General features: G+C 46.7%; 1 long non-coding RNA gene across 2 annotated transcripts; it reads right to left on the bottom strand.

The window, feature by feature from the left end:
- Positions 1–24,462: 24,462 nt before the first annotated feature.
- On the bottom strand, positions 24,463–71,643 carry LOC131483151 (uncharacterized). 2 transcript variants are annotated; one of them, XR_009247557.1, is made up of 9 exons: positions 71,619–71,643; positions 55,615–55,692; positions 51,983–52,049; positions 42,888–43,067; positions 39,394–39,518; positions 37,787–37,946; positions 27,260–27,363; positions 26,307–26,492; positions 24,463–24,586 (listed from the first exon to the last, which is right to left on the bottom strand). It is a non-coding gene; the product is annotated as an uncharacterized LOC131483151 (long non-coding RNA). The 2 variants fall into 2 exon arrangements; XR_009247556.1 differs by lacking the exons at positions 24,463–24,586; positions 26,307–26,492 and having other exon boundaries at positions 27,239–27,363.
- Between the last annotated feature and the right edge of the window lie 446 nt (positions 71,644–72,089).

Genomic DNA, 72,089 nt, shown 5'->3' with positions numbered 1-72,089 from the left:
AGGGTAAGGGTAAGGGTAAGGGTTAAAGTATGGGTTAGGGTTAGGGTACGGGTTAGGGTACGGGTGATAGTTAGGGTTAGGGTACAGGCTAAGGTTAGAATATGGCTAGGGTTAGGGTACGGGTTAGGGTATGGATAAGGGTGAGGGTTAGGGTTAGGTTTAGGGCATGGGTTAGGGTTAGCACAAGGTTTAGAGTTCGGTTTAGGGTATGCGTAAGGGTACGGGTTAGGGAATGGGTTAGGGTTATGGTTAGAATGTGGATTAGGGTACAGGTTAGGATTAGGGTACTGGTTAGGGTTAGATTACTGGTTAGGGTACTGTTTAGTATTAGGGTACTGGTTAGAGTACGAGTGAGGGTTAGGGTTAGGGTACGGGCTAGTGATAGCGTTAGGGTTAGGGTTAGGGTTAGGGTTAGGGTTAGGGAGCATGCTACTTTTCCGACAAGTTTCCCTTAGGTGAGAGAACACCGGAAATGACATCTCTCCTCACACCCTCCACCACTACCACCACTCTCCATCATTGTCTATCCTGACACAAAGCTGCCCCAGACAATGTTGCTTAATTCCACTCACTCACTCCCAGAATTCAGATCATTCAAATTTACATTTGTGATTTCCACTGCCTTTTTGTTTGTTCTTTCTTTCTTTCTTTCTTTCTCTCTCTCTTTCTTTCTCTCTTTCTTTCCTCTTTCTTTCTTTCTTTCTTTCTTTCTTTCTTTCTTTCTTTCTTTCTTTCTTTTCTTCTCACTTCTCTCTCTGAGCTTTGGATCAATAGCTTGTCAAAATGCCATGGAAACACCCCCGGATGGGACTCCGATGCCTATTGGTTTAGATGTTGATGTTGCGGTTCTGTGCACATTTAAGTCAGAAATGCTTAGTTTTCACGCACACACGCACGCGCACACACACACACACACACACACACACACACACGGGTTTGAGGCAAAAGCTGTTGAAAAACCTGTTTGTATCCTAAACACAGCTGTGTGGCACTGAGAACCAGGATTCCATACTTTCTTGAATGTTCTGTTCACCAACGTTCTGAGTTCTCTAGGCCTGCATTTTGGGGGAAAAAGTCCTGAACTGACCGGTGAAGTGGTGGGAGATTCTCTCTCTCTCTCTCTCCCTCCCTCCCTCCCACCCTAACCCTTTCTTTTCCAAGGAAGGCGTTCGACCAGGTGCCCGGTTACACTTAGTCTCTAGGCTGCAGTAGACCAGGTGCCTGGGGGCAATTGACACACATCATTTGCCATCAGGTGTCGCTGTTTACCTATTTGCTTTCTGTATCCTCTCAGGCTTCCTCAAACTTACCTTCCCTCCCCCTTCGTGGTCCCCCTTCCCCCTCTCTCTTTGCCCCCTCTTTGCCAACATCCCATGCTCCTGGATAGGCAAAATTAATATCATTAAAATGTCTATACTGCCAAAAGCAATATATACATTCAATGCAATCCCAATCAAATTGCCCAAAACATTCTTCACAGATCTGGAAACAGCAATTCAAAGGTTCATCTGGAAACACAAAAAAACACGAATAGCTAGAACCACTCTGAAGAACAGGAACTTAACAGGGGGAATCACAGTACCAGATCTATGGACATACTATAGGGCAGTGGTCATCAAAACAGCCTGGTACTGGCACAAAGATAGAGAAGAACATCAATGGAGCAGAATAGAAACAACAGATGGGAACCCACACAAATACAGCCAAATAATCTTTGACAAAAAGACAGACAACAACCCAAGCAAATGGAAAGGTCTGTTCAATAAATGCTGTTGGGACAACTGGTTGATAGCCTGCAGAAACAAAAAGATAGATCCACATCTCTCACCATACACCAAGATCGAATCTAAATGGATAAAAGACCTAAACCTACATCCAGAAACCTTCAAACTTTTGAAAGAAAATGTTGGAAACACACTGCAACACTTATGGGTAGGCCGTCACTTTCTAAAAAAGACTCCAAAAGCAGTAGAAATTGAGACCAAAATAAACAATTGGGACCTCATCAAACTAAGAAGCTTCTGTACAGCTAGAGAAACAATCAACAAAGTAAAAAAACAACCTACAGAATGGGAGAAGATCTTTGCGCACTACATAGGAGATAGAGGGCTGATCTCCAGAATATACAAAGATCTCCAGAGAAACCAAAACACCAGAACAAACAAACTGATCAAGAAATGGGCACGGGAAATGGGCAAACATTTCACAAAAGAACAAACCCAAATGGCAAACAAGCATATGAAAAAATGCTCAAGTTCCCTGGCAATAAGGGAAATCCAAATGAAGACTACAATGAGGTACCACCTAACTCCAGTAAGGATGGCACACATACAAAATACCACCAACACTTGCTGGCGAGGATGTGGGGAAAAGGGAACCCTTCTCCACTGCTGGTGGGACTGCAGACTTGTACAGCCTCTATGGGAATCAGTTTGGCGAATACTCAAACAACTGAAAATCAACATACCATATGACCCAGCAATAGCACTCCTAGGGATATATCCAAAACATCTCCTACACAAGAAACCAACATGCACGCCTATGTTCATAGCAGCACAATCTACAATCGCAAAAACCTGGAAGCAGCCAAAATGCCCATCAATACAAGACTGATAAGAAAGCTATGGTTCATCTACTCTATGGAATACTACTCAGCTATCAAAAAAAACGAAATGCAGTTCTTTGTGGTCAAATGGGCCCGACTGGAATCCATCATGCTAAGAGAAATGAACCAATCCCAAAAGGTTAAATACCACGTTTGCCTTAATCTGAGATGAAAAGATGACAACTTGGAAGATAGTACCTGTATATTGTAATATTAGTGCAATCTCTAACAACCTGTATCCAATGCAATAAGATAACACGATATAATCTATAAACCAACAATTAATGTCAGAATACTTAAGATCTACATCGAAAAACTGTAAAACCTACTATACCCTCAATACGCTGTGTTAACCTGTAATGGGGAGGGAGTGCAGGGAAATCTTTCAGGACCATAAAAAGAGTGAGAAAAAAGTACAATATAGCCTATCAAGATCAAATCTGGTAATTCATAGACAACAGACTCAAAGTGGCACTAAACAACAATAAAACTACTATACCAATGCAAGAGGGGGGAATCAGGTGCAGTCCTGACAACCTCTTAACAGGAGGTCATGTGCGTGGAACAGGGGGGCACCCCAGAGTGGAACAGGTGGTAAGGAGGAAGCTTGGATCCCAGCCATGAAGACTCCCAGACTTTCACCACAAACTATTAATACGAGCAACAAGGACTAAATCCCAACTGCCAAGGAGGCCACAGGGAATTGGATGCCCTCGGAGGCCAAGTACTCTGAGGTCACCCACCCCCAATCAGAGCTTCTGCAGGGGATGGAAGAAGTCCAAACACTACCGCGCAGAAACCAATGTTATCAGAAAGACAACCAGAAGCCCTGAGCGGTCCGCAGAAACAGAAGAACAATAAATGTCCTTCGGGACCAGGGAGGAGAGCTTTCTCTGGTCCGAGCCTGGCTCCACCTCTGGACCCCCGCCCTCCCTTGCGATGACCATGGGATCACTTCGAAAACCCCTCACAGCAAACAAACAATCATACAAACTTAAAAAAAAACCTAAAATAAATAGACAAACATCAGAAAGTAGAGCTTGAAATCTGACAAGAAAGAGCTGGCGTGGATTGGCTCATGCCTCGCTGGGTGAGACACAAAGATTAGTTACTCCTCACCATGGTGTTGAGGATTTTCCTGCACACCCCCCCCCAAAATGATCTTGTTAGAGTTACAAGCCAGTCTAGATTATCCTAAAATCTGCCAAGATCAGCAAATTATACTTCAACACAACAAATGGCTAAATACTAAAATGAAATAGACACGAGACAGCTGAATGGTACCTTATAGCCATTTTAAGGTATATAACAGCCGGTCCTGTATATAAACTAAAATTGAAATGTCAATGAGCTAATCATAGGTTGTGGTTAGGACTTGCTTTTTTTTTTTTTTTTTTAACATACTGGTTACTCAAAACCATGTCAATTCCATAATATTGCAAATTGCTGTTGATGTTATATTGGGACTCTTAATTGACTGTGATGATATTCTACCAGCTCTAACTTCAGACCAGAAATGGTCTCCCCAAGAAACTGTTCAACCCATCTGGACAATACGTAGCTGGACTCTATGCTTGGTATATATATATATTTTTTTAAAGATTTTATTATTATTGGAAAGCCTGATATACAGAGAGGAGGAGAGACAGAGAGGAAGATCTTCTATCCGATGATTCACTCCCCAAGTGAGCCGCAACGGGCCGGTACGCGCCAATCCGATGCTGGGACCAGGAACCTCTTCCAGGTCTCCCACGCGGGTGCAGTGTCCCAAAGCTTTGGGCCGTCCTCGACTGCTTTCCCAGGCCACAAGCAGGGAGCTGGATGGGAAGTGGAGCTGCCGGGATTGGAACCGGCGCCCATATGGGATCCCGGGGCTTTCAAGGCGAGGACTTTAGCCGCTAGGCCACGCCGCCGGGCCCGCTTGGTATATGTTTGCAAGGAAAGAATCTTGATTGAATTTGAACTGTAATACTGCATCAAGGTGGAGGAATCCACCAGGGGGGAGGGGAGAGGGAGGGGTGGGGGGATTCCCGGAGCCTATGAAACTGTCACATAATGCAAAATAATTAATTTAAAAAAAAGGCATCTGAAAGACCAACAAAGTACCCCTGGCGACGACGTCAGTTCACTGCAGGCCCTTGAATGACCCAATGAAACCAGAAATACCCAACTGAGCTGGGCACCTAGTAATGCTTTGATCACGAGCAAACAAAATTGTCAATGCCAGTAAGTCATGAAAAACTTTATTGTGTGAACAAAATAATTCAGAATAAAATCTAGAATTTCACAGGTAGATCAATGAAAATATATTCCAAATTAAAAATGTACTTTGCAGTATTATCTCTTGACATTACATAAAATCAACAGATTCTTTGTTATGATGAAAAATTAGTATGTACAGATTTATACTAGAGTCATAAAATGTGTTTATGGAATACATATATATGATAGTTAAAGTAGTTATAGGATGCATGAATTGGTGTTGAACATTGGTCCTGAGTCTTCCTCTACCTGTTTAATGTACAGGTCATCTCTATAGGTCATAAAACCTGGTATTAGGAACTAAGATTTTAAGAATAACTTTAATTCAGTTTTAGTTGTTACATTTGCTCTTAAAATCCTTTTTCTAAGTAGGTCAAAGTAGGTATAAGTCAAATTTGGCATATGTCAACATAGGTATAAGTGAGCAGTACCCTATTTTCAATAAATATGGTACCATTGCTCTGTCATTCAGGTTTTGGAAATTCACATGAATACATACAGAATAGTCACCAGGTTGTCTAATATCACACATAACTGCCATGACTTAGACTATTTCAAAGGAGTTGTATTGCAGATATGTCTATAAATGGCACTTTTTAAGAGAAGTCATTTTGGGTTTCTGCATATGACTTCTATAATGAAGATTTTTAGTTGATATATTTGATAAATTATTTTCAAATTAATGAATTTATTCCAGGAATTAAAATTCAGAAGATATACTTAATAAGCTGTTCTGATTGGTTTTTTATCTGAAAATAAATTAGGTATCAAATCTTTGGACATTTAATATTTTTTTTTATTTTATTTTAAATTCATTAATTACATTGTATTGTGACACAGTTTCATAGGTACTGGGATTCTCCCCACCCCTCCCCAAACCCTCCCACCATGGTGGATTCCTCCACCTTGTTGCATAACCACAGTTCAAGTTCAGTTGAGATTCCCCCATTGCAAGCATATACCAAACATAGAGTCCAGCATCTTATTGTCTAGTCAAGTTCAACGGCTTCTTAGGTATACCCTCTCTGGTCTGAAGACAGAGCCAGCAGAGTATCATCCCGATCAATTAAAAGCTCCAACATACCATCAGCAAAAATTTACATCATTATGGAATTAATTGACATAGTAATGAGTAACCAATATGGTAAAAGTAAATGCGATTTCTTATCCACCTTCTGTGACCACCTCATTGACATTTCAATTTTGGTTTATACACAACATATAACATTCATAACATAACTTGTTATACATAACATCATATCAAATTAAGGCAAACATGTGGTATTTAACCTTTTGGGATTGGCTCATTTCCCTTAGCATTATGGTTTCCAGTTTGGCCCATTTGGCCACAAAGAACTGCATTTTGTTTTTTTTAATAGCTGAGTAGTATTCCATGGAGTAGATGAACCATAGCTTTCTTATCCAATCCTCTGTTGATGGGCATTTTGGCTGCTTCCATGTTTTTGCAATTACTGATTGTGCTGCTATGAACATAGGAGTGCATGTTGGTTTCTCATAAAACAAGTGTTCTGGATATATTCCTAGGAGTGCTATTGCTGGGTCATACGGTATGTTGTATTTGAGTTGTTTGAATGTTCTCCATACTGATTTCCATAGAGGCTGTACCAGCCTGCAGCCCCACCAGCAGTGGAGTAGGGTTCCCTTTTCCCCGCAACCTCGCCAACAAGTGTTGTTGGTGCTTTTATTCATGTGGGCCAGTCTTACTGGTGTCAGGTGGTACCTCATTGATGTTTTAATTTGGATTTCCCTTATTGCCAGGGAACTTGAGCATTTTTTCATATGTTTGTTTGCCATTTGGGTTTGTTGCTTTGTGAAGTGTTTGCCCATTTCCCGTGCCCATTTCTTGAGTGGCTTGTTTGTTTTGACATTTTGGTTGTTTTGTAGCTCTTTGTATATTCTGGAGATCAGCCCTCTATCACCTAAGTCGTGTGCGAAGATCTTCTCCCATTCTGTGGGTTGCCTTTTTACTTTGTTGATTGTTTCTCTAGCTGTACAGAAGCTTCTTAGTTTGATGAGGTCCCACTTGTTTATTTTGGTCTTGATTTCTACTGCATTTGGAGTCTTTTTTAGGAAGTGAGGGCCTACCCCTAAGTGTTGCAGTGTGTTTCCAACATTTTCTTCCAAAAGTTTGAAGGTTTCTGGATGTAGGTTTAAATCTTTTATCCATTTGGATTTGATCTTAGTATATGGTGAGAGATGTGGGTCTATCTTTTTGTTTCTGCAGGCTATCAACCAGTTGTCCCAACAGCATTTATTGAACAGACCTTCCCATTTGCCTGGGTTGTCGTTTGTCTTTTTGTCAAAGATTATTTGGCTGTATTTGTGTGGGTTCCCATCTGGTGTTTCTATTCTGCTCCATTGATGTTCTTCTCTATTTTTTTGCCAGTACCAGGCTGTTTTGATAACCACTGCCCTATAGTATGTCCAGAGGTCTGGGACTGTGATTCCCCCTGCTAACTTCCTGTTCTTGAGAATGGTTCTAGCTATTCGTGGTTTTTTGTGTTTCCAGATGAACCTTTGAATCATTGTTTCCAGATCTGTGAAGAATGTTTTGGGCAATTTGATTGGGATTGCGTTGAATGTATATATTGCCTTTGGCAGTATAGACATTTTAATGATATTGATTTTACCTATCCAGGAGCATGGGATGTTACTCCATCTTTCTAGATCTTGTTCAATTTCTTTTTTAAATAGTTTGTAGTTTTCCTCAAATAGGTCTCCAACATTTTTGGTTAGGTTAATTCCCAGATACTTCATGCTTTCCTTTGTTACTTTGAATGGTATCTTGCTGGTTAGATCTTTTTCCATCTTGGGGCTGTTAGCATACACTATGGCTGTTGATTTTTGTTCATTAATTTTGTACCCTGCCACTCTACCGAACTCTCGTGTAAGTTCTAGTAGTCTCTGTGTTGAGCCTTTTGGCTCTTCCATATAAAGAATCATGTCATCTGCATATAGTGAAAGCTTGACTTCTTCATTTCCCATTTGGATTCCTTTGATTTCTTTTTCTTGTCTTATGGCCTCAGCGAGTACCTCTAGAACTATGTTGAATAGCAGCGGAGAAAGCGGACATCCCTGTCTTGTTCCAGATCTCAGTGGGAAGGGTTCCAGTTTTTCTCCATTCAGTATGATGCTGGCATTGGGTTTTGCATATATTGCTTTGATTATGTTGTGGATTTTTGCATCTATGCCTACCTTGGTTAGGGTCTTTAGCAGGAAGTTGTGCTGGATTTTGTCGAAAGCTTTTTCTGCATCTATTGATACTATCATGTGATTCTTGTTTTTCAGTTTTTGGATGTGGTGTATCACATTTATGGATTTGCGAATGTTGAACCATCCCTGCATTCCAGGGATGAATCCTACTTGATCTGGATGAATGATCTGTCTGATGTGTTTTTGAATTCTGTTGGCTAGGATTTTGTTGAGAATCTTAGCATCAATGTTCATCAAAGAGATAGGTCTGTAGTTTTCCTTCTCTGTAGGATCTCTGCCCGGTTTTGGGATTAAGGTAATGTTGGCTTCATAGAATGAGTTTGGAAGGGTTGCTTCCTTTTCTATAGTTTTGAAGAGTTTGTAGAGGATTGGGGTTAGTTCTGTTCGGAATGTTTTGTAGAATTCTGGAGTGAAGCCGTCTGGGCCTGGGCTTTTCTTTGTTGGGAGGTCTTTAATCACTGATTCAATCTCTGCTTCAGTTATGGGTTTGTTCAGGTTGATTGTTGCCTCTGGGCTAAGTTTTGGCAGGTTGTGTGAGTCTAAGAACTTTTCCATTTCTTGGTGGTCTTCTGATTTGTTGGAGTACAGTGCTTTGTAGTAATTTCTGATTATGTTCTTAATGGTTGTAATGTCTGTTGTTATGTTGCCTTTTTCATCTTTGATGCTGTTAATTCTTGCTTTCTCTTGTTTTTTCTTTGTCAGTCGGGCCAGCGGGGTGTCTATTTTGTTTATCTTTTCAAAAAACCAGCTTTTTGATTTGTTGATTTTGTGTATGGTTTTTTTTATTTCTATCTGGTTGATTTCCTCCCTTGTTTTGATGATTTCTTGTTTCCTGTTGTGTGTGGGGCTCATCTGCTGCTGCTTTTCCAATTCCTGGAGGTGTGTGGTTAGTTCCTGTATTTGGCGCCTCTCTTGGGCCTTGACATGAGCTCCAATTGCGATGAGTTTACCCCGTAGCACTGCTTTGGCAGTGTCCCACAAGTTTTGGAATGTTGTATCAGAGTTTTCATTGGTTTCCATAAATTTTTTGATCTCATCTTTAATTTCTTCCCTGACCCATTGTTCGTTCAATAGCATATTGTTCAACCTCCAAGAGTTTCTATATTTCCTTGGGCATTTTGAATTGCTGATTTCCAGTTTCATTCCGTGGTGGTCTGAGAGGGTACATGGTATGATTCCTATCTTTTTGAAGTTATTTAGATTTGCTTTGTGTCCTATCATGTGGTCGATCCTGGAGAAGGTGCCATGTACTGCTGAAAAAAATGTATAATCTGTGGTCTTAGGATAAAAAATTCTATAAATGTCTACCAAGTCCAGTTGTTCTAATGTTTGTACGAGCTCTGTTGTTTCTTTGTTGAGTTTTTGTTTTGTTGATCTGTCTATAGTTGTTAGCGGGGTGTTAAGATCGCCCACTATTATTGTGTGTGTATCTATGTCTCCGTTAAGTCTGTAAGTAGTTGCTTCACGAAGCTAGGCGCATTGGAATTAGGTGCATATATGTTCACGATTGTAATTACTTCTTGATGGATCAGTCCCTTCACCAATATATAATGTCCTTCTCTGTCCTTTTTGATGTCTGTCAGCTTGAAGTCTAGGTCATCTGAGATTAGAACAGCTACACCAGCCTTTTTTTCTCGTCCATTGGCATGAAATGTCTTTTTCCATCCTTTCACTTTAAATTTCTTACAGGATTTTCTGGTTAGATGTGTCTCTTGTAGGCAACATATAGTTGGGTGCTGTTTGATGATCCATTCCGTTAATCTATGCCTTTTTTTTTTTTTTTAATTTTTTTTTTTTTTTAAAGATTTATTTTATTTCCATTACAAAGTCAGATATACTGAGAGTAGGAGAGACAGAGAGGAAGTGGAGCTGCCGGGATTAGAACCAGCAGCCATATGGGATCAAGGCGAGGACCTTAGCCACTAGGCCACGCTGCCAGGCCCAATCTATGCCTTTTGATTGGTGAGTTTAAGCCATTTGTGTTTAGAGATAATATTGAGAGGAATTGGTTTTGGGCTGCCATGAGTGTAAGTGTGCAAGTGTGTATTTGCGACTATTAGAGTTTTTGATTGGTTGACTTTTCTTGTATGGATTTTAGTGGGGAGGTCTTCCCATTTGCCATCTTTGATTTTGGTTTGTATTTTTTCTTTCTGGGTTTAGCACCTTCCTGAGGAGATTTTCCAGAGCTGGTTTCGTGTTGATGTATTCTTCGAGTTTCTCTTTACTGTTGAAGTATTTGATTTCATTCTCAAATATAAATGAGAGCTTTGCTGGGTACATTATTCTTGGTTGGCAGTTGTTTTGTTTCAGGATTTGATAGGTTTTACCCCATTCTCTCCTTGCTTGGAGCGTTTCTTCTGATAGGTCGGCTGTGATCCTGATTTCCCTTCCCCTGAAAGTAATCTTATCCTTTTTTCTTACTTGTCTTAGAATGGTTTCCTTGTATTCACTTGAAGGTAGCTTGAGGACCACATGTCTGGGAGACGATTTGTTTGGGTCGTATCTACTGGGGGTTCTTTGTCCTTCCTGGATTTGTGCTAGATTTATATTTCCAGTATTCTGGAAGTTCTCCTGTATTATCTCATTGAGCACTCGTTGCAAGCCTGTCTCCTTTTCCACTCCTTCGGGAAGGCCTATTATTCTAATATTTGATTTTTTGAGGTTGTCTTTCATTTCCTGTATGGACCTATTGGCTTTCTCTAGATTTGTCTCCAACTGTTTGATGAGCTGCTGCCTTTCATTCTGATTGTCTTCCAATTCTGATATTCTGTCTTCTGCTGTGTTCATTCTGTTGGTTAGGCTTTCAATTTTGTTCTCTATATCGAGGATTCCCTTTTTGACTTGATTTATTTCTGCAGTGATATGGTTTTCGAATGCCTTAGACTCTTCCCAGCGCTTTTCACTCTCTCTGACGAATTTCATCATTAGCTTCTTAAAGTCCTTATCTGATAGTTCCTCTACGTCTTCATCTTGCATCTCAGATATTGGGATTAGTTTTTGGTTGTATTGGGAGGGAGTGCTTGATCTTTCCTCTGGGTCATTGCTTTTTCTGATACTTCTCCTCATTGTGTTTTTACTTCTTGTTGTTTTGAGATTTTAGCGGTGATTCAGCTGAGCCGGCTCTGGTTTGGGGTCTCCGGCTGAGCCCAGCAGGGCTTACTGCCTGAGTCACCAGCTGCTTTCAGGGTCTGTAGATCACAGCCCCGAGTTGGGTCAGGAGGCTTTGTGGGCCAGCCCTAGTGCCAGGCCCCTTCCCCTGTGGCTCCCTCTCAAAGGCAGTGCCCTACAGATTCACTCTGCCGAGCCGCGCCTGGGCTTTGGGTCACAAGGCTAATACAGCGGGGGTCTCTGCCTCAGTGCTGAGCCAAGACTCTCCTTCAGGGCTTGAGGTTAGCACAGCAAGGGCTCCTGCTGCTCGGAGCCTAAAATCCCCAACCCCGGCCTGTGCTGGGCTGGAGATCTCCGCGGCCCCAGTGCCAAACTCGGAAGCGCTGCTCCACTGAGGGCTGCAACACCACAGGCAGGTCTTTCCGAGCGGGCTCCTGCTGGGAAAACCTGTCCGGCCAGTTCAGCTGAGCCCGCTCAGGTCTGGCCTCTCTAGCTGAGCCCAGCTGGGGACTCCGCCCTGAAGAAGCCACTTCCTCAGCTGCACTCTCTCAAGGATGGAAGCGGATCTCTGAGAGGCACAGAGCCCTTTAGGTGAGACGTGCCCCCACTAGTCTGCTCCTCTGCCCAGGACGTGAGGCCCTGTCGAGCGTTGCCCAGCCTCTGGGGCTCCGGGCGAGTCCAGCAACAGGATCCACTGACTCTCCCGCAGCCAGTCCACAGCTCGGAGCTGATATGGGAATCTCTGAGCCCCAGTCCCACAGTGCTGCTCCTGTTCCCTCTGCACTCTCCCAGAGCCGCTGAGCAGCGGGTAGGCAAGCCTCTGGGAAATCTCCCCAGCTTTTCCTCCACTTCTGCAGGGATAATGCACCCAATGATCAGTCCAGTAGCCTCCTCTGGGGGCTCCTGCCTTCCAGGGGACTGGTGCCCCTGTCGGTGTGGGCGCCTATCCTTCCAGCCGCCTCTGTTTTCCCTGGGGCGGTTGAGCCTCTGCCGCCTTCCCCCTGCCTGGGATCGTGACTCACCAGGTTTCTCGCGGTGTGCTGTATTTTCTTTCCTACTTTTTGCGGCTGTTCCTTCACGCTGTGTAGATCTTCTTGCTTTAGTGAACTCCAGTGACCTTCTCGCTCTTCTCCCTACAGTTTCGCGCCTCCTGGCCTGTTTCTCTGCTGGATCGGCTCCCCTCCTTCCCTACTCCACCCTACACCAGCTCTCTGCAGTCGGCCATCTTTTTTCGATGTCCGGGCCCCATTCAGTTTCATCTACAAGTCCTGCTTGGAAGGGGAATGTGATAGTTGATTATAGATGGTGCCTCAAAACTGCCCATTCAAAATTCTTTAAAAAGTAGATGAAAGGAACTAGGCCTAGAGGAAATAACGAAAACAATGAGCCATTTATGTGACTCTGGACAGTGGTGGAAGTCCAGCAAGAAAAGATAACCACTGGCGCTTTCCAGAACCTGCAGGCAACACCCAGAAAATTCATCTCAAGTGGACAGCTTTGAGGAATGTGGCCAGGTGAGGAAGGTTACACAGGTTCTAAAAACTCAGGAACTGGAGTAAACAAAGTAGAAGAAGCTGCCAATTAAATTGGGTGGAGACTTTTGCAGCTGCAGCTCAGCCTATGCACCCCTGGCTGGAAGATTCCCTGCAGTCTCACTCTCTGGCACAGGGTCGTGGTCACAAGCATTTCACAACGCTAAGGCATATAACTCTAGGCTGACTGATGGCGTTCTCAGGAAACAGATGCATCTATGAACACAGTGAACATGGGAGGTTTCCCTGCCAGTCTCTGGCACCCAAAATGCAGGTTCCTCTGAGGCTTGTCAAGACCTCAGGAAGAAAATCAAAGTCCAGTACACATGATGATATATGATGCAAAGCTGGAGTCACATGGGATTTACACAAACACCTTCCCCAAATCTGCTCAGATGTGTCATTTCGAGGACAAGCAGGGGGCTCTCAGACCCTTACCCAATGCCTTTTGGAGGTTACCCATATATAACAAGACGTACATTGAATTCCTGAAGCCTTGGAAAGTGCCTTTGCAGTGTGTCTCTAAGAGACGATTATCATGCCTGACAACCTGAGGAAAGTGGTTGCCTCAATGCCAGTGCCATGTGGGAGTGGGACCATCAAAGAATTCCATCCTTCCCAGATAGAAGAGGAATGCTAGAATGCATCAATACTGCCAACACAGCTGCAAAAGCAGCCCTTTTTGCTAGCACTGAGCACTGGAAGAGAAACCAGGGTGTTTGAATCAGGAATCTGGCTAAGTGACCTTTAAGATCAGAAGGTGAAGCATAAGAGAATTACAGCCCCTGGGAAGCTGAGTCTTGCCATCAAGGATTTCCCAGGTCTTCAGCTGATTGGGTTCATTTGACCAACCTTTCCAGGTGTATGGAGGAGGATCAGAAAGTAGAAATCGCCTGCCTGGACTTCCTGACAACAGAACCCACTGCATATCAGTGTACCAGCCAGAAAACAGAAGCCCATTGGAGCTGAAAAATGGGTTTCTGGCAATGCGCTGAAGCACCTTTAAGTACACACAACAATGTGTAGCCTGGAAAGATGGCACCTGGATTAAATTGCACCACCTTTCTGAGGACATTGCAAGGGGCACATAGGTATCACCCATGTCCCTGGAAGTGTTGGTACACTTCCAGAAACCTGTGATGGAACTCAGGTTGTCCTTCAGGAAAAAAAAAAAGAAACTTTTCAAGTTAAGGTCACAAAATGGTATTGGATATGAATGAGAATTCCCAGAGAGACTGCTTTGGACATCATTGAGTCACTCACTGGGCAGAGGACAGGACAGGATGATATATGTGCCCCCAACAAGCTTGGGCTTGGCATCACTCCCCCTGGGTGCCCTAACTCTTTTTCCATACCTAGATGGAGCTCCATTTCAGCTCGGTATTGGGGGGCGATTCTAATGAAAAAAAAAAATCACCTAAGTGCATCTACATACAACAGCCCCTCCTTTACATTTGGAAACATTAACATACAGTCTCAAAGACCTTACCACCAGCATCTCCCAAGATAAGATTCAGAGGCATCTGAATAATGCTCAGAAAACTTCAATGAGGACCTGGCGGCGTGGCCTAGCGGCTAAAGTCCTTGCCTTGAACGCCCTGGGATCCCATATGGGCACCGGTTCTAATCCCAGCAGCTCCACTTCCCATCCAGCTCCCTGCTTGTGACCTGGGTAGGCAGTCGAGGACAACCCAAAGCTTTGGGACCCTGCACCCACGTGGGAGACCTGGAAGAGGTTCCTGGTTCCCGGCTTCGGTTCGGCGCGCACCAGCCATTGCGGCTCACTTGGAAAGTGAATCATTGGATGGAAGCTCTTCCTCTCAGTCTCTCCTCCTCTCTGTATATCTGACTTTGTAATAAAATAAATAATAAAAATAAAAATAAATTTAAAAAGAAAACTTCAATGAATTGCACATTAGCACAATGCCATACAAACTTTTTAAAAATTTATTTATTTATTTCATTGTATTTTGGCAATCTTCACATTGTTAATTAGGGCTATGGGAAAGTGGGTAAGACCACCATTTCTCTACAGTTTCCTTCATATATCCGACGTAAAGGGAACATTGAGGTTCGGGCCTTGGGATTCAGGGGCAACTGCCGCTCCTCACAGTGTGGCGGCTGTGGGGGGTGCCCCTGCCGGGTCGGACCCAATGCTGGGGGCTCACGCCAAAGACACTGCCGCAAGGCAGTGAACGAGTCCTCGGCCTCCCCCAGGACCCAAGAGAGCTCTTTCCTCAGGGTAAGTGCACCATGAGGGAACTTGGGAACTGGGTTAAAATTCCTAGCTCCACCCAGCTGCTAATATCTTGCAGCTGGGTGAGTTTGGGAGGGGTTCGGGCCTTGGGTTTGGGGGCAAGTGCCGCTCCTCACAGTGTGGCGGCTGTGGGGGGTGCCCCTGCCGGGTCGGACCCAATGCTGGGGGCTCACGCCAAAGACACTGTGGCAAGGTAGTGAACGAGTCCTCGGCCTCCCCCAGGGCGGGCAGTGCACCATGTGGTGCCTTGCTTTGCCTGCTGGCCGCCCAGCGGCAAACTCTGGGGTTTTTTAAGATATGTTTGCTGCCTGGGGACACCCATGACTAAGTCCAATTTTAGTGTAGGTGAGTAGTGAATCTTGGGTGATTCCCAGTGACAGGGTCATGGAAGTTTTAGGCATGCATGGGGACTGAGACCTGGTGGTTTGGAGGGAAGTACCCAGGAGACAATTTCGGTTAGACAGATACACCGGCCCAATTAGGAATACAGAAATGGCCTGTTAGCCTAGAACATCACTTATCGTCACACACCAGCCCACACCAATGCTATGGATGGGGGCCTCTTTGGCAGTGGTGGGTACCATTACCCAACTGTTTGGTGGACAGGTGGAGTGGTCACATTTGGCAGGGTCAAGTCTCTATCCAGCACGCGAGAGAACTTGATCTGGGGGTAGACTCTATGGGGTTGTGTGGGCCCAACTCTGTGGAAATACAAGTTGCCCTGGTTAGCTCGCAAGTTGGGGTTGGGATGGACTAAGCTAGATTTAACCATGCCACCTGCCATCACACATGGGTGCAGGAACCCAAAACAGTCAGGGCAGGTTAAGTCAGTGGCACCTGAAAGTGCATCCTTTAATAGGATGTGGGGTGGACCATGCTGCCACTGGAAGGGGACAGAATGGGCAGGACTGAGCTAACCTTAACTCACAAGAAACAACAGAAATCAGGTTGGAGCACAGGTCATGCCAAGTAGGTCCTTGCACCTACTGATCTGCGTAAGACAGGGATGCTAAGCCACAGCATCTAAGGGGTCAGGACAAGTGAGGGGCTCTACCAAGTTGAATCAGAGCAACCACTGGCCTTCAAGAGATCTAAGGCTGGGAATAGGCCCGGTTGGGCAGCTAAGGGGATACTCTAGCTGGGTTGAGTTTCCCACAAATGAGAGCATGGGCTGTAAATGGGGCTGAGTTCCGATCAGGATACGAGTGTAATCCCACTTGGCACAAGTGTGGACTGGGAATGGAAGCACCAAGCCGGGCCAGACTCCAACACCATCTGGTGCTATGCAGGACCAGGGGAAATGTATGACAGACTAGGCTAGGTCTCAGCCCTTACTGAATCATGTGTAAGCTGTATAGGGGTAATGGAAGAGCCATGACTGGGTTGAAACATCCAACAATAAGAACCAGACTGGGTTGAAGAACAGTCAGGAAACACCACTGTTCCTGCTAGGACAGGAGGTGAACTGAACAGGGCTGGTTCATGGACCCACTGGTATGCGCGAAACCTGGCAATGGGAGAGTTTCTGATGGAGGAGCCTGGGCAACTCCTCTGGCAGGACACAGTCCCTGCAGGTAAGCGCAAGAAGCGCAATAGGAAACAGCCCAGAACAGACTATGGAAATTATCCCACTGGTATACACATAGCATGGATTGGGGGCAGACCAGGCTGAACCTGTTCACATCACCCGCTGGTGAGTCTGAGTGCCAGAACAGAGTGTGGGTCAAGCCAGGTTCGGTTGCAACACATACTAGTACACAATAAGGAATGCCAAGGTGAGATGAGCGGTACCAGATGTGGTTGCAGCACCCAAACAATACATGTGATAATCAGGGGGAAGAGGCAAAGCTGACAGGGGAACGTGGACTCCCCTGCTGGACAACTACTTCCATTGGAAAGCGTGAGTCAGGAGGGGTGCAGATCAGAATAGGCAGGGCTGTAACACCTGTGGGCCTCATGTGGACTAGATAAGGAAAGGGCCACGGTGGGCTGACTGTTCCGACTGGTGCAAGCAAAAATTAGGGTGGGTGAGGGTTGGTTGGGCTAGCCGCAGTACTAGCTGGCAGAGGCTGGCACTTGTAGCTAATTCTGTCAAGTCAAATGCCAGAACTACCTGGAGAGTGCATAATCTCGGAGTGAGTGTGGCCTAGAAGGGAAATAGTGGGCACCTCACTCGGGCTACCACTCTCATTGGACAGCACAAACACCAGAACATGGGCAGGGATGGCTGTACAGAAGGGCACCTGCCAGTAGGTGTATGGGCTGGATAGTAGGTTGGTTGGGTTGAGCTGGGCTTCAATGCCCATCGACATGTGCGAGAGCTAAACGGGATGTGAGACAGACTTGACAAGCCTGCGGTGCATACTGGCAAGCATGTGACCCAGGGTAGGGGGCAGAACTGGTGGAGGTTATGGGGAGTCGCCCCAACTAGGCTGCAGCTCCAACCGGTTTGCGTGAGGACCAAGTATGAAGTGGGCAGGATCGAACTGGACTACAACACCTGCTGGTTCACGAGGAAGACAGGGCTGGAAACAGAACGAATCCAGAAATCCCAACGACCAGCATGTGCATAAGCTGATTGGTGTGACGGACGGTGTCGGACTCTGTACTAGCAAACTCGCGCAAGAATCAGCCTGGGATCATCTCAGAAGAAGTTTCTTTGGCGATCCCTCCAACTGAACTGCTGATCTTAGAACCCCAACCATGAAGAGACTGTCAGCCAGTGGATTCTGAATAGGGTTCATTGCGATTGGAACTGAGAGATTGGCAGCAATCCAGAACTGATGAACTATCAAAACTGTATGAGCAGGACCCTCAGAGCACGCCTCCCGTTGGGGATCTGGGATGGGTGGGAGGTTGGGTGGGGCTTTTCCCTTTGTTTTTTTTCCCTCACCCCAGATACAGGGAAAAATGATATTGGTGTGGAAACAATGGTATTACCCACTTTCACCCTGTAGCCCTTGACCCTTTGTTCCCTAATCAACTAAGTAAGATTATTTAAAAAATGAAAAAAAAGGGAACATTGAGGGAGAAGCCCCACCCAGTCTCCCACCAACCACAGGTCCCAGATATAGGGCACGCTCCGAGATCCTTGCTCAAGTGGTTCCGATAGTTCACCAGTCATAAATCACTGCCAATCTCGCCATTCCAGGTACGATGAGACTGTTGCAGAGTCCACTGATTGACGTAGTCCATCATAGAGTCTCCCCTTGTCCAGTATTTCGCTGCCAACATATAACTGAGGTGGTTGATTGACCTACTCCATATTCCATCTTTTCTTGGTTAATGTTCTGATTCCTCCATTTCGATTGAGGGGATTCCCAAAGAAACTTTGAGGTATTCCCAGACCAGATTCCTATATATACTAGCAAACACAGTGCCCGCCACAGTCCATCACCCCGATCAGCTGGTGGTTGCAACTGCTGGGTTGGTTCTATTCTCAGCGCCGACCTCCACCAGAACCAATGAGTGTCGCAGTCCATCCTGGCTCTGCCCATCACATACTCGGCCCTCACCTAAACCAGTGGGAGCTGCAGCCCAGTCAGAGCGACCCACAATAACCCCCACCAGGCCCGCCCCTGCCCTGGTTTGCCTGTATGTATTAGCAGACTAGTCCAGCCTGCCCCATATCACATCTGATTCTTATATGTGTCACAGGGTTTAGTTCCATCTAACCAGCTCAGCTATCTAGTCCTCACGGATGTTGTTGAGTGCCTCTCTGTCTAGCCATCCCAGTCCCCATCCTAGTTATTTAGTGCCTTCCCATGGGAGTGGTATCCCAAAGGGAGGAGCCCACTATTTCCCTCCCAGGTCTCTCTCATTCCCAGATTATGCACTCTCCAGGTGGCTCTGTGATTAGACTTGACAGCATTAGCCCCTAGTGCCTGCTACAGGTAAGCCCCGCCAGCTCTCACCCACTCTAATTTTGTTTGCACCAGTAGGAATAGTCCGCCCATCCTGGCTCTTCCCTGACCCAGTCCACATGAGGCGCACAGGTGCTGCAGCCCTGCCTATTCTGGTCTGTCCCCATCCTAGCTCATGCTCTCCAGCGGGAGCAGCAAGGGAACCACCCCTTATTATCTGCTCTTCCCTTCCTGATTCTTACGTGTGCTCTTGGGTGCTGCGGTCCCATCTTGCACAGGCAGCCTCACATTAGCATTTTGTGTTGTGTACTGCTTTTGTCGCAACCGAACCCGGCCCAACCTACACTCTGCTCCAGCACTCGGATTTGTCAGTGGATGACGCGAACTGACTCAGCCTGGTCCGTCCCCAACTCATGCCAAATGTATGCCAGTAGGACACTTTCCATAACCTTTTCTGGGTTGTTTCCTTCCATGCTTCCTGCGCTTATTTGTAAGGTCAGTGTCCTGTCAGAGGAGCTCCTCAGGTTCCTCCATCAGAACCCCTCCTGGTGTCAGGTTTCGCACATGCCAGCAGGTCCATGGGCCAGCACCACTCATTTCACCTCCTGTCCCAGCAGGAGCAGCAGCCTTTCTTAACTGGCCTTCAACCCATTCTGGTGCCATACATACTTATCATCCAGATTGGGCCATGCTGATTTACATGTTCAACTCATTCTGAGAAATAGGATTATCTACTTACTACTGTTTGTGGTAAGAAATGCCCCCCTCCACTTCCATGAAAATGAAGCTAGACTTAGCTGCTTTGAAACAAGCATTTTCTATGTCAAGTCATCAAATGCAAATTAGCCTTTTGGGTGGCAGTGTTACCCCACAAAATATTGCCCATACCAAACTATGGCCTTGATATTCATGCCACAGGGACCCTTCTCAGCCAGAGAATTCCATCCCTCCTGTGCAGAAACAGAGCATCTAGAGAACTGAAGGACAACTCTGCCAACACTTGGCATGAAGTCGTGCTGAGTGTCAGGGTCATAAAATGGTACAGACAATGAAAGATATTCTAAGTCATCACAACCTGTCCATCCTGCTGAAACCCACAGCACAAAGTGCAGAAGCCATATGGGCTTTGAACAAGTTTATGTTGCCATGGTCTCTCAGTGCATATTATAGCTCTTTCTCCATGCATGTTAATGGGTCCCATGTGAAAGATGTTGTCACAATTACTATGGAAGAAAATTAAAGCAAATTGAACTCAATATATGGACATGTAATAGTCTCCCAGCCACATTTGAAAGCAAAAACAAGGTTTATCTCCACCCAGTCATTATCACCTCCTACTACAGGACCCTTGTCCTTTCTGAGACTCAATGTTTAATTTTGTAGAGAGGTAAACAGGAAGAGATGAGTAGGAAGGCAGCTTCTAGTACTGAGCCACATCACTACTTCGAGTCGATGTGATCTTTGAGCTTGGTTCCTGTCACTGGCAGCGGTTTATGTATATTTCCCATTGGAAAAGGAAGTAGATAAGCATTACAAAACTAAAGGTTTCAGAAAGTGGGAAAGTTTTTCCCTGCGTTCCAAGAGGACCCAAGGAAACAAGCTAGAATGTAAAGCATTTATTTAGGTGGAGAGGTAAATTTATGCATAGACAAATGAGATGTGGGTGTGAAGACAGCTTCAAAAAGTGAGTTACACTGCTATACCAAAGAAAACACTTCTTCAAGCTTGGTTCTGACACTAACTGTTCCTGCGAATTACCCAACTCGGAAGGTAGATAGATGCTGGGAAATGAAATGATCCAGAAGGTAGGAAAAATAAACGCATCGTTCCAAGTCAAGCTAAGGAAATTGAATTCAATTTAAACAGTTATGTTGGGGCATAGTGCAGTGGCCTAGTGGCTAAGGTTCTCTCCTCACACTTGCCAGGATCCCAGATGGGCACCTGTTCTAATCCTGGTGGTCCTGCTTCCCATCCAGCTCCCTGCTTGTGACCTGGGAAAGCAGTTGAGGACAGCCCAAAGCCTTGGGATTCTGCACCCATGAGGGAGATCTGGAGGAAGTTCCTGGCTTGTGGCTTCGGATTGGCACAGCACCGGCCAAATGGGGAATGAACCAGCGGACAGCAGAGCTTCCTCCATGTCTCTCCTCCTCTCTGTATATCTGACTTTGCAATAAAAATAAATCTAAAAAAAATGTTACTTTGGTCATCTCATGACCATAAGCAAGATGGGACATTTGCCCCACCCAGCTCAGGCTCCCTCCACAGTGTTTGCTCCAAGGGTGATTGAGACCTCCAGAGAAAATGGCAGGAATATGCACATGAGTGGACACAAATGCACACATGGACTGCTGTGGGAGCTTCATAAACTGCCCATGACTGCGCACATGTGCCATTTCAAATGACAAGCAGTGGATCCCAGAGCCTTGCATAGACTTCTTGGAGGCAGTCAAATGTTCGAAAGAGATACATTGAATCCTGAGAGTCTTGGCAAGTGCCTTTGGAGTGTGCTGCCAGGAGATTACCTAATGCCTGTGGGCAGAAATCGGGTCACCCTGAGCCAGTGCCCTCTGGGCATGAGACCCTCAAGGAGTCCCAACCATCCCAGGCACAATGGGACTGCCACCATGGCTTCCATATGGCAACATGGCCTCAAAAGCTGCTGTTCCCAATAGCACAGAGGAAAGTTAGAGAAACCATTTTGATGTGATTGAATCAGCAATTCAGTTCAGTGACCTCTGGAGTGCTCTAAGGCTGGCTGCATCAGAGAGTGTTGGCCATGGCATGCTCAGGCTTGCCATGCAGGCCATCCTGGGTCTCTGGCTGATTGGGCTCACCGGACTCACCTTTGCCAGTGCTCCAGAGGAGGGTCAGAAAACAAAACCTGCCTTGCTGGAGCTCCCTACATCAGAGTCCACTGCAGGTCTGTTCCATGGCCAGAGAGCATGCCAGGAAACAAAATCCCATCTGCACGGACAACACATTTCTGGCAGAGCTTGATCCTGTCTCAAGTACTACCACCATGTAGCATTAGAGAATCACTCCCGTTTCCATTTTTTTTTTCTGAAAAATCATAGTTTTCCTTGCACTTTTTCTCTGTGGCCTCTCCTTGTTTTTGGAGTTCTACCTTTGGGACTTCTGGACTGTCAGATTAATTGTTGCAACTCAAGTTTTGTTTACTGTGTTCTCAACATTTAATGTTATGATCCTGATACGGTAGTGAGCATAAAAATTAATTCTGAAAGAGATTATTTGGGTTCCTCTGTTCATTCTGTGCAGTACATAGATGACATAAGAATTTCCAATATACACTTTGGGCTTGTATTGTTCCCCTCAGCCCAAGCATACAACACACCCAACTTTCCATCTGCTTTCAATAACACACAGTCTCCTATTTCCTAGTTTCACTATATTGAAGCTCAGATAATGAAAGGATCCAGAATGTGCTGTTTTTTCTCTAACCGCTGCAGAAACTATACATTCTAGGATGGTTGTCTGCTGTCAGGAGCTGTGAACTATAGCCACACTGAAGCCATTTTGAATATAGACCTATGGGATAGTGGAAAACCCCCATTGGCTAGATGCTTGGGAAAGAGGCTATGAAACTAATCACATGCTTAGCTTCAATTGTTTCTAGCAACTGTTTCAGAATGTGATTTATGCTGCACCTGCCGACATCTTGTTACTGATTACCTATGCTATTGTTGATATGTTGGTAACTATTCTTGATATGGTGGTTGCTCAAGAACAATCGGTCTTGAGACTATGGCCTGCGTCCCAGTTTCTCCTTCCCTCCCTGAGCCTTAGTTACTGAAAAATATAAAAACCCTCAGTTGAAATCAATAAACTGACAGCTTGATCAGACCTACTGTCTTGCCGTCCATTCTTTGTGTCTCTTGTCCCTTCATTCTCTCCTAGGTGGTTATGACCCCCGTTGACTGTCCTGCTGGACGGGACAAATTGGCGCCCAACATGGAGGCGTGCGACCACCGACAGAGGGAACACCGCGCCATAAGTTTGGAGGGGCCTCTCGTGGTGTTGAGTTACACACCGGTTGAGCAGTTTCACGGTGATCCGCTGGAAGTCGAGCTCATGGAAATTGCGGCGAATATCTTACGGAGTCAAGGTAAGATGGGACAAGAATTATTAAAGCAAGAATTATTCTTGCAATGTCTTATAGACTCATTACGGTCTAATAGACTCATTCAAGACACGAAGAATTAGGCTGAAAAAGAAAGACCTTAAAACTTTTTTGGATTTTGTTGGTCAGATTTGTCCCTGGCATCCCCAGGACGGTTCTATTGATGAGAAAACTTGGTGTAGAGTAGGTGATTGTTTTAAAGATTATTATAAGGTTTTTGAGCCTGAAAAATTCTTGTTACTTCCTTTAATTATTGGACTTTGATTTATGATATCCTAAAGATTGAGTCTCAGCATCCAGATTTACAGATTTTGGCTTCCGAGGGAGAATGATCTCTTAAAGAAAGTCACTCTCGACTGTCCACACCTGCCCCCTCACATTCCCCCAGTTCTCAACCATCTTCTGCCATTATAGATATTGACGCAGAGTCTAGTGCCAAGCCCCTTGATCAATCTGCCCCAGAAACTATACGCTCTCAGACTAATAGTCAATCACGACGCCTCTCACCCACCTCCACCTTATGCTTCAGAAGCAGCAGCTCCTTCAGCCCCTGCCTCATTACTAGAAGAGGAACCTGTAATAGAACCCCATAAGAGTGAGGCTTCAGATCTCCCCAAGAAGAGTGTAATATGCTGCCCTGTTATTCAGATCCCTGCACAAGGTGGTGGACACCACACCGTGAACTTCAACCTCTGCAGTTTAAAGATCTAAAAAATATTAAGCAAACAGTAAAAGATTATGGCACTCAGGCACCTTTTTCCCTTGCTCTAATTCAGTCCTTTTCAGGCATGCGTCTCCCACTTCTTTACCCAACCCCTTAGCTGAGAGAGGCAGGGTAAGATAAGCCATTTAAGGTTTATGAAAAGAAGAGAAAAGAAAAGAAAAGAAAAGAAAAGAAAAGAAAAGAAAAGAAAAGAAAAGAAAAGAAAAGAAAAGAAAAGAAAAGAAAAGAAAAATGTGTTCTGTAACTTGTGAGGGGATTCCAATTGGTGAATGGAACTCATTCATATCCATCAAAAACAAGCACATTACATTCAGATATGATACAAGGGTGACTTACATCAGGTTTCTGATTTAATTTGATCATAGATCTATAGAAATACATATTCTTGCAAAATGATTCACAGAGTTAATTTTTCTGAGGAAAAAGCAAGCCCGAGTTCAAAGTTTTACTTAAAATTTTCTGAAAACAAGCAAGAGATGGTGTTTGCAAGTCAAGGACATTATCTCATCTGGGCTTATGTTTTAATTATTGAAACGGCTCTGAATTTTTGGCGCTCTTACACAGACAGATCAGGTCTATTCAAGGTCGGGGCAATTCTAAGTGTTTGCCATGACTCTTGGAAGCCTTGTCTGTTTTTTAGTACAACCAGTTCAATTATGTAGAAAATATGACGTGTTTGCCCCGTGATCCCAACTCGGTGAGCTGTCACCTGTGCTGTTTGCTGGTTTCCACACAGTTATATCGTATTCGGTGCTGCTCCCAAAGCTGGTGCTGGAATTTTCCCAACTCTTTCTAAGCAGCAAATCATTATATTCTTCAAAGATCTGTGGGTAGTTTTCAATGAAAAACTCTACGATAGATACCTGTGACACAAAAGGATGGAAATAGGGTACTCTTTTTCACCTGCAAATATGAGTCATACATTCTATGTGAACACTAGACATTACAAAAATATAAAATATAAATTCTAAACAAAATTTGCAGTTGACATAAACATGTATGAACCAATTTTATCTCCTGAACTACAATTCAAGAAAATTAAGTAACATGTCAAAACATGCTGTCCCTCAGAAAAACAGTATTTTCTGTGTTCTAGTGTAAAAAAATGCTAATATTGGGCCCGGCGGCATGGCCTAGCGGCTAAGGTCCTCGCCTTGGAAGCCCCGGGATCCCATATGGGTGCCGGTTCTGGTCCCGGCGGCTCCACTTCCCATCCAGCTCCCTGCTGGTGGCCTGGGAGGGCAGTTGGGGACGGCCCAATGCATTGGGACACTGCACCCGCGTGGGAGACCCGGAGGAGGTTCCGGGTTCCCGGCTTCGGATTGGCGCGCATGGCCCGTTGCGGCTCACTTGGGGGGGTGAATCATCGCATGGAGGATCTTCCTCTCTGTCTCTCCTCCTCTGTGTATATCTGGCTGTAATAAAATGAATAAATCTTTAAAAATAAATAAATTAAATTAAATGTTAATATTTTCTTAAATAATAAGTTTTTGTTTAGATAGCATAATTGCCAACATGTTGTGGCTGGGCGCAATAACTTAACGGCTAAATCCTCACGTTACATGTGCCAGGATCTCATATTGGTGCTAATTCACGTCCTGGCTGCTTTACTTCCCTCCAGCTGTTTGCTTGTGGCCTGGGAAAGCAGTAGAGGATGGCATACAGCCTTGGGACACTGAGCCCATGTAGGAGATCTGGAAGAAGCCCCTGGCTTTGGATCAGCTCCGCTTTAGTCATTGCAGCCATGTGGGGAGTGAACCAGCAGATGAATCATCTGTCTGTGTCACTGTCTCTGGAAGTCTGATCTGCCTTTCCTTTTCCCAGTGAGTCTACGGAGGATGTTTGAGGTGATGGTGTGCACTTTCTCATAACTGGTGAAGTACTCAGTAGGATAAAACATGTGTTATGTTAAACTTGGGAAGCAGAGGTTTTTGTGGATCTTTTGACATGAATGGAGTCAACTACAAGGGAAATGTCTGTTTCTTTACCTGCAATCCCTCCACAACCACTGCCCTGCTTCACTCTAACATTACATCTATGTCAGCTTGATAAGAGCTGTCATTGTACTGGAGACATTTGGGTCTATTAAGATGCTGTAAAACTTTGACTCATTTTCATTCCAGTAGCAGAGATAGAATGGAAAGCAGCATTTCACTGAGTGAGCTACAAGAAGGATCACTGAATAGGGGAATATATTTGCTCATTTTGAACAGGCCATGTCACTATTGATCTGAGGATATTGTTGTTAACACTACTGACACTACGCAGCTGAGAAGGCTTGATAAGGGAACATTGGTTCAGGTGTGTATTGTCCTCAATGATGGATGCTGGAAGTGCATCTCAGATTGGCCATTTACCAAAACCCTTACATTTCCTTCTCTAATGTTATGCAAGTTCCTTGTGCATTAACATCTCATGCTTCTGTTTGAAAGAAGTGGTTCACCGCTCTCCAATCCTGGCTTATTGCCATGCACTCCCACAACTCCAAATATACAATAAGTGACCTTGACATTGAAAAAAGTAATATGGCACTTATCATTGTAAAATTGGGTTCATCACAATGGGAATGGGGCACCTCATTACCTTTTTAATTAATTCACTTTCCAAATTTGATGTAAATGTCCAGAGCGAAGATATACTTGTTGTGATGCAAAAAGCTAACTTTCGTGCACTCATGAGGTTGAAGGATTTTTTTTAGAGATCTCACACAAACACAAAAATAACTGTCTGAGGATATCCAAATTACATACGGGCAAGTTTTATAAGAGCCTAAACATATACACACACACACAAAAATAAGTGCAGTCACTTCCATGCTGAATCAATAGAAACAGAGAAAGTGAATAGAATATTTCAAATTCCATTTTCTTAATTCGAGGAAAATACAGACAAATTGAGAAACAGTGCTTAATAATATCACTGGGTTTTTCCCCAGGAAGGAGGTTAAAATCACAATGTATTTTCACTTGAACAACTTTGTGAATATCCAATTTGCACAAGTCTTAAAATTGGTTGTTTCACTTCAGAATGTGTGAAAAAAAAGCTTACTGCGGAAATTTAACAGCATCTGAGTTACAAACATTTTACCTTGTAAGGTAAAGTGAAGGAATCATGTCTCAAGGCAATAGTCGAACAATGAAGCAAAACACATTTAATGTATGAATCCAAGCAAAAGTGTTTGTTTGATGTCAACTCTTTAAGTATACATAGTTTTCCACCTAATTAGCATTGACAAGTTGATAGTGAGATCAACAAAGAACTATTCTTACGGGATGTCTCTGGGATCAGTGAGTTTCTGCTCCATCAATGTGACACTCAAAAGTGGACAATGGTCAATAATTCCATACCAATGCTCAATGTGTGGTAAAGTCTACCTCTCCTCTGATTCTGGCCTTTGTGTGTGTGACTACACGAATCCCTTCACAGTGCACATGCTTGCTGTGGTTAAAATTCTAAAGCAGAAGCTATTATTTTCCTCAAAGTGTGTTGACTGTAGTTTGAAGCATGTCTGGATTAGATGTTAATTATATAATCACCTTTTGATTTCTGTAACTTTCTCCTCATCCTCATCAAGAACACAAAGCCATTTATCATAGAGTTCCATTGTAAAAAGAGTACCAGGGATTATTCAAAGACAATCCTTACAAAGATTTAAACAAAAAGTCATAAAAATTTGATGACAAATTACATTTCACTGTAATATCCATTTGAATCAACCCTTTCTGGAAACTCAAGCTGTGACCTCCATAAAGCTTAAGCTGCCATTTACACCAATGTGTATTTGCAAAAACGGGTGCTTCAATTTCTTCTGCAATGAGATGTGAAAAACCAGTGTCTGGGAAATTCTGGGAGGGAAAAAATACCTAATTGTCTAAATATTCTTCTTTGGAACACAATTATGGCAGCGTGTTAAACTGCTGCTAACAAAGAAAGTCAGTGATCCCCATCAGAGGACCAGTCAATCTCTGGCTGCTCCACTTCTGCTCCAGCTCCTTGCTAATGTGCCTGGGACAGCAATAAATAATTGTCCAATTGCCTGGGTTCCTGACACATTGGAGACTTAGATGGAGTTCTGGGATCCAGGCTTTAGCCTGGCCCAACCCAGTCCAGCACAGTCCATTGTGGTCAGTTGGGGAGTGACTTAACATATAGTAATGATGATGATGATGATGTGTGTGTGTGCAGATGCACATTTTTGTCCTTGTGTGTATGTTAATGAAAGATGAAAAGATGAATATTTGAAGAATGGAGTAACAGAGGGAGAAACAGAGACTGAGAGTGAGACTTTATTCCCCTTGCAACCATATAGATAGATAGATAGAGCTGTAGACAGAGACACACATACATATATACATATCCCTTTGTGCATATTTTAGCAAACTAGTATCCATCATCCTAAATCATACTGTCAATTGAGAACATGTGTTAATGATAACACATGTGTCCAATGAACCATGTGTACCTTAAATGCTGATTTCAGACCTAGTCATTTATGTCTCAGCAGCAAAATTTGTGAACCAAGTGAATCACAGTAAAACAGCACATGTGCTCATGCAAAATCAAGTGAGGATCACATGTTCTGATTGGTCCTGTGCATGTTCCTCAGCAATAAACTCTTCAAATACACTCACTTTGCTCTTTCTCACTCCCTAATTAGCCAAATCTTTACACAATGGAATCCTACCCAGACATTAAAAATAATAGATGCGTAAAACTAGAATCCATTACACCTAGTGAAATTAGCCAGGCCAAAACAAGATATACACGTTTTCCCTGGTCTTAGGGTAACTAATACACAAAGAACAGAAAAGCTCTAACCTATATGAGCAACACTGACATTTTGATGCTTGACTATTGTTTATAGATTTTGCGAGTATTCGTGGAGAAAAATGGGTTTTCTTCTACTTTATTTGTTAACGTATTAAGTGTTAGCTTATGATTGCAAAGAAAGCTAAAATATGACAGTACAAACCTTTTTTAAGAACTGAGGATGATGGGCCCGGCGCAATAGCGTAATGGTTAAAGTCCTCGCCTTGCATGTGCCGGGATCCCAGATGGGCGCCGGTTCTAATCCCGGCGGTCCAGCTTACCATCCAACTCCCTGCTTGTGGCCTGGGAAAGCCGTCGAGGATGGCCAAAGCCTTGGGACCCTGCACCTGTGTGGGAGACCTGGAAAAGCTCCTAGCTTTGGATTGGCTCAGCTCCAGCCGTTGTGGCCGCTTGCAGAGTGGATCATCAGAGGGAAGATCTTCCCCTCTGTCTCTCCTCCTCTGTATATCTGCCTTTCCAATAAAAATAAATAAATCTTTTTTAAAAAAAAAAGAACTAAGGATGATAAGGGTGAGGATCCAAGCAGGAGGAATTGGAGGTTAGAAATTTTCCCCTCTGGGGACTCGCAAGATGGCCGACATAGGAGGAAGACTGTGAGAGAGCTCACAGACAGAGAGGGCTAGAACGCGACAAAAGAGTAAGTGGAGCAGCATAGAACTACAGGGAGAAGAACGTGAAGTTCCCTGGACAGTGTGGAACCAAAAAAATCCACACAACTCGGAAGAGCAACCAGGGAAAAAACAAAAGAAAGAGCAGGGGAGACGACTTTCCGCTCCTGACCTGCTGAGTCACCTCTGAGTGCAGACACTGAAAGCCGCCGACCGACCCGCAGACGCAGTGGCCGTGAGGACCAGCGGTGATTGGGACCCGCTGGCATCTGCTCACCCTGGTCACCAGGACCCTGAATCACCGGGACCCGCCGGCATCCGCCCACCCTGGTCGCCAAGCCCCGCCGGGACCTGCCCCAGCCGCAGCCTCCAGGTTCCAGCCGCCTGCACCCGCCGAGACCAGCAACGGACACAGCAGTCGCTGGGAGACACACCTGCGGTGAGAATTCCGACCAGAGGAAGAGGCAGACTGCAAGAACCTGAGGTTTGAGAGAGTTGGGTGGGGACAGTGGTGGGTTGGAGGCTTCGGGAGTTGGCCCCCCAGGGGCATGCACAAAGCCTGAACACAATTGGTGCTCCTCTCCCCGCCCCTCCCCCACCCCCAGACTCCTGCGTCTAGAGACACAGGGCGAGTGCCTTGAAATTGCCAAAACTGTGTCTGGGAGAAAGGCAAAAGGCACATTGGATATTCCCCCGTGCCTTTGCGGTCTGGCACTCAGCTGGGCGGTGCTATACCACAGGAACCCAAGCACGCCATCTGGGCTGGGCAGTCCTGTGCTAGCGCTGGGGCGGTCGGTCCCCTGCAAGCGCTGGGGTGGGCGGGCCTGCACAGGAGGCGCTTCCAGAGAACACCTGGAACACCCCACGCCCTATAGTCCAGTGCTCCGAGCCCTGTGATCCCGCACACAGGGGGTGCGCACAGAGAGTGCCTTCACTCCCCCACGCCCTGTGGTAGCATACCTGTAGGGGACGAGCTGAGAGTGCGCTTTGAATCCACTGGGCCCTGGAAGTGGCGCCCTGAGGTCCAGTGTTCTGGAGACGCACCAAAAGTGCCTTGAAAATCCCCACACCCTGCTACTCCACGCCTGCAGACTCCGATCTCTAGAGGATAGTGCTTGGAGACCCCTCAGCACACTGGTGCCTAGGTCTCTCAAAAAAGAAACACTAACACAATGGGAAGAAATACCAGAAAAGGTAATGATCCAGATGAGAGTGCCAACACCCTACCAATACAGGATTGAAAGCCAATGTCTATTTCGGAGATGCGAGATGAAGACATAGAAGATCTACAGACAAGGAATTCAAAAAAATAATGTTAAAATATGTCAGAGACAATGAGAAGAATTGGGAGGACTTCAAGGAATTCAAGAACCACATAGCCTCAGAAATACAACAAATGAAAAGTAAAATCCTTGACTTAGAGCACAAAATTGAGAGCCTAACCAACAGAACAAATACAGCAGAAGAGAGGATCTCTGAAACAGAAGACACACAAAACGAACATACCCAGTTCATGAAACAGCTGGAGACAAGTCTGAACAAAGCCAATAAGACCATACAAGAAATGAAAGACAACCTCAGAAAATCAAATATTAGGATTATTGGCCTTCCTGAAGGAGCGGAAAAAGAGTCAGGAATGCAAATGGTGCTCGACGAAATTATACAGGAAAACTTTCAAAACACTTGGAACATGAACCCAGCCCAAATCCAGGACGGTCAGAGGACTCCCAGCAGATATGACCCAAAGCGATCTTCACCCAGACATATGGTGCTCAAGTTCCACTCCAACGAAGACAAAGAAAGAATCCTAAGACAAGTACGAAGCAGAGAAAAGATCACATACCGGGGAAAACCAATCAGGATCACTGCTGACTTCTCTGAAGAGACTTTACAAGCAAGAAGAGAATGGACAAAGATCTTCCAAATCCTGAATCAGAACAACTGTCAACCAAGAATATTGTACCCAGCAAAGATCTCATTCGTATTTGAGAACGAAATCAAATACTTCCACAGCAAAGAGAAATTAGAAGAATATGCCAGCACAAAACCAGCTCTACAAAATCTCCTTAGAAATGCACTAAATCCAGAAAAAAAGGAGGTGAATCATAAGCAAAGATGGCAAACAGGAAGATCTTCCCACTAAAGTCCACACAAGGAAGGGCAATTACACAGAAATCAACACCCACAAAAACAAGTATGACAGGGCAAAATCACAACCTCTCAATTTTAACTCTTAACACAAATGGCCTGAACTCACCAATCAAAAGGCATAGATTAACAGAATGGATTATCAAACAGCACCCAACTATCTGTTGCCTACAAGAGACACATCTAACCAGAAGAGATTCGAAGAAGCTGAAAGTGAAAGGTTGGAAACAAATATTTCATGCCAATGGACGAGAAAAAAAGGCTGGGGTAGCTGTCTTAATTTCAGATGATGTGGACTTCAATCTGACACACATCAAAAAGGACAGGGAAGGACATTATATATTGGTGAAGGGACTGATCCATCAGGAAGTAATTACCATTGTGAACATATATGCACCAAATTCAAACGCACCTAGCTACGTGAAGCAATTACTCACGGACTTAAGGGGAGACATAGATATGCAAACAATAATAGTGGGTGATCTTAACACCCCACTAACAACTATAGACAGATCAACAAAACAAAAACTCAACAAAGAAACAACAGAGCTCATACAAACAATAGAACAACTGGACTTGGTTGACATTTATAGAATTTTTTACCCTAAGGCCACAGATTATACATTTTTTTCAGCAGTGCATGGCACCTTCTCCAGGATCGACCACATGATAGGACACAAAGCAAACCTAAATAACTTCCAAAAGATAGGAATCATACCATGTACCCTCTCAGACCACCACGGAATGAAGCTGGAAATCAGCAATTCAAAATGTCCCAGGAAATACAGAAACTCTTGGAGGCTGAACAATATGCTATTAAACGAACAATGGATCAGAGAAGAAATTAAAGATGAGATCAAAAAATTTATGGAAACCAATGAAAACTCTGACACAACATTCCAAAATTTGTGGGACACTGCCAAAGCAGTGCTACGGGGTAAACTCATCGCAATTGGAGCTCATGTCAAGGCCCAAGAGAGGCGCCAAATACAGGAACTAAACACACACCTCCAGGAATTGGAAAAGCAGCAGCAGAAGAGCCCCACACACAACAGGAAACAAGAAATCATCAAAACAAGGGAGGAAATCAACCAGATAGAAATAAAAAAAACCATACACAAAATCAATGAATCAAAAAGCTGGTTTTTTGAGAAGATAAACAAGATAGACACCCCACTGGCCCGACTGACAAAAAACAAGAGAAGGCAAGAATTAACAGCATCAAAGATGAAAAAGGCAACATAACAACAGACATTACATCCATTAAGGCCATAATTAGAAATTACTACAAAGCACTGTACTCCAACAAATCAGAAGATCACCAAGAAATGGAAAAGTTCTTAGACTTCTACCACCTGCCAAAACTTAGCCCAGAGGCAACAAACGACCTGAACAAACCCATAACTGAAGTAGAGATTGAATCAGTGATTAAAGACCTCCCAACAAAGAAAAGCCCAGGCCCAGACGGCTTCACTCCAGAATTCTACAAAACATTCCGAACAGAATTGACCCCAATCCTCTACAAACTCTTCAAAACAATAGAAGAAGAGGCAACCCTTCCAAACTCATTCTATGAAGCCAACATTACCTTAATCCCAAAACCAGACAGAGAACTAACAGAGAAGGAAAACTACAGACCTATCTCTTTGATGAACATTGATGCTAAGATTCTCAACAAAATCCTAGCCAACAGAATTCAAAAACACATCAGACAGATCGTTCATCCAGATCAAGTAGGATTCATCCCTGGAATGCAGGGATGGTTCAACATTCGCAAATCCATAAATGTGATACACCACATCCAAAAACTGAAAAACAAGAATCACATGATAGTATCAATAGATGCAGAAAAAGCTTTCGACAAAATCCAACACCACTTCCTACTAAAAACCTTAACCAAGGTAGGCATAGATGGAAAAATCCACAACATAATTAAAGCCATATATGAAAAACCCAACGCCAGCATCATACTGAATGGAGAAAAACTGGAACCCTTCCCACTGAGATCTGGAACAAGACAGGGATGTCCACTTTCTCCACTACTATTCAACATAGTCCTAGAGGTACTCGCTGAGGCCATAAGACAAGAAAAAGAAATCAGAGGAATCCAAATGGGAAACGAAGAAGTTAAACTCTCACTATATGCAGATGATATGATTCTTTATGTAGAAGAGCCAAGAGACTCAATACAGAGACTGCTAGAACTTGTACGAGAGTTTGGTAGAGTGGCAGGGTACAAAATTAATGAACAAAAATCAACAGCCATAGTGTATGCGAACAGCCCCAAGATGGAAAAAGACTTAACCAGCAAGATACCATTCAAAATAACAGAGAAAAGTATGAAATATCTGGGAATAAATCTAACCAAAAATGTAGGAGACTTATTTGAAGAAAACTACAAACTACTTAAAAAAGAAATTGAACAAGACCTCAAAAGATGGAGTAACATCCCATGCTCCTGGATAGGTAAAATCAATATCATTAAAATGTCTATACTGCCAAAAGCAATATATACATTCAACGCAATCCCAATCAAATTGCCCAAAACATTCTTCATGGAACTGGAAACAATGATCCAAAGGTTCATCTGGAAGCACAAAAAACCACGGATAGCTAGAACCATCCTGAAGAACAGAAAGTTAGCAGGGGGAATCACAGTTCCGGACATCTGGACATACTATAGGGCAGTGGTTATCAAAACAGCTTGGTACTGGCACAAAGATAGAGAGGAAGATCAATGGAGCAGAATAGAAACACCAGAAGGAAACCCACACAGATACAGCCAAATAATCTTTGACAAAAAGACAAACGACAATCCAGGCAAATGGGAAGGTCTGTTCAACAAATGCTGTTGGGACAACTGGTTGATAGCCTGCAGAAACAAAAAAATAGATCCACATCTCTCACCATACACTAAGATCAGATCTAAATGGATAACAGATCTAAACCTACATCCAGAAACCTTCAAACTTTTGGAAGGAAGAAAATGTTGGAAACACACTGCAACACTTAGGGGTAGGCCCTCACTTCCTAAAAAAGACTCCAAATGCAGTAGAAATCGAGACCAAAATAAACAAGTGGGACCTCATCAAACTAAGAAGCTTCTGTACAGCTAGAGAAACAATCAACAAAGTAAAAAGGCAACCCACAGAATGGGAGAAGATCTTCGCACACGACATAGGTGATAGAGGGCTGATCTCCAGAATATACAAAGAGCTACAAAACAACCAAAATGTCAAAACAAACAAGCCACTCAAGAAATGGGCACGGGAAATGGGCAAACACTTCACAAAGGAACAAACCCAAATGGCAAATAAACATATGAAAAAATGCTCAAGTTCCCTGGCAATAAGGGAAATCCAAATTAAAACATCAATGAGGTACCACCTAACACCAGTAAGACTGGCCCACATGAATAAAAGCACCAACAACACTTGTTGGCGAGGTTGCGGGGAAAAGGGAACCCTACTCCACTGCTGGTGGGGCTGCAGGCTGGTACAGCCTCTATGGAAATCAGTATGGAGAATATTCAAACAACTCAAATTCAACATACCGTATGATCCAGCAATAGCACTCCTAGGAATATATCCAGAACACTTGTTTTATGAGAAACCAACATGCACTCCTATGCTCATAGCAGCACAATCAGTAATTGCAAAAACATGGAAGCAACCAAAATGCCCATCAACAGAGGATTGGATAAGAAAGCTATGGTTCATCTACTCCATGGAATACTACTCAGCTATTAAAAAAAACAAAATGCAGTTCTTTGTGGCCAAATGGGCCAAACTGGAAACCATAATGCTAAGGGAAATGAGCCAATCCCAAAAGGTTAAATACCACATGTTTGCCTTAATTTAAGATGATATGATGTTATGTATAACATGTTATGTATGTTATATGTTGTGTATAAACTAAAATTGAAATGTCAATGAGGTGGTCACAGAAGGTGGTTAAGAACTCGCATTTACTTTTACCATATTGGTTACTCATTACTATGTCACTTAATTCCATAATGATGTAAATTTGTGCTGATGGTATGTTGGAGCTTTCAATTGACTGGGATGATGCTCTGCTGGCTCTGTCTTCAGACCAGAGAGGGTATACCTAAGAAGCCGTTGGACTTGACTGGACAATAAGATGCTGGACTCTATGTTTGGTATACGCTTGCAATGGGGGAATCTCAACTGAACTTGAGCTGTGGTTATGCAACAAGGTGGAGGAATCCACCATGGTGGGAGGGTTTGGGGAGGGGTGGGGAGAACCCAAGTATCTATGTAATTGTGTCACATAATACAATGTAATTACTGAAGTTAAATAATAAATATATATATAAAAAAAAAAAGAAATTTTCCCTAGGCTTCGAAATTAATATTATTAAATATGTGAAATGCGTTTAACTCTGTATAAATAAAATAGCTTGTAGTGTCAAATATATGGTGGGATTTGTATTTCCTGGTCATATCGCCTTGGTAGCTTTTTTTCTGTTGGTCTTGCTAGAGGACCAATGCCATTTTTTGATAGCACTGAGTGTAGTAAATGCCTCCCAGTACATTTGGGACTTATAATCTAGTCACTGTTCCTTGATGTTCATATGTCTTTAGTGGTTGCTTATTCCATACACAGTTTTACTACTAGGAACAGTAAAAAGAGAGAAATTGCAAGTCCTTTCATATCTTGACTGTGTCATTGGTGTGCAATGAAGTCACCTGGCAAGTAGATTCTTTCCCTGTTTCCCAAGAAGTGTCCCAAGTGTGTGTGAGAGGAACTCTCCAGCTTGAATCACTGGAAATGAGTTGATTTGGGAGGTTCTTGGTCTGTTGAGTACTGCATTTCTGTGAGTAGGATAGATATCCCCTCTCACCTTCATTGGATTTCAAAGTTAGTAGATGTTGTATGTTATGAAAGCCACACAATGACCCAAGGGGAACACAGAAATTTGCAACTGCACCTCTGATTCTGGGTTGCTCAAAGGCAAATGTAATTTGGTGTTTTCATTTATTTGCAGTCTGGACCAACTTTCCAGGTGATTCACATCATATTTATCCAGAGTCACACTACAACATTTCCAGAAGGCTAAATGCCACATCTTTCAAAAAACTGTAGCATCAATTGCATGCGTGTGCCTTAGTGAGGGCAGTGAAACTTGCGATTGCCCAACCTAGAATATACTGTCTGACCTCAGCATGGTGCTGGTGGCTTATATAACACCACAGAAATGTTTATACTTTTCATATGGCATTAGGGGGGTGGCAGGAATGAGGCAAGGATAATGAGTTTCCCAAAATTTTATATGTGTTATTATGAAATTAACAGGTTTTTGTTTCACAACGGCTAAAATTAACAATTCAATTTATGTGGTAGAAATCTACAATACCTGTAATTCCATTGCATACTTTTAAATGCATATTTTATATCATTTAAGCTTTTGAAAAAACATGTATTCCTCTGATTTGGAAAATTACAGAGACAAAGTTTTCCATTTGCTGCTTCACTCCCCAGATGACCACAACAATCAGGGATTGGCCAGATCGAACCAGGATCCAGGAAACTCATCTGAGTCTCTCACCTGGGTGCAGAGACCCACTCACTTGAGCCATCTTTCACTGCTTCCCAAAGTCATCAACAGGGAGATGAGTGGAAAGTGGGACAGCTAGAATTAGAGCCATATACAATGCTGCTATTGCAAGTGGTAGTTATACCAGGCAACAATTCTGTCCTCAAATTTGAGTTTTTAGAATTTTTTTCTCAGTGGTCAGAGACAGAGAGAAGAAGACACATACACAAAAACACACAGAGTGAGAGGAAGCCAGGGACATATGGGGGCAGCAATGGAAAAGGAAGATGGAGGGAGACAGAAAGAGAGAGCATGCATGGACTAATGACTATAATATTGAAGTATCAAGCTCGGGTCAAGTCTGAAACCAGAAGCCAAGAGCTTTATTCTTGCCTCCCAAGAGAGTGGCAAGGACTTAAGAGATTGGGAAAGTAGCATGAAGAGATCAATGGACCTCGTCTTTGTTTCTGTGTGCATTTTAATTCATTTTGAAGTAGACATTTGGTTAATGTAGAAAACTGATAAAATGGTTTTCGGCAGCTTCCAATGAGATATCTTTAGTAAACTTTGATGTCATAAGGAAGATGCTGTCAAGTTCAACAAGTGCAGGACTGTTTTGGCCAACACTCTGCTTGAATAATAAGAATTTGGAAGACTCTTCTGTAAGTATTAGAAACTATGGTAGCATTATTCAGAGGAAGACAGTGGAAGTGGATTTTGAAAACTAGAAAAGCCTGTTTAACATGCAGAATTTGTTCAATAGAGAGAGTGGTTACCTAAAATTTGGAATTCCCAGTGTGTTTCTCAGTTTCTTGGATGCTTAAACACTTGGCCTATTACTGTTCGTGAAGTGCCAGGATAAACGAAACCAATCACACAGATTTCATACTATGCATGGATGACAACAGAATTCTCCCTACCTTGAATGCGGCTGCCACGACAAGTGGAGACTCATTCTCACAATTTAATGTATATCCAAACAATTTTTTCCTTTAGACATATAAATGATTTTATGTTGTCAATGTTTTGAAAAATACCCTTTGTCGATGGCCCTTTTTGCCTTAAAAAGTGAAGCATCTCCTACGAGGACTAAAGCGTAAACAAATTACAGGACGTTTCACAACCACCAGCCCAGAACATGAACTGGATCTGTACAGGAACAGAGTGCGTGAATCAACATGGCAAGAGCCGACTGATAGGAAGAAAAGAAATCTGCTTCAGTGCCTCTAAATATATTTTCCAGTCATGGATTTATTCACTGCCCATACACTGAACGGTTTTGAATGCTGATTTTAACCTCATTTTCCTCTTCCAAGAAACCAAACTTTTAAACCAAAATTTTCTTCTTCAAGCTTTCGCTGGATCAATCTCTATCATCTACCCTGCTGGTATTATTTCCAAAAGCCTGTTTTTTCCAACTAGGAAGATATCATTGCCACCGTTATTGACATCAGCCCATCCTTATCTAAATAGCTATGGGCTGCATTCTTACATTCTGTGGTTGCCCACACTCATCTAAAACCAGGGTGAAGGCCCACACATGACAGAATGCCTTTTTTGACTGCATGCCTATTATACCAGATTTTCACTGCCTTCTACATCTTAATGCCAACAGAGCAAGACGTGTTTCACAAATATCACAGGGAATTTGTCATCTATTAGACTCTTTATATTTCATGCCTGGAACATAATGTATTACTTTACTGATACTTTTTCACCCATTGATGACATCGTCTTTGAACTTGTGAATGGAGTAAGCTCTGAGAGAACATTCAAGATGGACCTAGCCTGATAAATTCCTCCCACCCAGGAGATATCTCCTTATACACAGGACAGTGCAAACGGATACACTGGCCAATCAACCAGTGTGCATGCTATTATAAATCCTTGTTGGAAGGTGGAAGAATCCACCATGGTGGGAAGGTTTGGGGAGGGGTGGGGAGAACCCAAGTACCTATGAAACTGTGTCACATAATACAATGTAATTAATGAATTAATAAAATAAAAAAATAAATAAAAAATAAAAATCCTTGTTGGAAATAACAAAGGCCAAATTCTGAGGCCTTTATTCAACAATTCTCTTATGATACAAGTATGAATACATTTGAGAATAATGTGTTTAAGCATTTGAAATACAAACTAAACTTGTGTGAGAGAGGTTGTGTGAGAAGTCTGAGTCATCTAAACAAAGGGAGTAGAGGAACCCTTCAAGCAAGAGGCTGCAAATGAGGGACTGTGGACTCACAGGGAATCCGATATGGAGCTTTCTGACATCAGTGAGTAAGTGACTGGATGACACTGCTGAAACCAGTGAGATAAACTACCATTTTTCCTGTTGTGTTTCAAGTAAGACTGCAATTCCTAATCAGACTGTGCTTACTTTTGAGGTCAAAATAAGAGAACCTGTCAGCCAAAGCCAGGGGCTGACAAATGATTGCCACATTTGAAACAGAGTTGCATGAGGACATTTAACATGTCAGGATTCTCAGTGCTCAGGAGGCCTGCAGAAGATCACAATGACACCTACCAAAGTGACTGCTGTAAGGTCATCCAATTCCAGCCCGCTAGGCTGTGCATAACAATCAGTGTCCTGGGACAGGTCATTTTTGCTGGCTGTGGCACCCCAGCAAGACATGCAATTTCTTAAAAATCCTGAGGAGAAAGTAAGATTATTATATGTATGTTATCGATGACAGATTCTCTTTCTACATTTTCCATTTGACAGATTTTTGGCAGGTCAGATTTAGAAAAAAACAGATTTCTTTCCACATACAAGTTTTTACCATATGAAATTAGCTAGTTGCACCCATGTGGCATTGTGCATTTTCCTCCAAATTACCTGTAAGGTGCCAGGCAAGTGTTTACTGAATAAGTTGCCTGAAGCCCATATCAGAGTATTTGAGTCTGATGTCCTCCAGGTTCCAATACCAACTTCTTACAAATCTAGGCCCTGGCTAACAAAATTAAGTTCCTGTTTTTACCAAGCACAACATGAATAAGTCCCCAACTTCCAGCTCCAGTCCTGTCTTTCACAGGGGTGACACGGATAAGATCCCAGCTTCCAGCCCTGAACCTGGCCATGGCCCTGCCTCTAGCAGGGGAGACAAGGATAAGATCCCAACTTCCAGCCCTGGCCATGGCCCTGACCCTGCCTCTCACAGGGGAGACAAGGATAAGATCCCAGCTTCCAGCCCTAGCCTTGGCCCTGACCCTGTCTCTCACAGGGGTAACATGGATAAGATCCCAGCTTCCAGCCCTGGCCCGGGCCCTGGCACAATCATGGCATTTATGGAATGAGGAAAAGGACAGGAAGTTTCTATCTCTGTGTGTCTTGCTCTTTGTGTCTCATCTCCTAAATTCAGTAATCTACTGAAAGTTAAATTCAGATAGTTGAGAATGTTTTTCAGGCTCAATTCTTCTGAAAGTGATACTTCTCAAGCAGTTTTTGCCTTGGGATCATGAACACCCTACATTGGATTGTATGCATATTCTGTTAAGTCTAAGCAGTGGATTCAGGAGTCAGATCTGACTTGAAAAGTTAAAAAAAAAAGTTCAATTTCAAATCAAGTATATTCTCATCGTCTACTTTCATACTATATTACCTTTCCCTCTGAGATTTACTGTTTGGTACTCTGAATCACCGTCAATTCACTCCACCCAAAGAGATCTGCACTTCATGACACAAGCTCCCTGACTTAATTCAGCATCTGCCTCTCTCGCTCTACAGGACTGCAAAGCTCAGGTTGCTTCCTGGATAATCTAATTTCCTCTTAGAGTGGCAAGCTACACAGACCAGACATTTTTACTACTCAATAAGTTCTACCAAGTCATGCTGAAAAAGTTTCTCAAAGATAAGATCATTAACAAAACATGAGTTTTAAATGTCTACTCAGCTATTCATGGTTTGGTCATGAGGCAGCTAAATGGTTTTCCTTAAATGACCGACTTACTCCTAGTATTGAAAAAAGACATCAGAGAGCCAAGTAGGTGTGACATAGATGGGTGACATTTCTCCAAGTGTCTTTTGCTGGCCATTCTTTGACATTTCTGGGCCCCTGAATGCATTCCAATCAGATAAAACAGGGGGAGCAATCTTTATGTGACGAAATCAAAGAGGAAGTCAAGATGAGCTCCAGATAAGTTACTTCCTCTGCCTAGCTCCTCAAATCTTCAACCTTCAGGGTCAATCCACTTGTACAAGAACGGTGCTATCTGAATCTCATTGCACTCTGTAATGTAATGTGCTACTCAAGTGAGAGCTCACTTGATTCATCAAATCATTGGATGATTTTTGTTTGTTTCATAATAACATGACCTAGACACCAGTCTTCCTGCCAACGGAGACTCCATCTTCATTCTGTGATAGTATTCTCCAGATGAGCATGAAGTCAGGGCAACCCAATACCAAGCATTCATAGTTCCATCATTTTAAAAAGAAGTAAATACAGTCTCAAATCCAGAAACCTGATTCTGATCAAACCTGATTCTTATCATGTTCAAAATTTTAAGTCAGAGATTCTGTACAGCCTAACCTATGTGCAACCTGGTGTTCCTATTACTCACTTGATTACACTGTTTCTATAATGATGAAGACATAGCCCATTACTTATTTGTAATATGCACTGAAGCAGAATTTTCTATGCCTTCATGTGAAGTCTATATATCCAAATCACATAGACATGAAAGGCTGAGAAGAATACCATTACATCCTGTGCTTTCTCAAAAACAGTATTTTCAGTGTTTAGTTGAGGCTTTCATAAACTAAATTATGTAGTGTGAGAGTTTATGTTGCTACTGTGACCAGTGGAAGCAGGGCCCATTTAACATGAGAAGTGTCACATAAATCACTGAGATCACATCAAGAATACTGAGCATCACTGAAAGTCATAGATGTTCAACAAAACCAGTATCTGCAGTGTTGCAGAAGAGGAATATTGACAGTCATAGAATATTGTTACATAAAAACCAAAATCATATTTTAAGGTTTTATAAGTTTATAAATAGTATTTACAGATTTTGGAACAACTCACAGAATAGACCAACAATAATACTACTGAGAGAGGAAATTATTGTATCCTTGCCAAAATATTTTCCATTTTACTGATTAATGTTCTTTAGAGAAAAATTTATCAAGAAAATCCTGAACAGTAATGGGGAAATGGGACGAACCTCAAAATTCTCCGAACTGCCTCAGTCCTTGTCCAGCCTAGAGCTACATCTGAAGCTTGAGGAAAGGCAACATGCTGTGGGTATAAAAAATAGATCAATTTAGCAAAGACCCTATCCACAGTCACTTCAGCCCAAGCTTAACAGATCTGAATTCAAAGCCAACACTTTTAACTGTCCTTCAGTCTTCCATTGGAAGATCTGGAGTGGGAACTCATCATTTCTCAGGCCTTCAGAACAATATGCTTTCTGGTAAAAATCTATTTGCAATGCATAAGGACAAGCAAAGAAATCTTCAATTCACTCATTCACTCCTCAAATGGCCACACTGAGGGATGTGGTTGAAGATGGGAACTCTATCTGAGTCTCCCACATTGGAGGCAGTGGCCCAAGTATCGGGTAACCTTCTGCTGTCATCTCAGGCACATTGCCAGGAAGGTCTATTATAGTGGGAGCAGCTGGGAGTCAACCTGGTACTACCATAGGGGATACCAGCACTGCAGGGTGCATCTTAACTCACTCTGCTCTTAAGTTCACAGCCCAGAAGCTATTCTCTAGAGTTACACAGTTTTGTGCACGCTTAATTTTATGGGAAAAATGCCCATGACATCAAGAGCTGACAGAAATTCTAACACTAGAAGAACAAGCAAAATCCTCCTAAAATGAAGCTGGATTCTGATTTCAAACCATTTGTCTGATGCTGGTTCTGGGCAGGTACTGGATCCTTGTAGCTACATGCTCTGCCTTCCACGTAGGGAAGACCTTGGTGTTAGAATACCTTGTGTTCTGGATTTGTTCTCAGGAATGCAAATACGTGCTGAGAGCAGACCACTGCAGTCTGTTGAAAGGACTCACCGCCTCCAAACTGGGGTCTTGTCTTGTTTCGGCATTTAAGGATAAATTGCAATTTTCCATCTGCTAAAATCTCTGGGATGGACTCCAGAAGGCTGCAGGGAGACGTGGGCTTGCACAGAGCTTGCTGATGGAGTGAAGCTTGCTGGTAGTGTGCTTGAATTGCATACGGATTTTCATGGCCTAGGCAGAGAAGAATCTCCATTTACATCAGGCTGATGATGGTAAGTATAAGCAAACATACGCATTTGTCAGTGTGGGCACTGCACTAGTTAGTGGCGACTCAAGCTTCCCTGGGGCTTCTGCATGAAAGAAAGCTCTATGCTATGAGTGATCATCATGTGCAATCTCTTTGGAGAGACACTGCATAAGAAAGGTACCCAAGCAGAGGATGTTTCCGAAGTAAAGAGAAAGTGAAATAGAAATCCATTACCTAGCTTGGAAAGCATAGATCCCTCAGCACACTGCATGGTGATGACTTCTGAAATGTTCATTGAAAACATATAAGGCCTTCTAAAGCCTGCCTTGGGGTCAGCTAGATTTTGCGCCTTTTGTAATAAAGACGCAATCGTTATCAGCAAGCTGTCAGCACTTGCCATACTTACTATGTACAAATACATGAGTAAAAGACAATAAGATGCTGGACTCTATGTTTGGTATATGCTTGCAATGGGGGAATCTCAACTGAACTTGAACTGTGGTTATGCAACAAGGTGGAGGAATCCACCATGGTGGGAGGGTTTGGGGAGGGGTGGGGAGAATCCCAGTACCTATGAAACTGTGTCACATAATACAATGTAATTAATGAATTTAAAATAAAATTAAAAAAAAAAAAAACAAATACATGAGTAAACACCAGTGGTTAACCAGTGGTTAACACCAGTGGTTAATAGTGGTTAATAGTCTTTTCCAAACTGGGCTATACATTTCATCAGCTGCTGTGATCAAGAAACTCTCTCCCACAATGTTGGCTCATAGAAAGAGACTCCAGTTCCCACTTTCAGATCTATATCCGGGGATTTTTGAGGGCATTGCAAACATGCTTTGCTGCTACACTCCCCTCCGTCTTTGGGCCTCTCTGGGGTCCTTCACAGCTAACAAACACAGGGAGGCGTATTGAGTGTTGGGAGACCCATAGCCATCTTACCAAATGCTTTTTATACAGCGTATGTAAAAGTATTGTGTCGCTCTCATTTTTAAATTCCAAGAAATTCTAAAAGAGCCTGTACTGTGGAGCAGACATGGTGGTGTAACAGGCTCATTCTATGCTTGCCATGTGAACATCCAATTTGAGTGCCCATTCTTGTCCTAGGGCTCCCTTTGCAATCCATTTCTCTGCTTATGGACTGGAAAATCAGAGGATGGTTCAAGACATCTAGTCTTGCATCCGTGGGGGAAACTTAGGAAGAAGCTTTGGGATTCTGGCTTCAGAATAGCTCAGCTCCTGTCACCTTTGCCATGTAGAAAGTGAACCATTGGATGGGAAGATCTTTCTATCTATCCTTCTCTCTGTAAATCTCCTTCAAAGTGAAACAGATCTTAATAAAAGAGTCTCTGTTATGCCTTGTGCATTAGTAGTTAAGTTGTTCTTGAGGACTCCTGAGTCCCACATGGGACTCCGTGGATTTGATGCCCTATCTTGGATCCTGACAGAAGCTCTCAGCACATGCACATTAGAGCCTGGCAGACAGAGTTGGTGGTTTGAGTAATACTGGAAGACATGATTTATTTCTGGTTTGTGAACTCTGGTTCTTGAGAACTAGGAGTTCAGCATTCAGTCTGTATTTCTGCCTCTCAGAAATAAAGCATAAATCAGTTTTTCATGATCCTGTGATTTCAGAGGGACCTTTAACAAGATGAGAATTGTCTTTCTTCCATTTCTGACCTCTCCCTAAAATTTTCCATCTCTTCGCGGGGGGGGGAGGGGCATGAATACTTTGTTCAGAACAAGAAATACAGAAACGTGCCTGTTTCATAAGAAAAGATGCTTTGCTGACTGAAACATACTAAAACCAAGCCATCAAGATCATCAGCAGTGGACAGGTCATTGGGAATTTCGAGCATGTTAACACACACATCGTAATGGCTGCTGAGGTACCATTACAAAAGACATATTTGGATTTCACAGCACCACAATGTTGTTCCCAGTGGTATTACCCTATAGGCAATGTTTTTCATGATACATGATTTAGATAACTTATACATCTATTTATACTGTTTGATTATTACATTAATGGTATTGCTATCTGAATCTGTGTAAGGGTATCAAATTGAGAAACCACACAAAATAGGTCAGTGGGTTTTGTTTTCAGATGTAGTTAGTGATTTTGCAAGTGGCAACATACATTTTAATCAAGAAGAAACTTTATGTTTTAAACTTTGTAGGTAACTAAAAATCATCATAAATTACACATTAATTTCATTGCATGATTGTTGAGAGCAGTATTATGCAGATAAGAAGATACACTCTCTGACTCACAGTCACCGTCACTACATCTTTAAGCCTGTGACAAATGCTGAGCCTCTGCTCCTTCTGATTGCTTGTTTCTAGTAGATACACTGAAAAACCACAAGATCCAGGAGTGATGTTTTCTTTACATGAATTAATCCAAGAACCACCTTTCAGGAGAGATATTTTGTTGACCAATAATTTCAGGATCAAATGCTAAAACACTCAACAAAAGCAGCAGTTGAACTGTACAGGTTTATTCTCCAGAAACACTTTTTTCCTAATTTTTAAATTTATTTTGTTTTTATTGCAAAGTTAGATATACAGAGAGCAGGAGAGACAGAGAGGAAGATCTTCCGTCCAATGATCCACTCCCCAAGCAGTCGCAATGGCTGGAGCTGAGCCAAGCCGAAGCCAGGAGCCAGGAGCCTCCTCCAGATCTCCCACACGGGTGCAGGGTCCCAAGCTTCGGGCCATCCTTGACTGCTTTCCCAGGCCACAAGCAGGGAGCTGGATGGTAAGCTGGACCACCGGGATTAGAACCAGCGCCCATGTGGGATCCCGGCACATGCAAGGTGAGGACTTTCACCACTACGCTATTGCGCCGGACCCTCTCCAGAAACGCTTTTAGGAGTCTGAATGTGATGATCTTAAAGTGCTATCACACTCAGGTAAGCTGTGTGCATGGTTTAGCAACAAATGCTTACACATAAATGCATGCACGGGTATGGTTGAATTTTAAAAAACAAGTGAATTTTAAAAGTACAGGTGGATTTATCTACATGGATAAAAGACCTAAACCTACATCCAGAAACCTTCAAACTTTTGGAAGGAAGAAAATGTTGGAAATACCCAGCAAGATCTAGGGGTAGGTCCTGACTTCCTAAAAAGGACACCAAAAGCATTAGCAATCAAAACCAGAATAAACAAATGGGACCTCATCAAACTAAGAAAATTCTGTACAGCAAGGGAAACAATCAACAAAGTAAAAAGCAACCCACAGAATGGGAGAAGATCTTCGCGCACTACGTAGGTAATAGAGGGCTAATTTCCAGAATATACAAAAAACTACAAAACAACCAAAATGTCAAAACAAACAAGCCACTCAAGAAATGGGCACGGGAAATGGGCAAACACTTCACAAAGGAACAAACCCAAATGGCAAATAAACATATGAAAAAATGCTCAAGTTCCCTGGCAATAAGGGAAATCCAAATTAAAACATCAATGAGGTACCACCTGACACCAGTAAGACTGGCCCACATGAATAAAAGCACCAACAACGCTTGTTGGCGAGGTTGCGGAGAAGAGGGAACCCTACTCCACTGCTGGTGGGGCTGCAGGCTGGTACAGCCTCTATGGGAATCAGTACGGAGAAAATTCAAACAACTCAAAATCAACATACCGTATGATCCAGCAATAGCACTCCTAGGAATATATCCAAAACACCTGTTTCATGAGAAACCAACATGCGCCCCTATGTTCATAGCAGCACAATCAGTAATTGCAAAAACATGGAAGCAACCAAAATGCCCATCAGCAGAAGATTGGATAAGAAAGCTATGGTTCATCTACTCCATGGAATACCTCTCAGCTATTAAAAAAAACAAAATGCAGTTCTTTGTGGCCAAATGGGCCAAATTGGAATCCATAATGCTAAGGGAAATGAGCCAATCCCAAAAGGTTAGATGCCGGAGTCCAGCTCCAGCCGAGAGTTCAGAGCTCGGGAAGGGTGCGTGGCGTCGGCGATAAAGAAAGACACAGACACTGACACTTGGTGCGTTCTTGCTATATGCTTTTTTCTCCAAAAGAAGCTGTCCTTTTTATTTACTTAGACACATCACTAGCCTCTGCACAAACGTTTGATTTTTTATCTTTAACTTTAGAACTAAGACAGCATACACAGATGTTCAATTAATTTTTACTTCATGGTCAACCAGGTGCTCTTAAAGATAATTCTGTAAGTTACTATAATCAGTTTTTTTTAAAGCAAACCATTATTCATTCTTCAGAAGTAGCCATTAGGTGACAGCCAGAACTCCAAGGCCGAGGCACAGATGGTTACCTACTAATCAGTAAAACATTCCTGCCTACTACATTTTATTTTCACAGCTTATCTATCATATAATGGGAAAGATACATCAAAAGAAAAAGAACATAAGGATCTAAGGCAAAAAGTTCCAAACGTTAAATCCCCCTACAACTGCAAACCCTACAACCCCATAAACAATTAAACAATAATCCAAAGTATATCTCTGTGATGTTAGTAGAATTGCCCTATATTTCCTCTAGTTAAAAAATTATAAAAACGGCTAAAACAGCTGCATTTTCTATGCTCTAAAAGTTGCAAGGACAGGCTAACCTTTAAGGTCACAGTAACTATATTTTTTTTGCCATAGCAATTTCCACTCATACTCCCATCAATTCTGTTAGTTTGTAAAATTCTTATTAAGCCATTTCCCAGAAGGCATGCTGTATGTTTGGGCCAGATTTCAGGACAATGGGTAGGTACACAACAAGGTGTCCAGAAATGGCATGGGTTTAATTGTATTCCTGTGCGCAGTCAAAGGCCCCCTCACCAAGACATTATCAGTAACATTAACTCTCAAGCTCATATTACTTGCCAAGCCATCTCACAGGGGCAAACAATGTCTCAGTAGATTACAGGATTCTTAGTGGGGTGCTTGAGTGTCCATGCAAAAGAGTGGTGAGACTGCATCAAGGTGGTCAGAGAGAAATCCGCCGGGCCCTGCCAAACAGCTGGAAGCTCCCCAGGGCCCTGCCAAACAGGGGAGCTGTTCTCTTCACACCTTCGTGCCATCTACACCTACTGCACAGTCCCCTGCAGTTAGATACCACATGTTTGCTTTAATTTAAGATGAAATGATGTCAATATGAAAAATAGTACCTGTAAAATGTAATATTATCTCACTTCATGTGGTTAAGAACTTGTATTTTTTTTTCTTTAGCATATTGGCTACCCAATACTCTGTCCGCTAGTTCCATAACATTATAAATTGTTGCTGATGTTATGTTGGGGCTTTTAATTGATCGGGATGATACTCTACCGGCTCTGCCTTCAGACCAGAGATGGTCTCCCCAAGAAGCCGTTAAACTTATCTGGACAATAACATGCTGGACTCTAGGCTTGGTATATGCTTGCAATGAAAGAATCTCGACTGAACTTGAACTGTTGCAATGTAGCAAGGTGGAGGAATCCACCATGGTGGGAGGGTTTGGGGAGGGATGCGGGGGAATCCCAGTACCTATAAAACTGTGCCACATAATGCAATGTAATAAAAAAAAGTGCAGGTGGATTTACATACGTGCACACGTACATACACATAACTGTACACATACAAATACTTGCACATGTACAAATAGTTTGTATGTGTGCATATGTATATATGCACCTGAGTATACACACACATACATGTATGAAGTGGAGGCACACTGCAGCATGCATCTATACTTCCAAATAAAAAGGAGGACTCCCAATTAATCTTTTAAATATATCTTGACAATAGAATGCTGGACTTTCTACAATTGTCTATACTTACAATGTCATACACTTAAATAACAGAGTGAAGAACGTGTGACTGTTGCTGAAGGACAATACTATTGCAATATTATGGGGAAATACAGTGTAAGAATAGGGGGAGGGCCCAGCAGGGTAGTCTAGCAGCTAAAGTCCTCACTTTGGACATGCCGGGATTCCATATGGGCACGAGTTCTAATCCCGGCAGCCCCAATTCCCATCCAGCTTCCTGCTTGTGGCCTGGGAAAGCAGTCAAGGATGGCCAAAAACCTTGGGACCCTGCACCCATGTGGGAGACCCAGAAAAAGACTCCGGTCTCCTGGCTTTGGATAAGCTCATCTCCAGTCACTGTGGCTGCTTGGGGAGTGAATCATCAACAGAAGATCTTCCTCTCTGTCATCCTTTCTGTATGTCTGACTTTCCACGCAGATGATATGATTCTTTATGTAGAAGAGCCAAGAGACTCAATACAGAGACTGCTAGAACTTGTACGAGAGTTTGGTAGAGTGGCAGGGTACAAAATTAATGAACAAAAATCAACAGCCATAGTGTATGCGAACAGCCCCAAGATGGAAAAAGACTTAACCAGCAAGATACCATTCAAAATAACAGAGAAAAGTATGAAATATCTGGGAATAAATCTAACCAAAAATGTAGGAGACTTATTTGAAGAAAACTACAAACTACTTAAAAAAGAAATTGAACAAGACCTCGAAAGATGGAGTAACATCCCATGCTCCTGGATAGGTAAAATCAATATCATTAAAATGTCTATACTGCCAAAAGCAATATATACATTCAACGCAATCCCAATCAAATTGCCCAAAACATTCTTCATGGAACTGGAAACAATGATCCAAAGGTTCATCTGGAAGCACAAAAAACCACGGATAGCTAGAACCATCCTGAAGAACAGGAAGTTAGCAGGGGGAATCACAGTTCCGGACCTCTGGACATACTATAGGGCAGTGGTTATCAAAACAGCTTGGTACTGGCACAAAGATAGAGAGGAAGATCAATGGAGCAGAATAGAAACACCAGAAGGAAACCCACACAGATACAGCCAAATAATCTTTGACAAAAAGACAAACGACAATCCAGGCAAATGGGAAGGTCTGTTCAACAAATGCTGTTGGGACAACTGGTTGATAGCCTGCAGAAACAAAAAAATAGATCCACATCTCTCACCATACACTAAGATCAGATCTAAATGGATAACAGATCTAAACCTACATCCAGAAACCTTCAAACTTTTGGAAGAAAATGTTGGAAACACACTGCAACACTTAGGGGTAGGCCCTCACTTCCTAAAAAAGACTCCAAATGCAGTAGAAATCGAGACCAAAATAAACAATTGGGACCTCATCAAACTAAGAAGCTTCTGTACAGCTAGAGAAACAATCAACAAAGTAAAAAGACAACCCACAGAATGGGAGAAGATCTTCGCACACGACATAGGTGATAGAGGGCTGATCTCCAGAATATACAAAGTGCTACAAAACAACCAAAATGTCAAAACAAACAAGCCACTCAAGAAATGGGCACGGGAAATGGGCAAACACTTCACAAAGGAACAAACCCAAATGGCAAATAAACATATGAAAAAATGCTCAAGTTCCCTGGCAATAAGGGAAATCCAAATTAAAACATCAATGAGGTACCACCTAACGCCAGTAAGACTGGCCCACATGAATAAAAGCACCAACAACACTTGTTGGCGAGGTTGCGGGGAAAAGGGAACCCTACTCCACTGCTGGTGGGGCTGCAGGTTGCTACAGCCTCTATGGGAATCAGTATGGAGGATATTCAAACAACTCAAATTCAACATACCGTATGATCCAGCAATAGCACTCCTAGGAATATATCCAGAACACTTGTTTTATGAGAAACCAACATGCACTCCTATGCTCATAGCAGCACAATCAGTAATTGCAAAAACATGGAAGCAGCCAAAATGCCCATCAGCAGAGGATTGGATAAGAAAGCTATGGTTCATCTACTCTATGGAATACTACTCGGCTATTAAAAAAAACAAAATGCAGTTCTTTGTGGCCAAATGGGCCAAATTGGAATCCATAATGCTAAGGGAAATGAGCCAATCCCAAAAGGTTAAATACCACATGTTTGCCTTAATTTAAGATGATGTGATGTTATGTATAACATGTTATGTTTTGAATGTTATATGTTGTGTATAAACTAAAATTGAAGTATAGGTGAGGTGGTCACAGAAGGTGACTGGGAACTCGCATTTACTTTTAACATATTGGTTACTCATTACTATGTCAATTAATTCCATAATGATGTAAATTTTTGCTGATGGTATGTTGGAGCTTTCAATTGACTGGGATGATACTCTGCTGGCTCTGTCTTCAGACCAGAGAGGGTATACCTAAGAAGCCGTTGGACTTGACTGGACAATAAGATGCTGGACTCTATGTTTGGTATACGCTTGCAATGGGGGAATCTCAACTGAACTTGAGCTGTGGTTATGCAACAAGGTGGAGGAATCCACCATGGTGGGAGGGTTTGGGGAGGGGTGGGAGAACCCAAGTATCTATGTAACTGTGTCACATAATACAATGTAATTAATGAAGTTAAATAATAAATAATAAAAAAAAAAAAAAATAAATAAATCTCTTAAAAAAATAGAAGAATAGGGGAAATCCCTATGGCTATGCAACCATATCATGAAAAGAAAAAGAGAAAGGAAAAATATATAGGTGACCTGGGAGACATAAGGTAAAAAGGGGCAATTTAAATGAAGACATATGTATCCAGCATATATTTACAGAAATGACGTTTGATCACATTTTCGTTTCATTATATGAAAGGAACAAGTCCAAGAAATACCTTTCACCTGCATGTAAAAGCAGGTGGAAACTTCATTTTTACTCCTTCTATAATAACAACCAGTGTATGAAGTTAGAGATCAGGCACCTGTAGCTGCCGTGGAATAAGCTTGTGGCACTTCAGTTATAAATGTGTGAATGATGAGTGCAAGAGGTACTCTTCATTGCAAGAGTATTTAATCTTTTGAGCAAATATGAACACGCAGGCTTTATATTACAATTTTGAAACAATCAACTTGTTTTTATTTTCCAGAACACTTACCCATTAGTGGAAATGGGGCCTCGGTCTTGCCATAACGGACCCACAGCTGGTAATCTCTTTCTGAGCCCTTGGAGAAAAAAAGGACTTGGCTTCAAAACGTGTCTTTGTCAAAGAATACTTAAACACATATTTCCAGAGCATTTCTGCATTTCCAAAGAAGAAAATAACTTGGACCAGTGCCAATGCTATTTTATCCTTTGGGATGTGTGGCCATATTTAGAGAACTGACACCTGTCCCTCTCGGAGACCCCAAGCATGTATCCCAGATTTAATAAAGTCGTGGATCTGATGTTCTGCAATTCTGCTCAACAAAGTGGCCTAAGGGTTAAGGAATCACATTTATGCTACTACACTAATGAAGACAAGTCTACTCCTGATCATTCCTTCAGCCATCAGCAGACTCCTGGTATGATTTCCTTTTCCATGACTCTGTCCATGTACACTTACTGCCTGCCAAGACTGTCTAAACAAGGTGACACCTACATGACATCATAAGCTCAGCCATCCAGAAAGAACAGGCACAGGACCAGAAGGCAAGCAAGAGAAAGCAGAACTAACCCATCAGCTTCCATCCCCACAACTCTTACCATGGGGATGGTAGAAAGGAGTGTTCTCAGCTGGAAAAGCAGGCCACAAGAACGTGATTACCCACGCAACTCTAGAAATGCCAGCTGAAGCGAGCACATCAGTATCATGTTTCTGTTCAACGTTTTAATTCCTTTCAGGAGCGAGCAAGCCAAAATGAGAGTCACAAGGAGTAAACCGTTCATCGCCTCGATTACTCAGGAAATGCACTAGCAGGCATGGAGGCTCTCTCACAAACATCCATTTGCATACGTAGAGCTTCACTGCCTAAAAATTACTCAGGAGCAGGAAGATCTAACGAAACTCTTGCTTGAAGGTATGGAACCCTTATGCTGCAGTGCCTTAACCGGCACATACAGATACAAATGGGATCCGCTCATCTGTAAATTGAAATTCCTTTTTTCTGATGAGACTTCAACAAGTAAAACCCTGGCCATTAATTAAAAGTAAGTATATTTAAAGTTGGATAGATGTCATCAACCCCATTCATATAACAATTCACTCTTCTCCAAGGCTTAATTCTCCAGAGTTCACATATATTACTCATTAGACTTCAAAGCTGAGGTGCATGTTTTACTCAGTACACAGAAACTCAGCAATTCATCCTTCTTTCAAATGTATAACTTAATTGTACTGCAGTGGAAATAACTGGTTTCTTATGCCAAATCCTAATTGCTCTGATTGTTTTTAGAAGGCCAGAATATATTAGAGAAATAGTGCAAAGCATGTCAGAATAATTTTCACAGCTATAGGGAACATTTTTCAGGAATCCATGCTATCAAATTATTCCTTGTGTTTCTACTGATAGAATGGCATGCTCTTGAGAGAGAGAGAGGATGGAATTCTGATGGTCCCAATACAAATGCCACTGCATCCTGCAAGGTACCAAAGGCTTTTAGTTACTTCTCATTTGTGTGGAATTTACTCTTAGCATCAAATGCCACATGTACATAGTAAAAAATTGCTCATTTTTTATCAGGAAAAACATCAACAATTAAGGCCAAACCTATGCATCTGTAAAAGAGCAGTCACTTAAAAATGGCACGTGATGGGTTAGAAATCAGATAGGAAACTCACTACCCACAACAGAGAGTGTGGGGTTAAGCCGGGACACCGGATCTGGGACACTGCCACTGGATCCTCCTGGAATCCTGCTGATGAGCATCCCAACGCAGCGCTGATGGCCCATGTATCTGGATTCCCACCACCTGTACAGGATACGTGGACGAGCTTCTCAGCTCCAGGAATGAGCCCTGCTGTTGCACTAAGCATTTGTGGAGGGAATCCATAGTACAGAACTCTCGACTATGTGTGTCTGTGTGTCTCTGTTCCAAACAAAGGAAATTAAAACACAAAACATACAAGAGGTGTCTATACACATTCTCCAGAAGCCAAGCTTTCACTCACACCTTACCTTTGCTGAATTTTACAGGCACACGGCATGTCAGTCTCAGGACCAGTATCTAAAGCACAACTCTATTCATATATTTTACGTCAAGATTTACAAGAGGAATTTTAGCAAGTTGCCAAGATCCTTGAGAAGTATACCACAACACCTGGGTTTCAATACCAGCTCTAAGTTCTGAGTCTAGTTTCCTGCAAAGGTACACCCTGAGAGGTAACTGAAAATGCTGAAGTAATTGGGTCCTTTCAAATACTTGGGGTTCATCAGTTCTATTCCCGGCTCCAAGTCTTAGCTCCAGAACATCCTAGTGCACGCTCGCCATCTGGAGACTGAACCAATGGAAGGGAGAATGCTCTCTGTACCTGCTTTTCTCCCATCCAAGTACTAACCAGGCCCGACCCTGCTTAGCTTCTGAGATCAGATGAGATCGGGCGCGTTCAGGGTGGTATGGCCGTAGACTGCTTCTCTCTCTTTATCTTTCTGCTTGCTTCTCTCACTCCCCCTCTATGGTTCATCTACTCCATGGAATACTACTCAGCTATTAAAAAAAACAAAATGCAGTTCTTTGTGGCCAAATGGGCCAAACTGGAAACCATAATGCTAAGGGAAATGAGCCAATCCCAAAAGGTTAAATACCACATGTTTGCCTTAATTTAAGATGATGTGATGTTATGTATAACATGTTATGTTTTGAATGTTATATGTTGTGTATAAACTAAAATTGAAGTATAGGTGAGGTGGTCACAGAAGGTGGCTGGGAACCCGCATTTACTTTTAACATATTGGTTACTCATTACTATGTCAATTAATTCCATAATGATGTAAATTTTTGCTGATGGTATGTTGGAGCTTTCAATTGACTGGGATGATACTCTGCTGGCTCTGTCATCAGACCAGAGAGGGTATACCTAAGAAGCCGTTGAACTTGACGGGACAATAAGATGCTGGACTCTATGTTTGGTATACGCTTGCAATGGGGAAATCTCAACTGAACTTGAGCTGTGTTTATGCAACAAGGTGGAGGAATCCACCATGGTGGGAGGGTTTGGGGAGGGGTGGGGAGAACCCAAGTATCTATGTAACTGTGTCACATAATACAATGTAATTACTGAAGTTAAATAATAAATAATTAAAAAAAAAACAAAACAAAAAATATCAGACATATACTTTAGGGATATTTGTAGTGAAATTATGATATTGAGTGATACGATCACTAGATACAGAATAAATGGAATGAGAATATACACAAATAGCAATCCAACACCCAAGTCTATTACTTTCATGTTAGGATATTGGAAAGTTGATAGCATGTTTTCCACATTTATGAGATTCGGATTAAAATTCATGGAAAGAGTAATCTGAAATTATGTCCATGCTTTAGTAAACTATGTCTTTCAGCTCATGCAAAATTCAAAATCAAAATGAAAGAGCAATGCCCATACACAGACAGATATCTCTAATGCATTCAATCCAGTAAGTTCATGTTTCTAGGGGTAATGTACATTGCATATGCAGTTGGTCCCTTGTGCATCACAGTACATCATACAAACACACACACTGTAGGTGCCTATGTACCAGTAGCAATATGGAAATTTATCAAAGATCAAAGTTGTCATTTTAAAGTAGTTTTCAGGTTACTTACAATTAATCCTAGCTCTGGCAATGCCATATTGATAACATCCCTGATGGTGTCTAAATTGTGAACTGATAAAACAGTAGCCTGTGAAAGAGGAAATTAGAATATAAACTGGTGATACAGACAAATATGTCAGCAAATGGTCACATAATTGTGAAATTCTTACCCAGTTTCAAGGACAAGTTTGAGGACTATTACATGAAAATTAGATACAAAGCACTAATGCTGAATACTTTGCTTACATCATTCTACACAACCCAAAGTCAGGAAAAGCATTTCATTCAAGTATCGGAAATACTTCAACATGGTACAGAAAATATAACAACATCGGACCAAAGAGAAAGAATGTCAATTCAGGCAGGACCCATAAAGGGACTGATTCTCTGCGGCAAAAGTTCTTTCCTTCACAGGGAATTGTTCTGCAATGAAGGGCTGGTCCCTCTCCTTCCCCGGCTGGTTGTCTGTTCACGTTCAGTCAGATTCACTTCACATGAGAACTGACACTCACAGGCAGAAATTCTTGCCTAGTAAGCCACTTTCTACAAAGCGCCCTCACAGACAGGCATCACACCCAGTTAGATGTTCATTCCGCATATTCATTCACATTTTGAAATACCTGATAATGCTTCCATAGAAATTAAAACTGCATTACTCACTTACAGAAGTTTTTTTTTTCATTTTGAAGGGTGAATTTTTTTTTATAATTCATGTAGTCCATAAAATAATGGTTTATCATGATACATAGAAGCTACATTCCAGGGCCCGGCGCGATAGCATAGTGGTTAAAGTCCTCGCCTTGCAGGCACCGGGATCCCATATGGGCGCCAGTTCTAATGCCGGTGGCCCTGCTTCCCATCCAGCTCCCTGCTTTTGACCTGGGAAAGCCGTCAAGGATGGCCCAAAGCTTGGGACCCTGCCCCCGCGTGGGAGATCTGGAAGAGGCTCCTGGCTCCTGGCTTTGGATCGGCTCAGCTCCAGCCATTGCGGAATTGGGGAATGAACCATCAGATGGAAGAGCTTCCTCTCTGTCTCTCCTCCTCTCTGTAGATCTGCCTTTCTAATAATAAATAAATCTTTTTAAAAAAAAGAAGAAGCAGCAGCTACATTCCAGATTATCACCAGCAGGGTACCTGCCTTTTCTTGTGATCTCTATAAACAAAATAAATTCAAGTAAAAGAATTGGTCAAGATGGATGACTGGGGTAAAACTGCATAAATTCTGACTAGGAAAGGTTAGCAAAGGAGATGAGAGTTGGTTAGAATCCTGAGGTAGAAATTCTGCAGAAGCCACAGAGACCCACAGAGCAGTGTGGATGGTGAGGTCAAGCAGCAGTGGGAAGACACACAAAGCTGGAAACTGGAGGAAATGCCAGAAGCAGAGACAGAGATGGGAGCAGACCATGGTGGCCGGAATCATGGAGACCGAGATGGGAACAGACCATGGTGGCTGGAATCACGGGCGACATTATTAGATGTGCAGTCTTGCACACCCCACTGATTCTGGGTCCAGACTGCAGCCAGAGAGGAAGAAAGACTCCCGGCAGGTCACTGCAGGGAAGGAGGACACAGTTTTCGTCATTCTTCTGCAAAGCAGCTGGACCAGAGGGCACAAGACACATTTGGATGGGAGGGGTGGACCAGCTGTCATTTAGTTAGGAAGGAGCTTGGAGGGGATGGACCAGCATCTCATGGCAGCTGTGGTGGCTCTAATGCATGCCTCACTAAGCACAAGCAGTTTACTCTACACAGGGGAATGTAATTCTGTGATTCTGTCAAGAGGACAGGTCCCCAACTGAAGTTGAACCTGGGCTAGTGGCCAGGAAGGGGGTGGTGCACAGGTCTGGAACTGTGAAGTGCCCAGATTCACACCCTTCTGCAGGCTGTTGGCACAGGATACCAAGAGAGGGCCTTCATAGGCTGCTGGTGCTGGCAATGCCTCTGTTCTCTGCAGTCAGGGGAGACTCAAAGACCTGAAGGGAGCTTCAGCAGCCTGTGACTATGGGCGTCTTGTGCACCAGGCTTGTGAAAATTTTGTGTCCCAATGATAGTGTTGCTGGGTCTCTGGGCAAACAAAAAACCGCACCAATCTTTTGTGTATGTGCTGGTGTGGATGGGGAATCTACCACTGTGGGCTAATCTCAGACAGCGAAAACAAACAAATGGTCTGTGGCTGTGATGGCACTAAAATCCCTAATCACTACCTCACCCCTGCTGACAAACAGGTGATCCAACAAGCCCGGCTTAGAATGCTGGTTTTTAATTCCACACTTGAGTGCTGACCACAGGACACTGCTTCCACGCAGCACACACCTCCAGATATGCACGAAGGAGCAGTGACTTCACCAAGTCACAGATGCACAGTTCCATCACAAAAAGTCGTCACGGGAGAAAACACAAAATAGTGCCCCGCCCCCGAAACGCTAAAAGAAATGCAGCAAAACAAGAAACAAAGCAGGGAAGGCACTGTAATTCCCTAAAAGGAACACAGCAATTGCTTCTATGAGAACATGAATGTAAAAAAATGAATTAACTGCCTGAACTCTGGTAGAAAAAAGTGAGCACAGGATTCCTCACGAACACACAGAACCAAATTATTGATATGAAGAAATCAAGAAAAATTAGAAGTGGAAATATTAGAAAAGAAGTTAATATGCCAAGTAGAAAATATACTGTAGAGTCTCAACCAAAGGCTGGGGCAAACAAAGACAAAATATCTGGGATGGAAGACAAGACCTTGGAAATACCTCAATAATCAGACACAAGATGAAAAAAACAATAGAAAATTTTTAAAATAGAGCCTGGATCGAGACCTAGTGGCTAAAGTCCTTGCCTTGAATGCACCAGGATCCCATATGGCAGATGGTTCTAATCCCAGGAGAACTGCTTCCCATTCAGCTCCCTACTTGTGGCCTGGGAAAGCAGTCAAGGACGGCCCAAAGCCTTGGAATCCTGCACCTGTGTGGGAGACCTGTGTGAAGAGGCTCTGGGATCCTGGCTTTGGATCACCTCAGCTCTAGCCATTGCAGCCACTTGAGGAGTGAATCTGTGCATGGAAGAGCTTACTCTCTGTCTCTCCCAATCTCTTTATATCTGACTTTCCAATAAAAATAAATAGAATCTTTAAAAAAGAGAAAAATTAAAAATAGTGTTCAAGATTTAGGGAATATCATGCATGACAAAGCATACATATCTTAGGAAGTTCTGAATGTGCAGACATTGATTTACAAGTTCTATTCAAGAGGCGAGCCGAGGGCTGCGGGAGAGGACGTCTAGCTCGGATCCCGAACCCAGTTTGCCATGTGCCCATGGCTCATGGCGGGCTGGGCCCGGACATGCCTGGGTGCGGGGCCTGCTTCCTTCTGGGGTGAGTACGCCGAGGGGGGAGGCCTCCGTGACTGGGCATGCCCGGGGCCCACCCACCACCCTCATTGGGTGGTGAACGGGATTGGGGAGGGGCGCAACCTTGGGCCTGCAGGATTAAACCTCCGGCTGCCAGAGGCGAGCCGAGGGCTGCGGGAGAGGACGTCTAGCTCGGATCCCGAACCCAGTCCGCCATGTGCCCATGGCTCATGGCGGGCTGGGCCCGGACATGCCTGGGTGCGGGGCCTGCTTCCTTCTGGGGTGAGTACGCCGAGGGGGGAGGCCTCCGTGACTGGGCATGCCCGGGGCCCACCCACCACCCTCATTGGGTGGTGAACGGGATTGGGGAGGGGCGCAACCTTGGGCCTGCAGGATTAAACCTCCGGCTGCCAGAGGCGAGCCGAGGGCTGCGGGAGAGGACGTCTAGCTCGGATCCCGAACCCAGTCCGCCATGTGCCCATGGCTCATGGCGGGATGGGCCCGGACATGCCTGGGTGCGGGGCCTGCTTCCTTCTGGGGTGAGTACGCCGAGGGGGGAGGCCTCCGTGACTGGGCATGCCCGGGGCCCACCCACCACCCTCATTGGGTGGTGAACGGGATTGGGGAGGGGCGCAACCTTGGGCCTGCAGGATTAAACCTCCGGCTGCCAGAGGCGAGCCGAGGGCTGCGGGAGAGGACGTCTAGCTCGGATCCCGAACCCAGTCCGCCATGTGCCCATGGCTCATGGCGGGCTGGGCCCGGACATGCCTGGGTGCGGGGCCTGCTTCCTTCTGGGGTGAGTACGCCGAGGGGGGAGGCCTCCGTGACTGGGCATGCCCGGGGCCCACCCACCACCCTCATTGGGTGGTGAACGGGATTGGGGAGGGGCGCAACCTTGGGCCTGCAGGATTAAACCTCCGGCTGCCAGAGGCGAGCCGAGGGCTGCGGGAGAGGACGTCTAGCTCGGATCCCGAACCCAGTCCGCCATGTGCCCATGGCTCATGGCGGGCTGGGCCCGGACATGCCTGGGTGCGGGGCCTGCTTCCTTCGGGGGTGAGTACGCCGAGGGGGGAGGCCTCCGTGACTGGGCATGCCCGGGGCCCACCCACCACCCTCATTGGGTGGTGAACGGGATTGGGGAGGGGCGCAACCTTGGGCCTGCAGGATTAAACCTCCGGCTGCCAGAGGCGAGCCGAGGGCTGCGGGAGAGGACGTCTAGCTCGGATCCCGAACCCAGTCCGCCATGTGCCCATGGCTCAGGGCGGGCTGGGCCCGGACATGCCTGGGTGCGGGGCCTGCTTCCTTCTGGGGTGAGTACGCCGAGGGGGGAGGCCTCCGTGACTGGGCATGCCCGGGGCCCACCCACCACCCTCATTGGGTGGTGAACGGGATTGGGGAGGGGCGCAACCTTGGGCCTGCAGGATTAAACCTCCGGCTGCCAGAGGCGAGCCGAGGGCTGCGGGAGAGGACGTCTAGCTCAGATCCCGAACCCAGTCCGCCATGTGCCCATGGCTCATGGCGGGCTGGGCCCGGACATGCCTGGGTGCGGGGCCTGCTTCCTTCTGGGGTGAGTACGCCGAGGGGGGAGGCCTCCGTGACTGGGCACGCCCGGGGCCCACCCACCACTCTCATTGGGTGGTGAACGGGATTGGGGAGGGGCGCAACCTTGGGCCTGCAGGATTAAACCTCCGGCTGCCAGAGGCGAGCCGAGGGCTGCGGGAGAGGACGTCTAGCTCGGATCCCGAACCCAGTCCGCCATGTGCCCATGGCTCATGGCGGGCTGGGCCCGGACATGCCTGGGTGCGGGGCCTGCTTCCTTCTGGGGTGAGTACGCCGAGGGGGGAGGCCTCCGTGACTGGGCATGCCCGGGGCCCACCCACCACCCTCATTGGGTGGTGAACGGGATTGGGGAGGGGCGCAACCTTGGGCCTGCAGGATTAAACCTCCGGCTGCCAGAGGCGAGCCGAGGGCTGCGGGAGAGGACGTCTAGCTCGGATCCCGAACCCAGTCCGCCATGTGCCCATGGCTCATGGCGGGCTTGGCCCGGACATGCCTGGGTGCGGGGCGTGCTTCCTTCTGGGGTGAGTACGCCGAGGGGGGAGGCCTCCGTGACTGGGCACGCCCGGGGCCCACCCACCACCCTCATTGGGTGGTGAACGGGATTGGGGAGGGGCGCAACCTTGGGCCTGCAGGATTAAACCTCCGGCTGCCAGAGGCGAGCCGAGGGCTGCGGGAGAGGACGTCTAGCTCAGATCCCGAACCCAGTCCGCCATGTGCCCATGGCTCATGGCGGGCTGGGCCCGGACATGCCTGGGTGCGGGGCCTGCTTCCTTCTGGGGTGAGTACGCCGAGGGGGGAGGCCTCCGTGACTGGGCATGCCCGGGGCCCACCCACCACCCTCATTGGGTGGTGAACGGGATTGGGGAGGGGCGCAACCTTGGGCCTGCAGGATTAAACCTCCGGCTGCCAGAGGCGAGCCGAGGGCTGCGGGAGAGGACGTCTAGCTCGGATTCCGGACCCAGTCCGCCATGTGCCCATGGCTCAGGGCGGGCTGGGCCCGGACATGCCTGGGTGCGGGGCCTGCTTCCTTCTGGGGTGAGTACGCCAAGGGGGGAGGCCTCCGTGACTGGGCATGCCCGGGGCCCACCCACCACCCTCATTGGGTGGTGAACGGGATTGGGGAGGGGCGCAACCTTGGGCCTGCAGGATTAAACCTCCGGCTGCCAGAGGCGAGCCGAGGGCTGCGGGAGAGGACGTCTAGCTCGGATCCCGAACCCAGTCCGCCATGTGCCCATGGCTCATGGCGGGCTGGGCCCGGACATGCCTGGGTGCGGGGCCTGCTTCCTTCGGGGGTGAGTACGCCGAGGGGGGAGGCCTCCGTGACTGGGCATGCCCGGGGCCCACCCACCACCCTCATTGGGTGGTGAACGGGATTGGGGAGGGGCGCAACCTTGGGCCTGCAGGATTAAACCTCCGGCTGCCAGAGGCGAGCCGAGGGCTGCGGGAGAGGACGTCTAGCTCGGATCCCGAACCCAGTCCGCCATGTGCCCATGGCTCATGGCGGGCTGGGCCCGGACATGCCTGGGTGCGGGGCCTGCTTCCTTCTGGGGTGAGTACGCCGAGGGGGGAGCCCTCCGTGACTGGGCATGCCCGGGGCCCACCCACCACCCTCATTGGGTGGTGAATGGGATTGGGGAGGGGCGCAACCTTGGGCCTGCAGGATTAAACCTCCGGCTGCCAGAGGCGAGCCGAGGGCTGCGGGAGAGGACGTCTAGCTCGGATCCCGGACCCAGTCCGCCATGTGCCCATGGCTCATGGTGGGCTGGGCCCGGACATGCCTGGGTGCGGGGCCTGCTTCCTTCTGGGGTGAGTACGCCAAGGGGGGAGGCCTCCGTGACTGGGCATGCCCGGGGCCCACCCACCACCCTCATTGGGTGGTGAACGGGATTGGGGAGGGGCGCAACCTTGGGCCTGCAGGATTAAACCTCCGGCTGCCAGAGGTGAGCCGAGGGCTGCGGGAGAGGACGTCTAGCTCGGATCCCGAACCCAGTCCGCCATGTGCCCATGGCTCATGGCGGGCTGGGCCCGGACATGCCTGGGTGCGGGGCCTGCTTCCTTCTGGGGTGAGTACGCCGAGGGGGGAGGCCTCCGTGACTGGGCATGCCCGGGGCCCACCCACCACCCTCATTGGGTGGTGAACGGGATTGGGGAGGGGCGCAACCTTGGGCCTGCAGGATTAAACCTCCGGCTGCCAGAGGCGAGCCGAGGGCTGCGGGAGAGGACGTCTAGCTCGGATCCCGAACCCAGTCCGCCATGTGCCCATGGCTCATGGCGGGCTGGGCCCGGACATGCCTGGGTGCGGGGCCTGCTTCCTTCTGGGGTGAGTACGCCGAGGGGGGAGGCCTCCGTGACTGGGCATGCCCGGGGCCCACCCACCACCCTCATTGGGTGGTGAACGGGATTGGGGAGGGGCGCAACCTTGGGCCTGCAGGATTAAACCTCCGGCTGCCAGAGGCGAGCCGAGGGCTGCGGGAGAGGACGTCTAGCTCGGATCCCGAACCCAGTCCGCCATGTGCCCATGGCTCATGGCGGGCTGGGCCCGGACATGCCTGGGTGCGGGGCCTGCTTCCTTCTGGGGTGAGTACGCCGAAGGGGGAGGCCTCCGTGACTGGGCATGCCCGGGGCCCACCCACCACCCTCATTGGGTGGTGAACGGGATTGGGGAGGGGCGCAACCTTGGGCCTGCAGGATTAAACCTCCGGCTGCCAGAGGCGAGCCGAGGGCTGCGGGAGAGGACGTCTAGCTCGGATCCCGAACCCAGTCCGCCATGTGCCCATGGCTCATGGCGGGCTGGGCCCGGACATGCCTGGGTGCGGGGCCTGCTTCCTTCGGGGGTGAGTACGCCGAGGGGGGAGGCCTCCGTGACTGGGCACGCCCGGGGCCCACCCACCACCCTCATTGGGTGGTGAACGGGATTGGGGAGGGGCGCAACCTTGGGCCTGCAGGATTAAACCTCCGGCTGCCAGAGGCGAGCCGAGGGCTGCGGGAGAGGACGTCTAGCTCGGATCCCGAACCCAGTCCGCCATGTGCCCATGGCTCATGGCGGGCTGGGCCCGGACATGCCTGTGTGCGGGGCCTGCTTCCTTCTGGGGTGAGTACGCCGAGGGGGGAGGCCTCCGTGACTGGGCATGCCCGGGGCCCACCCACCACCCTCATTGGGTGGTGAACGGGATTGGGGAGGGGCGCAACCTTGGGCCTGCAGGATTAAACCTCCGGCTGCCAGAGGCGAGCCGAGGGCTGCGGGAGAGGACGTCTAGCTTGGATCCCGAACCCAGTCCGCCATGTGCCCATGGCTCATGGCGGGCTGGGCCCGGACATGCCTGGGTGCGGGGCCTGCTTCCTTCTGGGGTGAGTACGCCGAGGGGGGAGGCCTCCGTGACTGGGCACGCCCGGGGCCCACCCACCACCCTCATTGGGTGGTGAACGGGATTGGGGAGGGGCGCAACCTTGGGCCTGCAGGATTAAACCTCCGGCTGCCAGAGGCGAGCCGAGGGCTGCGGGAGAGGACGTCTAGCTCAGATCCCGAACCCAGTCCGCCATGTGCCCATGGCTCATGGCGGGCTGGGCCCGGACATGCCTGGGTGCGGGGCCTGCTTCCTTCTGGGGTGAGTACGCCGAGGGGGGAGGCCTCCGTGACTGGGCATGCCCGGGGCCCACCCACCACCCTCATTGGGTGGTGAACGGGATTGGGGAGGGGCGCAACCTTGGGCCTGCAGGATTAAACCTCCGGCTGCCAGAGGCGAGCCGAGGGCTGCGGGAGAGGACGTCTAGCTCGGATTCCGGACCCAGTCCGCCATGTGCCCATGGCTCATGGCGGGCTGGGCCCGGATATGCCTGGGTGCGGGGCCTGCTTCCTTCGGGGGTGAGTACTCCAAGGGGGGAGGCCTCCGTGACTGGGCATGCCCGGGGCCCACCCACCACCCTCATTGGGTGGTGAACGGGATTGGGGAGGGGCGCAACCTTGGGCCTGCAGGATTAAACCTCCGGCTGCCAGAGGCGAGCCGAGGGCTGCGGGAGAGGACGTCTAGCTCGGATCCCGAACCCAGTCCGCCATGTGCCCATGGCTCATGGCGGGCTGGGCCCGGACATGCCTGGGTGCGGGGCGTGCTTCCTTCAGGCGTGAGTACGCCGAGGGGGGAGGCCTCCGTGACTGGGCATGCCCGGGGCCCACCCACCACCCTCATTGGGTGGTGAACGGGATTGGGGAGGGGCGCAACCTTGGGCCTGCAGGATTAAACCTCCGGCTGCCAGAGGCGAGCCGAGGGCTGCGGGAGAGGACGTCTAGCTCGGATCCCGAACCCAGTCCGCCATGTGCCCATGGCTCATGGCGGGCTGGGCCCGGACATGCCTGGGTGCGGGGCCTGCTTCCTTCGGGGGTGAGTACGCCGAGGGGGGAGGCCTCCGTGACTGGGCATGCCCGGGGCCCACCCACCACCCTCATTGGGTGGTGAACGGGATTGGGGAGGGGCGCAACCTTGGGCCTGCAGGATTAAACCTCCGGCTGCCAGAGGCGAGCCGAGGGCTGCGGGAGAGGACGTCTAGCTCGGATCCCGAACCCAGTCCGCCATGTGCCCATGGCTCATGGCGGGCTGGGCCCGGACATGCCTGGGTGCGGGGCCTGCTTCCTTCTGGGGTGAGTACGCCGAGGGGGGAGGCCTCCGTGACTGGGCATGCCCGGGGCCCACCCACCACCCTCATTGGGTGGTGAACGGGATTGGGGAGGGGCGCAACCTTGGGCCTGCAGGATTAAACCTCCGGCTGCCAGAGGCGAGCCGAGGGCTGCGGGAGAGGACGTCTAGCTCGGATCCCGAACCCAGTCCGCCATGTGCCCATGGCTCATGGCGGGCTGGGCCCGGACATGCCTGGGTGCGGGGCCTGCTTCCTTCAGGCGTGAGTACGCCGAGGGGGGAGGCCTCCGTGACTGGGCATGCCCGGGGCCCACCCACCACCCTCATTGGGTGGTGAACGGGATTGGGGAGGGGCGCAACCTTGGGCCTGCAGGATTAAACCTCCGGCTGCCAGAGGCGAGCCGAGGGCTGCGGGAGAGGACGTCTAGCTCGGATCCCGAACCCAGTCCGCCATGTGCCCATGGCTCATGGCGGGCTGGGCCCGGACATGCCTGGGTGCGGGGCCTGCTTCCTTCGGGGGTGAGTACGCCGAGGGGGGAGGCCTCCGTGACTGGGCATGCCCGGGGCCCACCCACCACCCTCATTGGGTGGTGAACGGGATTGGGGAGGGGCGCAACCTTGGGCCTGCAGGATTAAACCTCCGGCTGCCAGAGGCGAGCCGAGGGCTGCGGGAGAGGACGTCTAGCTCGGATCCCGAACCCAGTCCGCCATGTGCCCATGGCTCATGGCGGGCTGGGCCCGGACATGCCTGGGTGCGGGGCCTGCTTCCTTCGGGGGTGAGTACGCCGAGGGGGGAGGCCTCCGTGACTGGGCATGCCCGGGGCCCACCCACCACCCTCATTGGGTGGTGAACGGGATTGGGGAGGGGCGCAACCTTGGGCCTGCAGGATTAAACCTCCGGCTGCCAGAGGCGAGCCGAGGGCTGCGGGAGAGGACGTCTAGCTCGGATCCCGAACCCAGTCCGCCATGTGCCCATGGCTCATGGCGGGCTGGGCCCGGACATGCCTGGGTGCGGGGCCTGCTTCCTTCTGGGGTGAGTACGCCGAGGGGGGAGGCCTCCGTGACTGGGCACGCCCGGGGCCCACCCACCACCCTCATTGGGTGGTGAACGGGATTGGGGAGGGGCGCAACCTTGGGCCTGCAGGATTAAATCTCCGGCTGCCAGAGGCGAGCCGAGGGCTGCGGGAGAGGACGTCTAGCTCGGATCCCAAACCCAGTCCGCCATGTGCCCATGGCTCATGGCGGGCTGGGCCCGGATATGCCTGGGTGCGGGGCCTGCTTCCTTCTGGGGTGAGTACGCCGAGGGGGGAGGCCTCTGTGACTGGGCATGCCCGGGGCCCACCCACCACCCTCATTGGGTGGTGAACGGGATTGGGGAGGGGCGCAACCTTGGGCCTGCAGGATTAAACCTCCGGCTGCCAGAGGCGAGCCGAGGGCTGCGGGAGAGGACGTCTAGCTCGGATCCCGAACCCAGTCCGCCATGTGCCCATGGCTCATGGCGGGCTGGGCCCGGACATGCCTGGGTGCGGGGCCTGCTTCCTTCTGGGGTGAGTACGCCGAGGGGGGAGGCCTCCGTGACTGGGCATGCCCGGGGCCCACCCACCACCCTCATTGGGTGGTGAACGGGATTGGGGAGGGGCGCAACCTTGGGCCTGCAGGATTAAACCTCCGGCTGCCAGAGGCGAGCCGAGGGCTGCGGGAGAGGACGTCTAGCTCGGATCCCGAACCCAGTCCGCCATGTGCCCATGGCTCATGGCGGGCTGGGCCCGGACATGCCTGGGTGCGGGGCCTGCTTCCTTCTGGGGTGAGTACGCCGAGGGGGGAGGCCTCCGTGACTGGGCATGCCCGGGGCCCACCCACCACCCTCATTGGGTGGTGAACGGGATTGGGGAGGGGCGCAACCTTGGGCCTGCAGGATTAAACCTCCGGCTGCCAGAGGCGAGCCGAGGGCTGCGGGAGAGGACGTCTAGCTCGGATCCCGAACCCAGTCCGCCATGTGCCCATGGCTCATGGCGGGCTGGGCCCGGACATGCCTGGGTGCGGGGCCTGCTTCCTTCTGGGGTGAGTACGCCGAGGGGGGAGGCCTCCGTGACTGGGCACGCCCGGGGCCCACCCACCACCCTCATTGGGTGGTGAACGGGATTGGGGAGGGGCGCAACCTTGGGCCTGCAGGATTAAACCTCCGGCTGCCAGAGGCGAGCCGAGGGCTGCGGGAGAGGACGTCTAGCTCGGATCCCGAACCCAGTCCGCCATGTGCCCATGGCTCATGGCGGGCTGGGCCCGGACATGCCTGGGTGCGGGGCCTGCTTCCTTCTGGGGTGAGTACGCCGAGGGGGGAGGCCTCCGTGACTGGGCACGCCCGGGGCCCACCCACCACCCTCATTGGGTGGTGAACGGGATTGGGGAGGGGCGCAACCTTGGGCCTGCAGGATTAAACCTCCGGCTGCCAGAGGCGAGCCGAGGGCTGCGGGAGAGGACGTCTAGCTCGGATCCCGAACCCAGTCCGCCATGTGCCCATGGCTCATGGCGGGCTGGGCCCGGACATGCCTGGGTGCGGGGCCTGCTTCCTTCTGGGGTGAGTACGCCGAGGGGGGAGGCCTCCGTGACTGGGCATGCCCGGGGCCCACCCACCACCCTCATTGGGTGGTGAACGGGATTGGGGAGGGGCGCAACCTTGGGCCTGCAGGATTAAACCTCCGGCTGCCAGAGGCGAGCCGAGGGCTGCGGGAGAGGACGTCTAGCTCGGATCCCGAACCCAGTCCGCCATGTGCCCATGGCTCATGGCGGGCTGGGCCCGGACATGCCTGGGTGCGGGGCCTGCTTCCTTCTGGGGTGAGTACGCCGAGGGGGGAGGCCTCCGTGACTGGGCATGCCCGGGGCCCACCCACCACCCTCATTGGGTGGTGAACGGGATTGGGGAGGGGCGCAACCTTGGGCCTGCAGGATTAAACCTCCGGCTGCCAGAGGCGAGCCGAGGGCTGCGGGAGAGGACGTCTAGCTCGGATCCCGAACCCAGTCCGCCATGTGCCCATGGCTCATGGCGGGCTGGGCCCGGACATGCCTGGGTGCGGGGCCTGCTTCCTTCGGGGGTGAGTACGCCAAGGGTGGAGGCCTCCGTGACTGGGCATGCCCGGGGCCCACCCACCACCCTCATTGGGTGGTGAACGGGATTGGGGAGGGGCGCAACCTTGGGCCTGCAGGATTAAACCTCCGGCTGCCAGAGGCGAGCCGAGGGCTGCGGGAGAGGACGTCTAGCTCGGATCCCGAACCCAGTCCGCCATGTGCCCATGGCTCATGGCGGGCTGGGCCCGGACATGCCTGGGTGCGGGGCCTGCTTCCTTCGGGGGTGAGTACGCCAAGGGTGGAGGCCTCCGTGACTGGGCATGCCCGGGGCCCACCCACCACCCTCATTGGGTGGTGAACGGGATTGGGGAGGGGCGCAACCTTGGGCCTGCAGGATTAAACCTCCGGCTGCCAGAGGCGAGCCGAGGGCTGCGGGAGAGGACGTCTAGCTCGGATCCCGAACCCAGTCCGCCATGTGCCCATGGCTCATGGCGGGCTGGGCCAGGGCGGCCATTGCGCCATTTGGCGCCAGGCTGTGCCTGCTGGCCGCCCGGCCGGGGAGCTCTGGGGTATTGGACATCTGCATCGCTGCTGAGATAGCTCTAGAGTGACCCCACTGTTTCTGAGATCTGAGTCAATCCTAGAGATTCCAATGCCAGTAACTCTTCCTTTGAAGAACTTCCAATCCTTTAATAATGCTGAGCTTTGAACACCTATCAAGTAAAAGATAAGCTCCGGCTTGTGTAGCAGGCTGGCACCTAATGGTCCTCGGAGCAACCACGTGCAGGTGCGTGATTTACGGCTAGGAACGGTCTCAATCTGGGATGCCACAGCTGGGATGAGGTTCCCACCAAGGGCTGTATGTGCTGCAATGGAGGCTGCGTTTTATCTAGGAAACAGTTGTAGTCACCCGAGGCACTAGTGTGGGCTTGGATTGGATGCACCAGGCCGGTTCAGATCCCAGCACCATCTGGTGTTATGGAGAAACAGGGTAGATGTGGGACTGTATAGGCTGGGTCTCAATCCCTTTCTGAGCCATGTGTGAGCTGTATGTGGGTATGGACGAGCCATGGCTGGGCTGAAACATCCAACAACAAGAGTCAGAATGGAGTGAAAGCCAGCCAGGAAAAGCCACTGTTCCTGCTAGGACAGGAGGTGAACTGAGTAGGGTTGGCTCAAGAACCCCCTGGCAAGCGCAAAATCTGGCATTGGGAGGGGTTCTGATGGAGGAGCCGGGGCAACTCCTCTGGCAGGACACAGTCCCTGCAGGTTAGCGCAAGAAGCATGATTGGAAACAGCCCAGAATAGGCCATGGAAAGTTTCCCACTGGCATGCATTCGGCATGGGTCAGGAGCAGACCAGGCTGAATCAGTTCATGTCATCCTCTGGCAAATCCGATCACCAGAACAGAGTGTGGAATGGGCCGGGTTTGGTTGCGACAAAACCAGTACACATTATGGAACGCCAGGGTGTGGTTGCCTGTACTGGATATGAATGCAGCACCCATCCAGCACACGTGAGATCCAGGAAGGGAGGGGCAGAGCTGGCGGGGGTGTTAAGGGGCTGGTCCCCTCTCTGGACAGCCACTCCCACTGGAGAGCGTGGGCTGGGATAGAGACAGACCAGACTAAGCAAGGCTACAACACCTGTGCGCTGCATGTGGACTAGATCAGGGCCACAGCATTAGCTGGCAAAAGCTGGCACTGGGGACTAATTCTGTCGAGTCAAATCACAGGACCACCTAAAGAGTGCATAAACCGGGACAGAGAGACCTGGGAGGGAAAAAGTGGGTTCCCCCTTCTTGGGTCACTATTCCCGTGGGAGGGCATGAAAACTAGGACGGGGGCTGGGATGGCTAGATAGAGAGGTACTCAACAATATCTGTGAGGGCTGGATGGTTGAGTTGCTTAGATAAAACTAAGCTTTAATACCCATTGACAAGTACCAGAGCCAAATGGGATGGGGGACAGATTGGTCTTCTGCTACACATACTGGCAAACCAGGGTAGGGGGCGGTCTGGTGGGGGTTATTGTGGGTCGCCCCAACTAGGCTGCAGCTCCCACTGGTTGATGTAAGGGCCGAACCAGACTGGACTGCAACACCCATTGGTTCCAGTGCAACTCGGGACTGAAAACAGAACCAACACAGCAATTGCAACCACCAGCTGATCAGGGTGATGGTCTGTGCCGGGCCCTGTGCTTGCTAGAACATACAAGAATCTGGTGTGGGAATACCTCAAAGTTTCTTTGGAGATCTCCCCACTTGAACTGCTGGACTCAGAATTCTAACCAAGAAAAGACAGAAGACAGAATAGGACAATCATTCATCTCAGCTACATGTTGGCAGCGAAATATGGGACAAATGGAGACTTCATGATGGACCATATCAATCAGTGGACCACCTCATCGAGCGAAACTGGCAGTGACTCATAACGGGAGAACTATTAACACCACCTGAGCACATATCTCAGAGCATGCCCCACATCCGGGACTTGGGGTGGGCGGGAAACCAGGTGGGGCTTCTCCCTCAGTGTCCCACTCTACCTCAGATACATGATGGAAACAATATTGACATAATAGCATTGCCCACCTCCCTATCCCCCTGAACCTTTTTTTTTCTTTTTCTTGTTTTTCCTTCAACTATAGTTAACTATGTAAAGATTGTCAACAACAATACAATAAAATGGATAAAAAAAAAAAAAAAGAAGTTCTATCCAGAAGAACAGATATCTTCCCTTCAAAGAAGAACTGAGTGGATATTCAAGTACAAGGAGCACACAGAACTCCTAGCAGGCACGATCATCTGGGAGCCAGATCTGTTCCTAAGCATGTAAATGAGATAAATTAGATAATAATTAAGGCAGCAAGTATTATTTCTTCCCATATGAGGTGTGACTTGTTAGTTGAAAACCCATGGAATGAGACCAGATCTTACAGAGTTGATGACAGTGTTTTTGAGATATTGTATGAATTACAATTTTCAAAAGATTCAGCTGTTAGTATTATGCTCCCAGACATTGCAGACATATGTGGGGAAAAGTTAAAATGTATAGTCTATCCCAGTACAGATACTACAAATATATTAAAATGGAAATTTTAGGTCACAAAAAAACATCTTACAGAATAATTATGGGTAGGCTAAAAGGAACACGTGTTATGACAAATGGAAGATGGAAAATTTTAAAATTTCTCAAAAGGTCTCAGACAGTCTTTAGTTTTAATTACTTTTGATGTTACTTACATGTTAAAAAGGATGTGTGCCCATGTGAACCACTGACTAGGGTGGGAAGGGTTGAGGCATGAGGGAATGTGGGACAAATGCTCCTAATTCATTTTCCCCTCTGTTGGCGGGGGCTGGAGGGTGGGTAGGCAGGGCTTAGGGAAGAAGCAGGGCGGCTCCCAGCAGCCAAATGACATCATACCTGAGGATGGGGTTCAGCCACTTGAAGAATGTTCCAAGTGTACTGCATGTACTTTTAATAGTTCTGAGATGTTGTCAGTTTTATTGCTCCAAGGTTGAAGAAATCTTTCCAAGGTTCATGGACTGACATACTCCATCTTAGTGTATCCATTCACCCAGCTACTTGCTGTCAAAGCTTGGCCAGGAGAATTGTCCAATTTGTTCTTTCCTGCATTTTCTAATGTACTTGCAATCCTCTATAACCCTCAGTGAGCTGGTTCTCATGTCTCCCAGGTGCACATAAGCATGCTGTCCACTGCCAGGCTTCAGCAAATGAGGCGCCATCCTGATACATGCCAAGATCAGACCACAAGTCCTCTGACTTTTGCTCTACTCAGCTTTCCATCCAACAGTCTAGTTGGGGGGTGGGGTTGTTCCAAAGAAACCAGCCTGCACTTAGTCTGGCTTTTGTATGTGCCAGTAGATGCAGTGG

The sequence above is a fragment of the Ochotona princeps genome, chromosome 24 (genome assembly GCF_030435755.1).
Source record: "Ochotona princeps isolate mOchPri1 chromosome 24, mOchPri1.hap1, whole genome shotgun sequence".
In the NCBI taxonomy this organism is placed as follows: domain Eukaryota; kingdom Metazoa; phylum Chordata; class Mammalia; order Lagomorpha; family Ochotonidae; genus Ochotona; species Ochotona princeps.
Note: the sequence above shows the minus strand (reverse complement) of the source record. Positions and strands in the feature narration are given on the sequence as shown.